The sequence below is a fragment of the Bidens hawaiensis genome, unplaced genomic scaffold, assembly GCF_021521415.1.
Source record: "Bidens hawaiensis isolate Kalapana, Puna unplaced genomic scaffold, B.hawaiensis_p1.1 tig00035222_1, whole genome shotgun sequence".
Classification (NCBI taxonomy): Eukaryota; Viridiplantae; Streptophyta; class Magnoliopsida; order Asterales; family Asteraceae; genus Bidens; species Bidens hawaiensis.
In genome coordinates, this window is record NW_027496138.1 from 147642 (window position 1) to 219730 (window position 72089).

General features: G+C 37.3%; 2 protein-coding genes and 1 pseudogene across 2 annotated transcripts in view; all 3 read left to right on the forward strand.

The window, feature by feature from the left end:
• LOC143587204 (protein SPIRRIG-like) overlaps positions 1-6217 on the forward strand; it is a 16572-nt gene extending 10355 nt beyond the window's left edge. Inside the window, exons 14-18 of the mRNA XM_077068559.1 lie at positions 158-3007; positions 3092-3388; positions 3933-4239; positions 4507-4653; positions 4857-6217. Coding sequence (XP_076924674.1) covers positions 158-3007; positions 3092-3388; positions 3933-4239; positions 4507-4653; positions 4857-6041 — 4786 coding nt within the window. The 3' untranslated portion in view covers positions 6042-6217. The remainder of the gene's footprint in view (positions 1-157; positions 3008-3091; positions 3389-3932; positions 4240-4506; positions 4654-4856) is intronic.
• A 1575-nt stretch (positions 6218-7792) lies between these two features.
• Positions 7793-11141, forward strand: LOC143587202 (2-methyl-6-phytyl-1,4-hydroquinone methyltransferase, chloroplastic-like). Its single transcript, XM_077068557.1, has 4 exons — positions 7793-7905; positions 8367-8940; positions 9321-9627; positions 10848-11141. Exons 2-4 carry the CDS (start codon positions 8372-8374, stop codon positions 11001-11003), a joined length of 1032 nt encoding a protein of 343 aa, XP_076924672.1. The 5' UTR covers positions 7793-7905; positions 8367-8371; the 3' UTR covers positions 11004-11141.
• A 2553-nt stretch (positions 11142-13694) lies between these two features.
• LOC143587201 (ammonium transporter 2 member 5-like) lies at positions 13695-15514 on the forward strand (annotated as a pseudogene).
• Positions 15515-72089: the final 56575 nt, after the last annotated feature.

The following is a 72089-nucleotide window of genomic DNA, read 5'->3' on the forward strand; positions in this document are numbered from 1 at the left end:
CATTGTTTTTATAATCATAGTCAACTCATTTGTTGTCCATACAAAATCAGAAAAATAAACACAAAAAAGCTCATGTTATTAATGGAAAAGGTTGTGGCAGAGACCTTTTAATTATGCACTCACGCTGGTCATTTATCTTTTAATCTTCTCTTTGTAGGTCAGCTCATGCTGTGAAGATGGCTAAGAGGCTGTCTGTGAAGCCAGAAGACACAAGTCCAAATGATTGTGAGGATACTGCTAGTTCTCACAATAGCTTGCCACTTGAGCAAGAAGAGTGTGCTAAAACCTTCACAAGTCTGGGAAGCTTTCCACCAGCTACAAGTTCTGATGATATTCCTGTTGCCACAAGCAATTCAGATGGATATAAAGAATATAACATGCCCACATCCACACTCGAATTACACAAGTCCAGCAGTAAAGATTTAACCACTCCTAAGCCCATTCACCAAACAAGAACACTGAGTTCATCATCTTTAAGTAGACTCGATTCCTCGTATTTTCCAGAGAGATCCACTGGGGTCCACCGAGCAGCTTCATCACAAAATCTTGCAGGGAGTCTCTCTGAATCAAAACCCAAGTTAGGTTTATCTTCATCAATGACATCTATTTCCATGTCTGATTTCGATGCCACATCAGACTCAAAACGCCCTCCCATAATTCCAAACACCACAGACCCAATTTTCACAATTAACCCACAAATGCTTCTTGAAGCAGATGATTCTGGTTATGGAGGTGGTCCATGTTCAGCCGGAGCAACCGCCATTTTAGATTTCATGGCAGAAGTTCTATCAGATTTTGTAACCGACCAGATAAAAGCTGTACCCGTTATCGAGAGCATTCTTGAAAGTGTTCCTATGTATGTTGATGCTGAATCTGTCTTGGTTTTTCAAGGTTTGTGCCTTGGTAGACTGATGAACTTTCTAGAAAGACGTATCTTGCGTGATGATGAAGAAGACCAAAAGAAACTTGATAAAGCCCGTTGGTCAACAAATTTAGATGCTTTATGTTATCTCATAATTGACCGTCTATATATGGGTGCGTTTCCCGAGCCCATTGCTGTACTGAAAACTCTCGAATTCTTGTTATCTATGTTACAGTTGGCTAATAAACTTGGTAGAATCGAACAAGCACCACCACCTAGCAAAGGGTTACTGTCTATTGGAAGATCGAAACAGCTTGATGCTTACATACTTTCAATGTTTAAAAACTTGAACCGCGCAATCATGTACTGTTTTCTTCCATCTTTCTTGATTTGTATTGGAGAAGATGAACTTGTTTCACGTTTAAAGTTGCAACAAATTGAGCCCAAGAAAAGATCCGTTCTTAACGACTTAGAACAAGACAATGTGATAGATATCTGCACCGTGCTACAGCTGCTCGTTGCTCATAAACGCGTGATATTCTGTCCAAGTAACCTTGAAAATGACCTAAATTGCTGCTTGTGTATAAATTTAATCTCTCTTTTGCATGATGAAAGGCAAAATGCACAGAATTTGGCAGTTGATATTCTAAAACATCTGTTACTGTATCGGAAAACCGCACTAGAAGACCTGCTTGTTTCTAAACCAAATCAAGGGCCAGTTTTGGATGCTTTTCATGGTGGTTTTGATAGACTTGTTACTGAAAGTATGCAATCTTTTCTCAAATGGCTACAAATATCTGAAGTTCATGTTAATAAAATACTGGAACAGGGTGCTTTGGTTATGTGGGTTCAGTATATTGCTAGTTCGGCTAGGTTCTTGGGAGTTCGAATTAAAGCTATGGATAGTCGCCGTAAGAAAGAAGTTAGCAAAAAAAGGGATTCAAGAAAGTTTGACCAGAGACACTGGGAGCAGATTAAAGAAAGAAGAATTGCATTGGAATCTGTTCGAGATAATATGTGTACTGAACTGAGACTTGTTTGTCAAGATAAGTATGGTTGGGTACTTCATGCTGAAAGTGCATGGCAAACACATATACAGCAACTTGTACATGAACGGGGCATATTCCCGTTGCCTAAGTTGGGCACAGATAATGATCCCGTTTGGCAGCTTTGCCCTATCGAAGGCCCGTTTAGAATGCGAAAAAAGATTGAATGGCGTAAACTGAAAGTTGACATGATTGAATCCATTCTAAATGTGGAGTTTGAAGGTCGGGAGAAAAACGAAACTGACCTTGTTAATTCTGATTGTGGGTCTGCTTCTTTGTCAAGTATTTTACCTTTTAATGAGTTGTATGATGACACAGATGGAGTAAAAGATGGGGGGCCCAGTCAGGTTGGGTGGAATGATGATAAGGATAGTAGTATTTTAGATGCAAGTATTTATTCTGCTGCTGAATTTAGTGTTAATGTCAGCTCAGCGGTTGCACCAAAAGCAGAAAGTGTATTTGAAAATTCTGAAGTTGGTTCATTGAGAAGATATGCTTCAGTAAGATCTGATAATGTTAGAGTAGCAGATGAAAAAATTGATAAGGAGTTGAGTGACAACGGGGAGTATTTAATTAGACCTTATATGGAACGTAACGAGAAGATAAAGTTTAAATATAATTGTGAGAGAGTTGTTAGTCTTGATAAACATGATGGGATCTTTTTAATTGGAGAACTCTGTCTATACGTTATCGAGAATTTTTATGTTGATGATTCTGGGTGCATATGTGAGAAAAAAAGTGAAGACGATCTCTCGGTTATTGATCGAGTTTTAGGTGTAACAAAAGATGCATCAATATGCAACGACTCCTCATCTTGGGAAGTGGATGTAAATAAACATAACGAGGGAAGGGCGTGGGCCCACAATAGTGGTGCATGGAGTAATGAGAGTGCAGTTAATAGTAGAAATGTGCCTCATTTGTGGCGAATGTGGAAGCTTAAAAGTGTCCATGAACTTTTGAAACGTGACTATCAGCTTCGTCCTGTTGCTATTGAAATATTCAGTATGGACGGATGTAATGATCTTTTGGTCTTTCATAAACAGGAACGGGAAGAAGTTTTCAGAAATATGCTGGCATTGAATCTTCCAAGAAACAGCACGTATGTTTCTGGTCAACATTTGTTTTGACTTTTATATTGTTGCTTCTTATTCACATTCTTGTCTTTCTGCATGTAAATATGCAGATTTTTGGACCCTACAATCTCTGGATCCCTGAAGCAAGAAAGCACTTTCAAGCTTACAGCTAAACCCTTTTCCAAAAGGTGGCAAAATGGTGAAATTAGCAACTTCCAATACTTGATGCACCTCAACACACTTGCAGGTCGTGGTTACAGTGATCTTACTCAGTATCCAGTTTTCCCTTGGATATTATCAGATTATGAGAGTGAAACTTTGGATTTAACAAAGCCCGAAACCTTCCGGAAGCTTGACAAGTCCATGGGCTGTCAAACAAAAGAAGGAGCAGTGGAGTTCAGGAAAAGGTTTGTTTCATTTATACCTTTTTCTCAGGTTTTCTGGCTGAGGTGGCAAGGTGAGCGTGTCGGGCGGGTTGGGCTAGGGTGAAATTGGGATTGTATTGGAAAGGTCATTTTAGTAGGAAGGCTTTTTGTACACATCTTTTATTACCACTAAATATTGATTTTGACCATATTATCCTTATACCAGGTTTTTTTTTTTTTAATCTTCACTTTGTGCAATGGAAATCAGTCAAAAAATAATAATATAGTTGTGTAGGTAGTAAAAAAGGTGATTCAATGCGTTAGTTATGAATACAAATACAACAGTATACCATTACCGATTTAAATCTTTGAATAAAATGGTTTAGGAAGCTTTATGCAATAAGTTAGACTTTGGGTGACTTTTGACCCATCTGATCCATTTGGCCATTCTTCTTTTAGCTACAATTTTTATTTGATTTGTTTGAGAGAAACACCTAAATCGATCTGTTCCCAAGCAAGCAGGTCAAAGTCATCACTTTTACTTTGTTCATGTCAAATGTTCTAACCTATTGTGGTTTATATTCAGGTTTGACAGCTGGGATGATCCTGAGATTCCCAAATTTCATTATGGTTCTCACTACTCAAGTGCTGGAATTGTTCTCTTTTACCTTATACGTTTGCCACCATTTAGTGCAGAAAATAAAAAGCTGCAGGGAGGGCAGTTTGACCATGCTGATCGTCTTTTCAATAACCTACGGGATACATGGTCAAGTGCTTCTGGAAGAAGCAATACCTCAGACGTAAAAGAACTCATCCCAGAATTCTTTTATATGCCAGAATTCTTGGAAAACCGTTTTGATCTTGACCTCGGGGAGAAACAATCAGGAGAGAAGGTCCGTTAGTTCAATCTTGGATTTTATACTGTTGTTTGGTATGCACAACTCTTTTTTTAGGCAGAAAAAATGTTCTATTTAGTTGTCTAATGGGTCAAAAGTTTCAGATTAATATCTTATAATACAACTTTGTAATTGTATTTAATACGCTAATTAGTTATAAAAAAGAAAAAAGGAACTAATAATGTTTGTATATGCTGTCTCTGGTATATTTTAATCTTGCTAAATGTAACAACATAAGACTGACATCATTGATTGTTTTCCTAGGTTGAAAATGTTGGATTGCCTCCTTGGGCCAAAGGTAATGCTAGAGAGTTCATCAGGAAGCATAGAGAAGCTCTGGAATCTGATTATGTTTCCGAAAATTTGCATCATTGGATAGATCTTATTTTTGGTTACAAACAACGAGGCAAGGTGTGTGTTGATCTTCTAGAAATTTGTCTTAATTATGGTTACATAAACAAGATTAACACAATAATAATTTCAAATCTATGATGCGAAACAGTTTAGGAGGCTGTATCCATTTATTTAATGTCATCTAATTGCAATATTGAAATTGCATACCACTACTATATTGTTAACGTTCGTAATACACTGAAAGTTTCCAATTTTGACAGGCGGCTGAGGAAGCTGTGAATGTTTTCTATTACTATACATATGAAGGAAGTGTTGACATTGATGCGGTTGATGACCCTGGAATGAAAGCAGCAATTCTTGCTCAAATTAACCACTTTGGTCAAACCCCGAGACAACTTTTTTTGCGACCTCACGCCAAACGAAGAACCGATAGAAAACGTCCCTTAAATCCACTCAGATTATCTTCACGTCTTATCCCACATGAAGTCCGAAAGATCACATCATCAGTAGCACAAATAGTTACCGTTAATGACAGGATTTTAATATTAGGTCAAAATAACATAATTAAACCCATGACCCACACCAAATATGTTGCATGGGGTTTCCCAGATCGTAGCTTGAGATTCATGAGTTATGATCAAGACCGTCTCTTGTCAACCCATGAAAACCTTCACGGTGGTCACCAGATCCAGTGTGCAAGTGCTAGCCATGATGGTCAACTTTTGGTCACCGGTGCAGATGACGGTTTGGTTTGTGTTTGGCGTATAGGTAGCTACGGTGGGCCCCGCGCACCGCGTAGATTACACCTGAAGAAAACTTTGTGTGCCCACACCGATAAAATCACGCGCCTTTACGTTTGCCAGCCGTACATGATTATTGTAAGCGGTTCAGACGATTGCACCGTCATTATATGGGATCTTAGCTCTATGGTTTTTCTCAGACAGCTTCCCGAGTTTCCGTTTCCGATTTCGGCTATTTTGGTCAATGACATGACCGGGGATATTGTGACGGCTGCTGGTGTTTTGCTGGCGGTTTGGAGTGTGAACGGTGACTGTCTCTCGGTGGTCAACACTTCCCAACTTCCGTCTGATCTAATATTATCTGTGACCACTTGTATGTTTTCTGATTGGATGCAAACGAATTGGTTTGTGTCTGGTCACCAAAGTGGGGCCATAAAAGTGTGGCAAATGGTTCATAATTCTAGCGAAATGGCTCAAACTCAGAAGCATCCTTTTGCACAATTGCATTGTGGGTTAGGGCTTGGTGGTAAATTACCAGATTACACATTGGTGCTACATAAGGTGCTCAAGGGTCATAAGCATCCAGTCACTGCACTTCACATATCAAGTGATTTGAAGTCATTGTTGAGTGGTGATTCTGGTGGGCATTTGTTTTCATGGGCATTGCCTGATGAATCTTTTCGGCTTTCTCTTAAGCGGGGGTGATTGTAGGTAAAATCGAAATGTGAAAGTCAAAGTCAAAGTCCTGTGATCATTCTCAAAAGAGAGGACAAGAGAGTGCTTGTGACAGGTCAATGGGCTGACCAAGGGGAAGAAAGGGCCAAGATGGGTTCGGGTGAGCTTGGTCTTGGCTGCGAGTGATGTGTTTGGGTGAGGTTTGACTCGGGTTGGGACATATTCCAGACTTTTGAATTTGTTGGGATGGTAGAGTGAACAACTTGTACATAGAAGGTGCAGGGCTAGTTTTGGTTTTGTAAAGTTTCGGGCTGAGGGTGTTTGTGCTGATGACTGGCTGGTGCCGTTAAGACTACAACTCCCCTGTTTGGCTCGGGTGTACAGTTGATTTGTAAATTAATATGTGATTTGTTATGGTTATACCTATACAATCTACAACTCCCCTGTTTGGTTGTTAATACAGACCTAGTAGAGTAATATGCAAAAAAATAAAATAGATTTTAATTAAATCAAACATTTTTTAGCCGATAATAATCAATACCGACAATTTAATATATAATTTTGTTGTCATATAAGGTGCACTAGTCTCCAATTAAAATAAATATTTACATAAGTAACCATAATATACTCCTTGTTATAAAGTAGTAAGTTATTAAAATAAAACCATATGTATGATTATGCCATTATGAATCTACAATTCGTGTCTAACAATATACAATACCCACTATAAATCTAAATTTGGTCAATTGGCTATGCATGACCAAGACAAATAGCGTTTTTATTATTAAGTAATTCTACATAAAAAATATATATAAACACACGCATATTATGATTAATTATCCAAAATATACTTCCTTTTACACTTGATTAGTGGAGCGTCAAATCGTTGCCTCATCACCACTACGCCACTTCTTAAAAACGAATATTGCCTTTTGTGGCTTTGCTGTGAATTATACTGCTTTATCAACCAAGCATCATCACTTATTTTCTTAATTATTTAACTTATTTATATAATTTAAATATTACTATAACTATATGGGATAAGTGTAATATAACATATATTTTTAGTAAGGTGTTTTTCATATACGTGACATTAACGTGACGCTCACCTTTTTTTAATAGAATCACTACGAATGCCCTTTCTTACTAGTTATTAACTAATTACGATAAATTATACTTAATAATCAATCCCATATTTTCAACTTTATATTAATTAACTTTGTTTCATATATCATATTTAACAACATTTTGATGTTTAAAAACATACACTACGCATGATAATGTAACTAATAAAACTTCTAACTTTTTTTTTTTTTGGTACAAAGACAATATCACTATGGTCTATAATAATTCACGGGTAACGTGATCAACGAAACTCTTAACATTTTTTTTTTGGTAAAGACAATCTTACTCTAATAAAAAAGTAACTTAATCTCAATCAACCAAAATTGTTTTGAAATAACAAAAACGGAAGTTAAAGATAGACAAAATTATTTTCCATTTAATAGAATTGTTATTAGCAACAAATTAAAAGTCAATAGTGTCATTGGTCATGTTGCCTATACATATTATTATCCAACAATATGCTATACTCTGAAATTTTAAAATCGAATTTTGTATTTTAAATTATTAAATAAAAACATAACATATAAACTAAAAAGGAAAAAAAATAATATATTATTTTATTTTCTTTGATTTGCAAAAAATTCATCACCACTAGATTTCCGTAATCCTGTTAACAGCCTTAGCCTGTGAGTGTCCTCTTATCACAAGTTCTACGGCTGTATACTTACTTGTACTTGTCTTCTTCTCCAACACCAACTTCACACCACAAATTCTTTCTTCTGCTTCCACTCATTAATTCATCTTCAATGTTGTATTGACTTAATAGCTGGTAAGCCCTGCTTCTTCAATTGCATGTAATAATAATAATAATAATAATAATAATAATAATAATAATAATAATAATAATAATAATAATAATAATAATAATAATAATAATCTTGAACTGAACCCTTTCAAGATTACTTTTCTTGATTAATTTCCACATGGGTTCTTGTCAAAACTTGAAATTTATGGATCTAAACTCAAAATCACTACTTTTCTCATCTTGGGTTTTGTTAAAAATGTGAAATTTTGTGATTATGAACTCAAAGTTACAACCTTTTTGCTGTTTTACATCTAGGGTTTGGTTGAAATCTTGATATTTATGAATCTTAACCCAAATTCATCACTTTTCTCATCTTGGGTTTTGTTAAAAATGTGAAATTTATGAATATGAACTCAAATTTACAATCTTTTATTGTTTTACATCTTTTGGAATTTTGAAATTGAATTTGGGATTTAAATAATCAGAAATAATGACATCTTCAATGCTGTATGGAGCTGAAAATCTTGCAATAATAAGAGGCAGAGTTGCTGCAAATGGGTTAGGGTTTAATGGGTCAGAATTGAGTGGAAGAAAATTTCCACTCAAAGTTAATTTGGCCTGCGGGAGTTCGGTTTCGAGAGGTAAAACCTTAATTGTACCAAAATGCAGTGTCTCTTTACCTAGGCCAGCTTCACAACCTAGGTTCATACAACACAAAAAAGAGGCATTTTGGTTCTATAGGTTTTTATCAATTGTGTATGATCATGTGATAAACCCGGGCCATTGGACCGAAGATATGAGAGACGAAGCGTTAGAGCCGGCGGATCTTTATAGCCGGCATATGACAGTGGTGGATGTTGGTGGGGGTACCGGGTTCACGACTTTGGGTATTGTGAAACATGTTGATGCTAAGAATGTTACAATTTTGGATCAGTCGCCACATCAGCTTGCGAAAGCCAAGAAAAAGGAACCGTTGAAAGAATGCAAGTTCATTGAGGGTGATGCTGAGGATCTTCCTTTTAGGACTGACTATGCCGATAGATATATATCTGCCGGAAGGTATATAAATATACATATTATTTTCTCAAGATTGATATTTTGTGTTTATTTGTTTTCGTTCATTATACATTTTAGGGGTGTTTTGATGTGTGTGTATGCGCTATTTGCATCATTATCTTTCTTAATTCTTCATTATGTGTTATAGCCAATATTATTATTAGAATAATTATTCCAAACAAATACAGTCCAAGATTATGGGACCCATCACAAGTCACATAAAGGGGACCCACGATCAAATAAAAACCATATTTAAATGTTAAGTGGCTTGAAGAAATAAAAAAGTTATTCTTGGATCATTTTACTATGATTGTGTGCTTGTCGAAAAAGTTTACTTTCTTAAGAATCTTTGACGCACGGGCTATGCGCATATAATATTGCAGCATTGAGTACTGGCCCGACCCGCAACGAGGCATCAGAGAAGCATACAGGGTTCTAAAGATAGGAGGGAAGGCATGTATAATCGGGCCTGTATATCCAACATATTGGTTGTCTCGTTTCTTTGCGGACGTGTGGATGCTTTTTCCCAAAGAGGAAGAGTACATTGAGTGGTTTACAAAGGCTGGATTTAAAGATGTGGAGATAAAGAGAATTGGCCCGAAATGGTATCGTGGGGTCCGTCGCCATGGTTTGATCATGGGGTGCTCTGTTACTGGAGTCAAACCCGCGTCAGGGGATTCACCGTTGCAGGTAACGGGCTCTTACTAGTTGAGGCGGCAACATGGGTAGGTGGGGCAGACCGGGTAATGGGCCAAAACGGCCACTTGGGTTGACCCGCTAACATGTTCTGTCCATTTTTTAAATAGTTAATGTGTTAAATATGATCACCAAAACTATGCTGTTACAACTATAATCCCATTTATAAAAAGAAGATGACAAACTATAATAATCGGTTTTTAAGTCTTGATAAAAGTTTTCTGTATTTTATTATTATTCTAGGAATCAGATAATCTGTTTCGTATAACAAAAAATTTACCCACTTACCCTTTGCAAACCTAATTTGAGGTACTTTTATTCTAGGTGTATTGGGTTTTAATGGCCCCAACTATTGTATTTTGGTCACTGCTGGTCCCAACTAATGAATTGGCTACTAATGGTCCCAACTTTTAAAGTATTTGTTCGTAACGGTCCGCGACTAACAGAATCCTAACGTCGTTAGTTTCAGGTCGCTGGAAAAAAGGTTTTGGCCGGAAAACTCAAATTTTTTCCCCGAAAACTTAACATTTTCGTCCCAAGCATCTTGGTAGCTTCATATCGGACCTTTGGGAACCTTTTTCTAGTAAAAGACCCAATTATTGAGGTCGCCGGAAACCCTAGAACCATCGTCGGAATCGGTTGATGGTGCTCAAGTGGTGGTAGTTGGTTAGTGGTGAGTCAATTGGCGGTGGTTGCGGTGTTCAGGTCATGTTTTCCGGCAACAAATTTAAATTTTTCGGCCAAAAACATTTTCCCGACGACCTGAAACTAACAGCGTTAGGATTCTGTTAGTCGCGGACCATTAGGTACAAATACTTTAAAAGTTGGAACTATCAGTAGCCAATTCATTAGTTGAGACCAACAGTGACCAAAAGACAATAGTTGGGATCATTAAAAACCAATATACCTTTATTCTATCAAACAAAACGTTATTTCTTCATAAAAATGTCATTTTATCAATTAATTCATTAAAATAAATATAATTTATCAAGCACTTCAAACAACATATTAAAACACAATTTCCAGTCTCATGCCATATTATCGCGGACTTCCTTATTTTACGATTTATATTACATAATTTCTTTCAAAACGCAATCGAACACCTGTCTAGCCCGTAATTGGGTTCACGGGCTACCCCTTTTGTGGACTTCTTGAGCTCTTTGCATATGCAAAATTTATCATCTCCTCTTACTAACATTCTGTTTCATCATCAGCTGGGCCCCAAAGAAGAAGACATTTCCAAACCAGTGAACCCGTTCGTGTTCCTTACGCGATTCCTCTTGGGTGCGTTGGCTGGAGTCTACTACGTGCTGGTCCCTGTTTACATGTGGCTCAAGGACCAATTTGTTCCGAAAGGTCAGCCCATCTGAGGGATGGTCAAGTCACTATTTGGTTTGTATCGGGTGATGTTCAGTTTCAATGTTGTGTGAATGCATGTTAGGATTTTAGCTCTTTATTTTCTTTTGAACATTTTAACATAAACTTTATGTTCATGAGCAATTTTTATATGGCAAATAGCTCTCGTACACGTGCTTTGATGAGGCCTGAACCCACACCCTTTGATTGATCGGACTTGCTTGGTTTTGTTAAGCAAATTTGTTGCATGTTCGTTCCATGTCTTTTGTTGTGGGAGTTTGTATGGCGAGTCGCACACATGCGTGATTACAATGATGGGAGGTAAATAAGCCTGGCAAAAGCGTCTGGTCGAGTAACCTGCCAAAACTGATGCTGAGCAAAATGGATTAGAAGCCATTTTAGTTAAGTATTGATTTAGTTTTTGTTCAAAATGGAGTTTGCGTGAAAAGAGTGTTTTAGAAAAACAAGTATTAAATGGTTCACCTGCTATATTTTTCTTGTGGCTGGTGACGGCGGTGGTGGGGGTGTTACGACGACAAAGTTGTAGGTGGTGTCACGGTGGTAGACTGGTAGTGACGATGGCGATGGTGAGGGCATTGGCAATAGTGTGTAGGTGGTGTCGCGATGGTGATAGTGGTGATTGAGGCGATGGATACAATGGGGGTGGTGGTGTTGGCGTCGGTAGTCACGTGGAGGCGGCGGTGACGGCGTTGGTGGTAGTGGTGCTGGCGATTAAAAATAATGGACGTGGGTGGTGTTGGCCAATTTTATAGAAGCATGATCAAAACTAAAATTCACCTATTGTGATCAAAATTATATGGGTGTAATAGATAAAAACTCTTACTTTTTAAAGATTATAACATGGAAAAAAATATATTATATTATATTATATTATATAATATAGACAGATTTCTCATCGTCTCTCTTCTCGTCGCATTTGCTAACTTTGTTTCTCTTTCATATCTGTGCACAAGTGTTCTTGTTGGAGATGCTCTTACACAATTACACTACTTTGAATATGACATGTGTGGCATATTACCTTCAACTTGGCTTACAAGCTTCTACGATGACGCTCACTTGGGACCAGGGTACTGCACTACACTTTAAGCTTAAAATGAATAAAAAAAGTACATAATTATTACTAACATATTTAGCCAAATCTTGGGACCATGGTACTACATTATACTTTAAGCTTAAGATGAATAAAAAAGTATGATATTAATAAATTATACATATACTAAATGTGATATGGCGGTTCTCTCACAAAGAGATACGGTTCATAATAACAGCCAATTATCTTCTAACATGTTACAAGGAGATACGAATTTCAACGCCAACAGATACAGTCACAGCTCCATCGCTTGATAAAACCCTAAAACGATCCAATGACAACTCCTCACATGCTTCAAGGTAGGCAGTTGCACCACCGTCACCTATAGGGCTATAGACGCCTTATTTCTTGACCACTATCGCAATTGTTAGCGGCATTGATGTCCTCGACCCCTATTTCGACTACATCAGTATCAACAATATATTAAAGCTGCTAACATAGAAATTATTATTGAATTTACTTACTACTATAAGAATAGGTTCTGTAGTATTAAAATGCACAATTTAAAAGTATGAGTTATACTTAAATAAAATATTTATTTTGAAATTAATAACAATTTAATCATGGGTAGTCATTAGTTACAATATTATATTTTTTTTATAAATTAAATAAATTTGTTTAAAAACTAATAATTTTAATTATTTCAAATAGGTATTATATATTGTACATAAAAAGCAACCTTTTATTTTATGAATAATAAAAATACACATTTTGATAATCTTTATATCAAGTAAATGGCAATATATCTAAGATTCCATTTATTTCTTAGCCTATAACATGGCAATGGATCCACCACATATTTTGGGCTTTGGTCTCTCCGTTCTCATCAAATGCAAACAAGTGAACAACTCATAACCCAATAAACATATCTCCTATCGCCTTTTCTTGCTATTCCAAAGTCAACCTTTAACCTTACATGTTTTTTTTTTCTTTTTTTTTGGAATCCAACTTTTAATGAACCTTTTGTTGAGAAGTTTGTTTACAACTTGTTTATTTAATAAACGAACAAACCTGAACAAAACTTTTTGTTTATTTAGTTAAACGCTCGAACACGAACACATGTCCCTTTCGTTAATTATGTTCCCGAATGCTTGTTCATTCAAATCCATTCGTTTGTTAACGTTCATGAATGTTCATTGGTTTACTCTTGTTTGACTTCATTCGTTTATATATTTATTCAAGTTATTTAGGCTCTTTATAGTTTATTCTAGTTATATAAAATTAAAATATCACCATTACCATTTAATCTAGTTTTATCAATATAGGCCCAAGAGATAGATGTTTATGTTTACTTTTAACTGGTATTCACTTAGTAATATTCGATTAAGTTCATGAATTGTTCGTTAATCTATACAATTAACGAATGACCACAAACACATTCATTTTCTTCATGAACAAACACAAATAACGAAACCCTGTTCATTTAACTATTCATGTTAACAAACAAACACCAATATGACTCGCTCATATTCGTTCGGTCCGTTTACAGCCATATCAGCTTGTAAAAAACAAAACATAGAGGTACTTTGCTAAACTAACTTTTCCCATACTACATAAGCCACTTTTCAAAATGCTAATGATGTCATTATAATTATTCACTAACATTCAAAGAACATGCCCTTCAACATTCCTGTAAACCTCTTCCCCACTGATGCAAGCCCGGAATGGATGAACAAAGGCGATAACGCATGGCAGCTGACCGCGGGCACATTGGTGGGCCTCCAAAGTGTCCCGGGGCTAGTCATATTATACGGCAGCATAGTAAAAAAGAAATGGGCCGTGAACTCGTGTTTCATGGCCCTTTTCGCCTTTGCTGCAGTCCTAGTCTGTTGGGTTGGTTGGGGCTATCAAATGTCGTTCGGGTCCGAACAACTCGTACCATTTTTAGGAAGACCGGGCTTGGCGTCACTACGTGCTAGTTATCTAGTTGAAAAAGCATTTGCTGGAAAGTTTCCTAATGCAACTATGATATTTTTTCAGTTTGTGTTTGCCGCGATCACTTTGATCTTGATCGCGGGTGCGTTGCTTGGGAGGATGAATTTTTACGCGTGGATGGTGTTTGTACCGATTTGGTTAACGTGTTCGTATAAGGTTGGGGCGTATAGTATATGGTGTCCTGATGGTTGGTTAGCAAAAATGGGTATAATTGATTATTCTGGAGGTTATGTTATTCATCTATCATCTGGAGTTGCTGGTCTAACCGCGGCTTATTGGGTGATTTGATTAATTTTATCTTTGAATTTTAGTTTACCGGTTTTGGTTATGGTTAGAGGTGATAATTTTGACCCGTTTTTGGTGATGTAGGTGGGACCGAGGGACGATAAAGATCGGGAAAGGTTTCCACCGAATAACATATTGTTGATGCTTTTAGGGGCGGGTTTATTGTGGATGGGATGGACCGGGTTCAATGGGGGCAATCCTTATATGGCGAGCCGGGATGCTTCACTTGCGGTTCTTAACACGCACGTGTGTGCGGCGATGAGCTTGTTAACATGGCTCATGCTTGATATCATGTTCTTTGTAAAACCGTCAGTTATTGGTGCTACACAAGGCATGATCACTGGTCTAGTATGCATCACCCCAGCCGCAGGTAACATTTTTTTTTGCACTCCTTAGAGATGTAAATTTTCGTATAAGTTAATACGGACGGAGGTGGTTCTTATGCTGGTTTTTTAGAAAAAACGTCAGGTTTTCTGCTGACATAAGGAGCGAATTCAATGCACTATTTGTGGAAACCAATGCATTGAATTCGTCTACTTACTAAGGTTTCAAAACCCAGTTAACTTTTAAAATAAATAAATTTTACATTTATAGATAAATATAAATTATTTTAATTATTTGAAACAAAAGTTTATTTAATTGAACAGGAGTTGTGCAAGGATGGGCAGCAATGATAATGGGAATACTATCCGGTAGCATACCATGGTTCACAATGATGGTGGTACACAAACAAGTGTCACTACTTAAAACATTGATGACACGATGGCGGTCTTCCACACTCACGCCGTGGCAGGGTCGCTAGGTGGTGTTCTAACCGGTTTATTTGCTGAGCCAAGGCTAAATCGTATTTTCTTTGACATGACCGACGGGTGGCAACATTACATAGGACTTGCTTATGGTTTAAAAACAGGTCGTGTTCAGGCTGGGTTGCGCCAAATGGGCATCCAGTTGCTAGGAATATTATTTGTTGTGGTGTGGAACATTGTGATTACAAGTGTGATTTGTGTTGCAATTAGAGTTGTGATCCCTCTTAGATTGACTGAAGAGGTGTTGCAATTTGGGGATGAAGAAGTGCATGGGGAGAGTGCATATGCATTGTGGGGCGATGGGGAGAAACTTATCGAAACTTCGAAGCTTCAATCGGGTCACGGGTTTGATGAGTTTTCGGTAAAGGAAGGAAGTAATTTTCGGTAACTCTTTTCCATTCTATGTTTTTGTAATAAAGCATACATTTATATGTATCCTAAACATTCTTGTAAATCATTTTCTTTTACATATATGTCACACCCACCAAATAATCCAACATAGTTCTGGTTTGTTACTTCATATCATATCAGTGGTGAAACTTGGGCTTAGTCACAGTAGCGATCGAAGTCATAGACCCCAATACCCTAAAGGCGCGTTCGTTTCACAGAATTCGTGGGAATTCAAAGGAATTGGAATTAAAATCCCATGACATGGCATGTTCGTTTCGTTGGAATTGGAATCCTAATTCCATAATTGTTGCGTTCGGTTGTCAATGAATTGGAATTTACATCCTTCAAATTCCTTCAAATAAAGGGATTCTAAATCCTTCCTAAGTGTGGAGAATTTCAAGTGAATTCGTTGGTTTTTTTTAACGAGAACAACGAATAAAATATTTTGGTTTTTTTACTTTTTTTTGTTTTCGATTTATTTTGAGTTATAAATTTTTTATTATTATTTTTGAATATTTTTTGAGGGGTTTTTGATCTCAATAGAAAACCCTTAAAAATAATAATAATAATAATAATAATAATAATAATAATAATAATAACCCAAAATATAAATAAAAAACAAAAAATCTAAAAAAACTAAAATGTCTTGCCGTTATCCTTGTTAAAAAAAAAAGAAAAATCGATTCCAATTCATTTATCAAACGAACACACCAAGAATAGAATTGGATTTCAAATCCTTCAAATTCCAATTCCCATTGGAATGTTCAAATTCCAAATTCAATTCCTTCCAATTCCAAATTCTATGCAAATTCCAATTCCAATTTCATTTCATTCTGTGAAGCGAAAGCGCCCTAAGGGTGGCTGTGTTCAATACCTATAAAATTTTCTAACAAAATTGTGAATACGTACCCTGCTAAACGAAAAAATAACAATGATCGGGGTCACCCCAGCCCGGTCCCTCTTATACTTCGCACCAGCCTTTGTCGATGTAGCTTGTATTATGCTTACATGTCACGTTACCTGCATGATGCATGCATATGTATATGCATGTAAAGTCTCCAACTTTTTTAAGGTGACTTGTTCGTAAATTACTTAAATAACTTGTAACACGGTTGCTTTGCTTAAAAGCAGGATCATCTTGTAGTGGCGGAGGATCTTCACCGGCCAAATGTATACTCACAACTCATATCTTTAAAATCTACAACTCAGTTTGAGCATATTTGTTAAGAAAAAGCTCAGTGTGTATCCTTCAGGAATGACCCATTTGTTAAGAAAAAGATCAAGATTGTCACAATAATCTTCTAGGTTAACCGTTTGTGTTAATTTTTTTAGGGCTCCTATAGCATCTTTAATCAATGTTGCAACAAATCTTGCGGATATATACCTCGAGATTTATTGTGCGATTTGTATCATTGCAGAGCTTGGCCTTCCGCATGCATTATTGCGTATCTCAACTTGATCTTTTTGGCATTTCATCAATTGAAAAGAAATGCTCACATCGATAAATTCACCCCTCCACGTATGATCCATTGAATTTTGTAAATTCGACCTTCGAAAATCGATTGATGCTTGACTGCATCTTGTTTCCATTGTTTCATGTTGATTCGACATATCCATTACGTACTGTTGTGGTTATTGTTACAACCATTGTTGTTGCTACTGCCCATTTGATCCAACTTTTCGAGAACTGCATCCATGATCCATCTGCAATTTCATTGTTTCCATCTTTGACGATTGTTACTTTGATGCAACTTTAATTTCGATTAAGTTGGATACATATATTCTGACCGGTTATCAATTCCAATCGAGTGAGTGAAGCACCGTATTCCTTGATAACCCACTCCCCTTCTTGATTGCACGCGGTGTGTATGTAAGCATTCTCATTAGCTTCTAACTAAATGAAAGTCACAAATAGGACTAAACTACTACAAATCTACCTAAAATTACCAACAAAATCATTCTGTCGGTAATTGGGTCGTCGGTGATACTCACTAGCTTAGGTAGTGGTTGCTAGAATAACGTTGTTTTTAAGGACTTGTACATAATATGAACTAGTTAAGCTAAACGCCGGTTATAAAATGAGGCTAACAAGATAAAATTGATGAATATATTGTGTTTTCTATACCTAATCTCTTGTTTCATTTTGATTTTCGAATATCAGCAACTTTATGTTTTTTACGAGTATTTCTAAATCGACTCATAACTTTTTAATTTTAGATATATTGCAAACATTCTTGTAAATCATTTTCTTTAAGAGTTTTTACATATAATCACAATATTAAACAAAAACTATAGGTGATTAGGTGTTACAAGTTTCTTCTACTTTTCTATTTACAATTTGTTTTGAATTGATATTTCAATCCATACCTAGAAGGCTAGAATACACCTACTTTGTTCATGTTACAAAAAATTAAAATCATGTCAACATCTACACATTAATTTACATATATTTATCGTTTCTATGCCTTTTCTCTTATATTCATTTTCCAATATTATAATTTTTTTTATTTTAACTAGCACCATTCAATAATTCAACAACTCATTCTATATAAGTTTTCATTGTGTGATTTGTGTTTTTGCTAAGCTTATTATTCAATATCATAAAAGTATAAAACAAATTCTTATCTGTCTACTAGTCAGATTGGTTTCAAAAACCAACTTATAAAAAATATAAATATACTAAAAATATATATATATAGACACATAACTAATTTAAAACAAAATAGAATAATCCAACATGTTTTATTTTAAATCTTCCATAGAAATGTAGTTAACAATTTATGACACATTATATATACTATTTTGTTTATAATAAGTTCTGATTTATTACTTCATATCACACCTTCGCTGATGCACCTTGTATCATGCTTACGCTTCACATTACCTGCACGATACATACATATGTATGTAGATAAATACATATATGTAATGAAGAAACACTAACCGGACCCCGGACAGATTACGGGTAACCTGGGGGTTAGATAGATGTTTCCCACGAGGGGTTGGACCCGGCAAAGATGGTTCTTCTGATAACCTGCAAAACAGACACCGTGAGCTTGTCACTGAGAAGGGGGGGGGGGGGGGTTCCTCCTTGTGACCACCATCCGGCGTGAGAATCAGACTAGATTGCTCTTTAAATATAAATGTATATTAAGAGATTGCTAGAGCAGATATCAGATATAATATGATGATAATATGATAAGATGTGTTGAGATGAGATGATCATACCATTTGGGGTATTTATAGCCGAAGGTAGGTTTCCAAGGAGGTGTGGCCGGCTGAATAGTATTCCTGTTCTACCAACTGTGGCCTACGCACGTGCCCTGCTGGTAGTTGGTGGGTAGGCAGCGGCTGATAGTGACCAGGCCTGCTGTGTACTATTCCTTTTCCACCAACTGCCGGCTATGCACGTGGTATGACAGGAGTTGGTGAGTAGGCAGCGGCTAATAGTGACATACAGTACAAGAGCATGCTGCTCGCCATACTGTTGTCAATAAGCTGTCGTATCTTTAGTCAGATCTTTTGCCCATACCTCGTCAGGTACAGTACAGAAGATCTTCCTGTGTCGTACGGACTGGCTTATTTGGGCGGGAGTATTCCCCCTCCCGCCTTTGTGCGGGATTGTTCCCGGCTTTGCTCATTCCTTCAGGTGACACTGAATGATTGAGAGCTAAGTGCCTTGTGCGTGTAGCCTTGCTGCGCGGGTGGCCTTCCCTGATGGTTTGTATCCGCAGCTGCGGGAACAGGCAGAGTACTTCACCATTGGGAGGCATTTCCTGCGGGAACAGCTTGCGTACTGCGCGTAAGGACGTCACGTCTCTGAGCATGGTGGGTCCTGCGTATCCAGTTGGTTTCTGCGCAGACGTCTCTTTTGAAGGTGAGTCTTGCGGGTCCAACTGGGCTCTGCTGGGACCTACCTCTTCAAGTCCCCCCAGTCCAATGTTCTTCTCATGAATGTTTAATAAAGTGAGGTGAACTTTTGGACTTAAGCAAAGGGTTTTGAAAAGGGTTTTTTTTTTAAGGTTTTCCATGGGGATTCTTCCCGCGGAAGTCCTTGTCACTTGCAGAAATTCCCGACTTTCCTGCTTGATCTTTGGGTATGATGCGGGTAGGTCTGTAACCTCCTCGCAAGTCAGGAGCGTTGAGTCCCACTTGTGTGGATTCTCCATGAGGTTTTGGTAGTTTTGAACATAGTGATCAATTATGTTAAAACCACCAATTCCATCCTGGAGCTTCAAACAATGTAGTTCTCGACGTTCCCGCTATGCGGGGATGTTATTTCCGTTTCCGCAAGCATTGCCCAGAAGATCCTTCTTGGTTTCAATTCCCTGCGGAGCGCTAGGTATGTGAAGGGTTTTGCCTTGACACTGTACCCGCGCTCGTCTTACGGTTACTTTACTTCCAAGGTATTCCTGGCGTCAATTCCCTGCGGGTGCTAGGTATGTGAAGGGTTTTGCCTTAACACTGTACCCGCACCCGTCTTATGGTTACTTGGTTGCCAAGGTACTCCTGGCGTCAATTCCCTGCGGGTGCTAGGTATGTGAAGGGTTTTGCCTTAACACTGTACCCGCACCCGTCTTATAGTTACTTGGTTGCCGAGGTATTCTTGGCTTCAATTCCCTGCAGGTGCTAAGTATGTGAAGGGTTTTGCCTTAACACTGTACCCGCATCCGTCTTATGGTTACTTGGTTGCCAAGGTATTCTTGGCTTCCTGTGGGTGCTAGGTATGTGAAGGGTTTTGCCTTAACACTGTACCCGCATCCGTCTTATGGTTACTTGGTTGCCAAGGTAAGGGGTATTTTCCCGCTTACTTTTGAATCTTTTTGAATTTTGAAATTCGAAGAGTTGGTGAAAGGATAAGAACAGTCCAAACCTCTGAAACGTCGTGCGACGGTTTCTTCTGACTGTGTCAGGACGTGCAGGAAGTTATGGTGACGTGACAGTACATGGTCATTCCAGACGCCTTTTCAGTCGCGTGGGCGCGATTTTTCGGGCGCGTGGCCGCGAAATTAATGGTACGCGTCCTTTCAACAGCTGTTGCCAGCTTGCTTTTTGCCACGTGTCATAGTTTCATTGCACCTTCGATTTCTCTCTCTTCCGCATTAAATTCATCACATTAATTGCGATTAGTATATAAAGGGGGAGAGGGTTCTTTGTAATCCACACTTTCACTTTTCTCTTCATCTTCAAAACGATTTCCGGCGAATACTCACCTTTTCAGGCAAGCATTCTCTTGAAATCGTTTTCTTCTTTCATCTGCAAGATGTCTTCTTGTGATCTCGAATCTACAGCCCAGGAGGCTGGGGTGTTCGCCGATGACAAGAGTACTGCTGGCGAGTGCCAGTGTGCTCTGCCTGTCGATCTGTATCAGTACATCGTCAGGAAGTTCATGCTAGAGTCTCTCGAGCCTGAGTTTCCTGAACCCCATCAGACGGTGTATGATGCCCCCAGAGGCAAGATCGGGGTATATGCTGCATTCTTTGTTTATGGGAATCTTAGGTTCCCATTGACAAAGATTGTGTACCGTGTCCTGGAAAGGCACGGTGTACACCTGACCGAGGTGCACCCGATGGCGATTGCGAAGATTCGCCACTTCGAGTGGGTGTGCCGGATTCTGGGCCTTGAGCCCTTCGTTGACCGCCTGATGACCTTCTACTCTTGGAGGTGCATCCAGGGGTGGTATACGCTGATAACCCGGATCAAGGGTTTGAAGATTTGCGCAACCGAGCGCAGTCTTCGCTCGTGGAAGCGGGAGTTCTTCTACATCTCCGCTCGCGCCATTCCCCTTGCCATGAAATTCAAGAATGGGCAAGCACTTCCCAGCCTTCACGCCTCCAACTACTAGGAGGCGGAATGGTTCTCGAAGATATCCCGAGTCCAATCTCTGGTTTACCGGTTTGCGGAGTCCGGGATGGTGATGCTCGGGATGAGCCGGGTGTGGAAGGATGCGGATGCGCAAAAGATCCCAATCGTCCTTGAATACGGTTCGAACTCTGTTCCTTACGTTATGCTCTGTTTCTTTTTGTTGATTTAGAATCTCTTCTAACTTCTTTCCTGTTTATTTCAGAGGGGAACGACTTGCAGTCGCTCCTGTATCCGCGGGAGGCTGACAGTCCCGCTCGGATGGGTACTCGCGCTCTAGACGAGAACGAGTTGCCCATCCTTGAACAGACGGCGGATCGGTTCGTGGAGGTCTACCCGCTAGGCCACGAGATCCTGAGCGCCAGGCGGCCAGGTAAGGCGCTATTCAACCCTCGACCCCTCAATGTTGAAACCTCTGCTGGAATTCCTCTAATCTTATGTTCTGATGAGGAATCCGCAGATGGTCCTTCGTTGGTGCGGAAGAAGAAGGCTGCTGGCGGGAAGGGAAAGGAGAAGGTGGCCTCCACTGCCGATCCGGTGCCTCGGTCTGATTCAGAGGCCGAGAGCGAAGAGGTGGCGGGGAACCCCGGTGGTGATAAGACCACTGCTCCGGAGGCTGCGACTGTCACCTCCGGAGAGCCCAGGAAGACGACGGTGAGCGGCGTAAAGAGGCCGGCTCCATCGGGTTCGTCCCCGCCTCTCCGTACCTTTAGGCTCAAGAAAACCCGTAAGTACAAACTTCCCTTATTTTTTTCATAGCTTTCCATCATTAATACTTATCTTCTTTGTGCAGGCGTGGATGTTGACGCATTCCAGGGTGGAGCGCAGAGGAGTACCCCTCCGCCCATGACGGTAGGCTTGGTCAGCCTACCTGAGGCGACGACCCTGGCGGCTGCGCCTGCGCCTGCTTCCGCTGGTTCAGTTGCTCACTCCGTTGAGCCGACTGTTCCAGCTGTGATGTCATCACCGCCGGCTGTCAGTGCCATTTTTACCGCATCTTTCACTGAGCCGGCAGTTACTTTTGCTGCGGATTCCGCAGCGGCGACCGCGGCGGCTTTTACCATGCCTCCGTCATCGGCAACGACGGCCGATCCTTCAGGTATGCATGGGGCTTATCGCCAACCTCTGCCTCCTTCCCATCTGCCTGACCTCTTGGATGGATTTCCCTTGGGTTCAGGTGATGGGTTCGGCGGCTATCGGCCTGTAATTGACCCTACAGGTGCGTAGGGTTCTTTTGGCCCTTTTTATATTTTTATCATCTTTTCCTAACTGCTTTATGTTTTTTGCAGTGTCGGATTCCAATGAAGTGTATGTTCCACGATGGAACATCCGCCGAGGAACAACCCTTCGCACACCTGTGGAGTGCGTGGAGTGGGCTCGTCACGTAGCTCCCAGTGGTGCGTTGGGAGAAGCCATGGCTAGCTACCAGGAGGGTAGGCTAACCAATGAGCTTCGGGTTCTCCTGGCCCGGATGCAGCCGCACGTCGAGCTGCTTTGTCGTGAAAACGACAAGTTAAAAGCAGCTCGCCTTCAAGAAGTAGCTCGGGCGCGGGCTGTCCGGGAGGAGAACGTAAAGCTTACCGCAGTGGCTGCGGAAAAGGAGAAGGCCTTCAAGGCCCTCGAGGTTGAAGTTCAGGCCCGGCTCGAGGCCCGTTCCAAGGCTGCCCAAGCTGTTAATGAACAGCTTCGGCTGGCTAAGGAAACTGCACGGAACGCAACCGAGAGGGCCACCAAGGCTGAAGCTGTTGCTGAGCCTCTACGCGTGGAGAATGAGGAGCTTAAGGCCAAATTAGAGGCTCTCCAGCAGGCTCATGATGCATTGGCGATGGAAGACGCCAAAAAGCTCCAGGAGATCTTGGACCAGAGGGGGGTGCTTGACCATACTGAGCGGAAGCTAAAGGGCGTCGAAGAGGCTGCGGCTAAAGAAGTGTTGCTTGCCAACCTCAACAAGAGTGAAGCCGAACGCGCCCGTAACGAAGCTCAAGCTGCCCTCCAGGAGGCTCTGGTTGCCAAGGAATGGCTTCTTCGAGAAGCGTTGTCTCAGGTATGCTTTTCATGTCTTTACGCTTTTATTTGTAAATAGAAAAGGTTCTGATACTTGTATATTTTCTTTTTTGTAGGTTGTGCATCGAGTCTTCACGGAGACGTCTTATGACGATGCTATGAGCGCAGCCCTCAACGCTTCTCATGAGGATGGGGAAAAGGCCGGTTTCCTGCTTGGTCTAGGGTTCGTTGAGAAAGGCATCCCGCCTTCCAACTTCCCTTTATTTGATGTAGATACTGAAGCTGTATACGACCAAGCAGTGAATCAGTATGCCGCCTTCCCGCATCCGGTGGTGGAGAAGGTAAACGAAGTTGCTGCTGCTGATGATGGGCTAGCTATCCTTAAAGCTTTCCTTGAACTGCCACGCTCTACTGATGGTGCTGGTCCAAGTGGAAGTGGCCCTGAAGCTTGATCCTGAAGATCCCTTCCCACTGCTAGGATAGATTTAGCTTGTATAGATTTATATTCTTGTAGGCGGGTAGTTACCCGGCCATTCTTGTAATGAATATTATGAAATATAAATCTTTGTGCGGGTAAGACCGCTATTTTCACTGGATTCCTTGCTTTATAAACGTTATATGACTTGCATACTTTAGTTTAAATTAGCAATTTTCCAAGTGTTTAGAATAAGTTAACCTTTGAACGTGGTAGATAATAGGTTGAAGTTTTGTTTCCTCTTTCATGATTGTGCGGGTAGAACCGTCACTTGCACTTAGTAGGATGGCTAAACTTTACCTACATCTGACCTGCGTGGAGGTTTTCCTCATCTTTTTTGAAATTTCTAAGTGTTTAGGATAAGTTAACCTTTGAACGTGGTAGATAATAGGTTGAAGTTTTGCTTCCTCTTTCGTGATTGTGCGGGTAGGACCGTCACTTGCACTTAGTAGGATGGCTAAACTTTACCTATATCTGACATGCGTGTAGGTTTTCCTCATCCTTTTGTTAGAAATTCTCTGTTTTGAATAAGTTAACCGTTCGACGCGCGGTTGTCAATAGGTTCGGTTTCCTCTCATGATTTGTGCGGTTAGGACCGACACTTTCATTTAGTTGATCAAAGTTTACCTATGACTGACCTGCGTGAAGGTTTTCCGTTTTTTGGGTTTATGCGGGTTTTGCCGCCTTCCCCACGCAACGACTTTCCACGTAATTATGCGGTGAAAACTGGCATATTAGTGTTGAATAAATTAACCGTTCGACGCGCGGTTGTTAATAGGTTAGTGTTCAGTTTCCTCTATCATGATTCATGCGGATAGACCGGAACTTTCATTTAGTGGGATGACTGAACTTTACCCTTCAACTGACCTGCGTGAATGTTTGCCGTTTTTTGGGTTTATGCGGGTTTTGCCGCCTTCCCCACGCAACGACTTTCCACGTAATTATGCGGTGAAAACCGGTATATCCGTGTTGAATAAATTAACCGTTCGATGCGCGGTTGTTAATAGGTTAGTGTTCAGTTTCCTCTATCATGATTCATGCGGATAGACCGGCACTTTCATTTAGTGGGATGACTGAACTTTACCCTTCAACTGACCTGCGTGAAGGTTTGCCGTTTTTTGGGTTTATGCGGGTTTTGCCGCCTTCCCCACGCAACGACTTTCCACGTAATTATGCGGTGAAAACCGGTATATCCGTGTTCAATAAATTAACCGTTCGACGCGCGGTTGTTAATAGGTTAGTGTTCAGTTTCCTCTATCATGATTCATGCGGATAGACCGGCACTTTCATTTAGTGGGATGACTGAACTTTACCCTTCAACTGACCTGCGTGAAGGTTTGCCGTTTTTTGGGTTTATGCGGGTTTTGCCACCTTCCCCACGCAACGACTTTCCACGTAATTATGCGGTGAAAACCGGCATATCCGTGTTGAATAAATTAACCGTTCGACGCGCGGTTGTTAATAGGTTAGTGTTCAGTTTCCTCTTATCATGATTCATGCGGATAGACCGGCACTTTCATTTAGTGGGATGACTGAACTTTACCCTTCAACTGACCTGCGTGAAGGTTTGCCGTTTTTTGGGTTTATGCGGGTTTTGCCGCCTTCCCCACGCAACGACTTTCCACGTATTATGCGGTGAAAACCGGCATATCCGTGTTGAAAGTTCATAAAGTATAAATGTAAAATCATCAGCGTCGATGTTCTAAGGAGAATCATTTCCATTAGAAGTTGCTCCGGGCCTTTTCTTTACAAATTTGGAATTGATCTACATGCAAACTGTGTAATTGTGCTCCCTTCCATGTTGTTGGGATGGGAGTGCCATCGAGCCGATATGCACCTGGTTCGGGATCTCGTTGTTTGCGCAGTATGTAGTCTCCAACATTGAAGCTGCAATTTTATTCGTGTTTTCCCCAAATGGGGTTCTACACGCATCGCCTGCTCAGCGTTCATCGCGCCACGAGGTGCGCGAGCGTCCCATCTCTGACAAATGCTTCGACCATGTCCTTCACGTCTATGCATTCTTCAGTGTTATGGCCTTTTGTCCTGTGATAGTCACAGTAATTTGCTCCGATCAGCATTGTGACGATGTCGGATTATTGGAGCCTTTGGCCATGGGAGCTCCTCAGTGGCGAATATCTCGGTGACGCTTTTGGTGAGTGGCGTTCATCTCGAGTTCTGGTTTGACTGTACGTTATCCCTTCCGCCTAACCAATGTTGCAAGCCGGATGAGGTGTCAAAGTTTACCCTTGACTGCCAAACGCCTAGCTTCCGCTTTTTGTTTAGTCGGGCGGTAAGGACGTTGTCTTCTCTTGTTTTCTGGGTGTAGAGGTTTGTGCTCTGTGGGAGATCTCTACCCAGTTGCCTCTCGGTTTCCGCAAAGCGTTTAGCTGCTGTCATGATGGCATCCCATGTGGATGGCATGCCATCTTTACCCGTTAAGGTGCGGATGAGCTCTGGGTCGTTCGCGCCCTGGATGAATGCAGCGCGAACAAGATCTTCGCTGATATTACCCAGACTTAGCTTCTTTGAGTTGAAGAGAGTGATGAAGTTTGGCAAAGATTCATCTTCCTCTCGAATGCATTTGAGGATTGTCCATTGCTCTTCGGTATATTTTCGTTGTTGGCTGAAGTGTTGGCTAAACTTCTGTTGGAAGTCTGCCCAGTCGTAGATGTGGTTGACCGGTAGACGATCGAACCACGCTCTAGCTGCCCCAACAAGCGTCATTTGGAACATGTAACACCACGTAGGTTCCGTCCAACTACTGACGGTTGCCCCCGCTATGAACCTGTTCAAATGATCGTCTGGATCGGATATACCATCGTAAGTGCCTATGTTGGACATTTGTTTGGCACTTTTTGGGGCAATTGCTTCCGCAATGTCCCTTGCAAATTTGGACGTTCCCGCATTTGCAACAGTTGGTCTAAATGTTTTGGAGAAGTCACGTGGGCTTCCACCTGGGTTTTTTGGTTTGAAGGCTTCCCCAAAACGCCTTCTCGGTTGGGAGTCCGTTTCCTTACGCTTCCCTTTTGCCCTATGGCGAGGGTTCGCGTCGGTATCGGATTCCTCCGAATCATCGTCCAAGTATTCTTCGAATTCGTCAGCCTGTTGGACGGAACGCAAGCGTTCGTCCAACTCAGCTTGGAATTCCTTCTGACGTGCCTCCGCCCATGCCTTAACTTCATCGAGTGTTTGGCGGGGGAGCCTTGTTCGTTTCTCTAACTGGGTATCGGTGAATCCCAGTGAGCGATTATTTACTGCACTTGCCCCAGCTTGGGTAACTGGGGTAGTGTTCGTAAAATTTACTTCACTTGCCCCGGCTTGGGTAACCGGGGTAGTGTTTGTAAAGACTGTGTAGCCGGTATTCCCCCCAGCAGCTGGGGTTGTGGTTACCGGAGTTTCTTTAACCATCTTTCCAGAAGTTTGAAAAAACTGAAAAGAAATGAAGTTCTAGCTTTTATGCACGGATGGCGCCAATGAAGAAACACTAACCGGACCCCGGACAGATTACGGGTAACCTGGGGGTTAGATAGATGTTTCCCACGAGGGGTTGGACCCGGCAAAGATGGTTCTTCTGATAACCTGCAAAACAGACACCGTGAGCTTGTCACTGAGAAGGGGGGGGGGTTCCTCCTTGTGACCACCCTCTGGCGTGAGAATCAGACTAGATTGCTCTTTACATATAAATGTATATTAAGAGATTGCTAGAGCAGATATCAGGTATAATATGATGATAATATGATAAGATGTGTTGAGATGAGATGATCATACCATTTGGGGTATTTATAGCCGAAGGTAGGTTTCCAAGGAGGTGTGGCCGGCTGAATAGTATTCATGTTCTACCAACTGTGGCCTACGCACGTGCCCTGCTGGTAGTTGGTGGGTAGGCAGCGGCTGATAGTGACCAGGCCTGCTGTGTACTATTCCCTTTCCACCAACTGCCGGCTATGCACGTGGTATGACAGGAGTTGGTGAGTAGGCAGCGGCTAATAGTGACATACAGTACAAGAGCATGCTGCTCGCCATACTGTTGTCAATAAGCTGTCGTATCTTTAGTCAGATCTTTTGCCCATACCTCGTCAGGTACAGTACAGAAGATCTTCCCGTGTCGTACGGACTGGCTTATTTGGGCGGGAGTATTCCCCCTCCCGCCTTTGTGCGGGATTGTTCCCGGCTTTGCTCATTCCTTCAGGTGACACTGAATGATTGAGAGCTAAGTGCCTTGTGCGTGTAGCCTTGCTGCGCGGGTGGCCTTCCCTGATGGCTTGTATCCGCAGCTGCGGGAACAGGCAGAGTACTTCACCATTGGGAGGCATTTCCTGCGGGAACAGCTTGCGTACTGCGCGTAAGGACGTCACGTCTCTGAGCATGGTGGGTCCTGCGTATCCAGTTGGTTTCTGCGCAGACGTCTCTTTTGAAGGTGAGTCTTGCGGGTCCAACTGGGCTCTGCTGGGACCTACCTCTTCAGTAAACAAGCATGTAAGTGAAGTCTCCAAAGTTTATATATATATATATATATATATATATATATATAGGGGACGGTTCAGTAGAGAAATGAAATTAAAGTGAGAAATTGGAGAAATCAATCCTGACCATTAGATATATTAATCAAAAGCCTACATTATTTATAGAATTTTTGTAATTAATTTTGGATGTTTATGGGTTTTTTTTAAAAGAAAAGGGTACTAAAGTTTTTTTGTTGATACAATTAAAATAGGAAACTATATTAGTTGTTTTTGAATTTCCTAGTTATATGAAAACTGTCACTTGACTTTCCATATACTAAATCTTGAGAAAACATTTGTATTGAGTTTGTTTTTTTTTTTGTTTTTTTTTGGTGTTATTACTTGTCGTATACTTGGGATCTCAGTTAACACTATCCTACACTAATAACACATATTAGCATGAACACTGCGAACATGGATCCAAATGTTGGTGTTGTGTTTGTGTGTAGTAGTAAGCTTGATGCATGTACCAATGAAACATACTTTAGACTACACCATTCTAAATGTTAGTGACGTGGGGCTATACGTATTATTGTGTAGGGAAAACTATGTTTCGTTGTGTAGGGAACCTATTGTTTTGTGTAGTGATGTAGGATCATTGTTTTGTGTCGTAATGTAGGATTGTTCGGTGTTATTGTGTAGGGAAATCTATTGTTGTGTGTAGTTTATAGGACGATTCATGTTAGTGTGCAGGGAAAACTATTATATAGGTTCTAGTTATGTAGGAATATTTATTGATAAAAATAATTTTGTGTAAATATGAATGTAGACTTGTATGTATGACTAGGTTTTATGTGTGCATGAGTTTTTATGTAGGAATATATATGTTAAAAGACCAATAATATCTACATGGCTAAAAGAATTTAGGATTGGTTTTTATAATTAAAGTTGTTATTTTGAATGTTGCACTCATGTGTAGGTGTAGTATAAACTTGTGTATGATACTCTTATATATACCCGTCTCGTTTGATATTGCTCATTTTTATCCTATAAAATACCAAGTTAAAAAAAGAGTAAGAACTTATCAGAAAATTGATATACGACTCAACAAAAAAAAATTTAGAATGTTTCTTAAATTTAACTAACACATAAATAAATTAATTAGAGAACAAAATTGAAACTTACAAAAATTCAATACTTACCAAATATAAGAAATTCAAACTTTACCATTATACATTTGGATTTAATTAAAAGAAAAAAATAAAAGAAAATTTTTGATTGGTTCAAAGGATTTCTCCAACTTTTCACACTAATATGATTTCTCCATTGAACTCAACCCTATATATATATATAGAGAGAGAGAGAAAGTATATAATGAAAACCTATTTGAGTTGTGAAAACCCTATGTAACATCGTTTTTTTTGCACACGTAATATATGTTGTAACATTTAATACAAAATATCGAAACATAAAAAAAAATTGTTTTGCTATTTTTTAACATTTTTTTACTAATTTTTTTATATGTTTTCAGGAGAGAAAATTCAAACTTTAATTAAAACATATGTTTGAGAATGGATTTCTAGAGTTTTCACAACTCAAGTGGGTTTTTATTTTAACCTAACCCTATATATATATATATATATAGGGGAGGGTTAACGTACAAATGAAATTAACGTGCTAAATGTGAGAATCAAGTAGAGTAATTATATATACAAGTAGAGTAATTATGTAATTACACCATAGAGTAATTACGTAATTACTCTATGGTGTAATTACATAATTACTCTACTTGTATATATAATTACTCTACTTGATTCTCACATTTAGCACGTTAATTTCATTTGTATTTGATCCAAACCCTATATATATATATATATATATATATATATTAAATAAGGTGACACCTTTGTAAATTACTTACATAGCTTGTAACATGGTTGCTTAAAAGCAGGATAATCTCGTAGTGGCGGAGGATCTTCACCAAATATATACTCACAACTCATATCCTCAAAATCTACCACTCAGTTTGAGCATATTTGATTACATTTATTTGTTATGACTTATCAGTGAAGTTTTCATATTATGAAATGATTTCAAGATGTCTTAATTGGTACTATAACAATTATCTTTGTGTAGACTTACTTGGAACCATGTTCATTGGCATGCCAAAAGTGTTCTTCATGAACTCTTGTGTTGGTGCCTTGCAGAGATTCATGCACATCCCCGCGCAATTACTCATCTCTAGAAACCTAAGTAAAACACGAATATTGGTAAAATGTTATATGACGTATATATACTAGGGCCTGTAACATTATTCTAAGTGGTGATGTGATACAAAGAAGGCAAAACAAGTTGCACGAGAGTACTATGTGTGAACTTTCAGTGTTGTTTGAAGTCATGTCTATTAGTCAACAGCTTTTTACAAACTCTGATTATTTAAGAATTTATAAGATGGCATTGAAAGAATTTAAAAACTAAAGTTGGTACCTGCATTTCTTTATACAGACAACATTCTTCTCTTTAGCTCCTTCAAACTCTGATTCTTTTACCTTTAGTTAAAACTGGAAAACTTAATTTAAATAATTCCAACTATAGACTATTGGTAAATAAGTCCCACCACCGCCGACAACCACCACGTGAACGTGGTGAGTTAGATGGGACTGTTAGCAGTCAACTCATTAATTGAGACTTTTATTTGCCAATAGTCCATAATTAAGATTATTTAAATATAATTTTTCTTAAAAAGTAAAAAAATAGTAAACGTCGGATCTAAGATAAGAGTAGCATGACAAAGGTGAGCTACATAGGTGGCGTGTTCGGTTCAACTGAAACTATTCTTTCTATGTTTTATATATATAGTTAGATAAAACATATAGTTAGAGTATCTTCTTTAACGATTGAACTCACTAGTTTTAAAAAAATAAATTTTAAATCCAATGCCCGTGAGATTTTACTATATATATATATAGCTTTAGAGCCCGTGTCATGCACGGGATGATCCAAATTATAACATTACAATTAAAGCAAATAATTACATAATGTATGAAAAAATATATTACATCTATGCTTTACTATGTGTACATAAATTAATTTTATTTATATAACAAAATAATTTTTTTAAATGAACTTAATAAAAAAATGCACGTGCAGGATCGCACCCGATAACGCTCTTTCTATTGAAAATTTCATTCTCAGTGTCATATATATAATTGAAAAATTTTTGGTAATTAACCAATTTTGGGAATAAGACTTATCATACAATAGTAGTTCTAGCTACTCAGACTAAATACGGAATAGGTGTTACCTTTATTGATATATTTATCAATTTACCACCCATCGAAGGAAAGGAGAACATTAAATTGTAACGACGGATGTTATTCAAGAACTATGTTTTACTGAGCTACGCCATGAAAATATTTTGGATAAGTTTCAGGGAGCTTCTCGACTTTGTCATAATGACAACATAAAAAGTAACATGTTAACTCATTCAATTTTGTGAATATTTTGCTTCATTTGAACATAGTTTTGCATGACATGCTTTTCATACAACGTTCTGATCGCCTTTGAAGGAAAAGTTAATGCTTACACAAATATTTCAAATTTGATAAAGTTAGAAGCATTGATAGGTATATATTACACGGAATTTGTCAATGTGCAAATTAATACAATAAATTATTTGAAACAAATAAGAAAGACTAAATAGAATTTTTAAACAATACAAATTTTGTTATATTGAATAAATATTGGGGTGATTAGCTATTAATGTCACAAATACCGAAAATTCTTTTTTTATGTAAATCCGTTTTTTACATATGAAAAGATTTTTTAAATTAGATAATATATTTGTATGCATGTTTTTGTTGTTATGTTACAAAATATAGATATTTAAAAAAGTTAATATATTAAGAAAAATTATTTATTTTTTAAATGTACTCGTAATCTAAGAAATTGTATACTATTATTATTAGTATATTTTTTTATATTATTATGCATGACATTATTATATATTATAAATTAAAATTGGAATTGGTTAAATATTTCAATTCCAATTTTAGGTTTATATTTTCACATGTAAATTGCATTAAACGGCTATTTGTTTTATAAGGAATTGTTCAATTTTAAAATATATAATCTTTATTTATAATATGAAAAGTTTTTAGAATGTCTATAAATAGTTATTAGGAATTTGAGCGGGAAAATTTAGTCAAGAAAGAATATGGAGCTGTCACGTCATCATCATTATTTTCTTTTGTTAGTATAAGTATATATATATATAGGGTAAGGATTCTAAGAAAATCATTGGCAGATTAAGAACTTTGAGAATTATTTTGAACCACTAAAAAGACCTCTAAAAAAATATTTAAAAAATTATAAAACAAAAAAAAATACAAGAATTTTAAAAAAGTAAAAAAACCAAAATTCTTATATTTCATTCCGGTTTCATTAAAAAAACTGAATTTTTTTTCTTTTTAATTCGTATTATACCTATACACATATGTATACTTTCATTTAATCTCTAGTTACGTAATGTACACAAATGTACATTATCATTTATCTTAAACTATATATATGTGCATAGGAAAAAACATGTGTGTGCATATTATATATATATATATATATATATATATATATATATATATAAAATAAAAAAACCGATTTATTTTTTTCTTTTTAATTCGTATTATAACTATACGCATATGTATACTTTTATTTAATCTCTAGTTACGTAATGTACACATATGTACATTATCATTTACCTTAAATTATGCATATGTGTATAGGAAAAAAAATGTGTGTACATATATGTATAATTTAGCTAAACCGAGATTTTTTTTAGAAACCGGGATGATAAATAAGAACGTTGATTTTTTTACTTTTTTTATTTTTGTGTTTTTTTTGTTTTATGACTTTTTTTATTTTAAGGTTTTTTTGTGGTCCAAAATGGTTCTCAATTCCCAAAACGTTCTCACATGATCTTGATCCTATATATATATAAAAGCTTTAACTAAATAAAAAGGGGGTAGCGACGTAGCTTGTTACCCGTTTGCCTTCTGTTTCGATGTAATCTAATTAATCAAGGAAAAGGGATCTGGTTCTCTAGTAAAAAAATAAAAATATAATTGTTAAAGTTTAAGCCTTTAAAACCTTTGTCGTATTCAATGATGTTGAAACCGGATCGGAGGGCCGGTTGACCTGGTCCGATCGGGATTTGGTCCACCGACTGATCCGGTTCTATGTAGCTCGTTCGGTTCCTAGAAAACCGGCCGGTTTGAACCGGTTCACCGGTCTGATTGGGGAACCGGACCGGTTGAACCGGTTTACAATGATTTTTTTTTCTTTTTTGAAAATTCTTTTTTCAGCCTTAACGTCATTTCAGGAAAAAAGTTGTTTGACCGGTCCACGTCCGATTCACTGTCTGGCCCATTTATGAAAACATTGGTCGTATTTTCATTTAAAGAAGTCCAATAGTTTGTTTTTAAAAAGGCTCATTTTGTTATTCGCATGTAAATGTAATAGATCTCTATTAAAACACATATGGAATAGCTAGAAGATATATTTTATATACTAGGTCAGAGCTCGTGTTACACACGTGTGAAAAATATAATAAAAATAAAAAATTATTATATGCAATACGTAAATTCAATTGTTTCATATAATAATTTTATTTATGATTTTTTTATTAAGTTTTTGATATATTATGCACTATAATTTTAAGTTGAAAACTAAATCTTGATGCTTGATTTATTTCAAATAAAACATTTGTACCGATATTGTTATGTTAATATTGTGTGTATAAAAATGACATTTATAACAAAATGTTGTCACAGATTTAAAAACTAAATTTGTAAAGACTAAGGTTTTGTTGTAAAAGAAAATAAATAAAAATAAATTATATTTTAAAATAAAGAGAAACAATGAACAAACTTAAATGGTTGTGTAAAAGAGATACGAAAAGACAATGTCATATTGTGAATTATGAAAATGTTAACAATTAAATATAATTTTGGTTCTATACTTGAAGAAAAATCACATTTATATATATGCTAAGTTAAGAAATCAAACACAAATACCATTTTAGTGGAGTTGGTAAGTATATTTGGTTTGACACATGAGGTATTGGGTTCGAAACCCGTATTATCACACAATAATATATTTTTCAAAATTTTATAAAGTCTTACGGGTCATGGGTTATAATAGGAAAACGGGTCATGTGTCATAATATAATAGGAAATAGTGACATGACATCTACTTATAGTTAAATATATTAAATGATATTTTTATTATTTGTTTTTCTGTAATAATAGATTTTTATTATGACATTGTTTTTCTTATGTACCTGACCCGCCATAAAAACTTTGACGTCCAGTCACTAATAAATCCAAGCAACAAAAATACTAACACCATATGAAGAAAAAGAAATTGTTTGTTTAAGGGATGTGATATTCATATACTTTTTGGTTATCCACACACCATACATACAATCGTATAGAACTCATGTTAAAGGGTGTGTGGATAGGTCAAAGGTGTGTAAATAACCATAGCCTTGTTTAAACACTAGATTTCATAGGGTTATTATAAACATTTTATAATAGAAGCTTATTTTTTTAAATTTCAAAGATGTTGAGGCTGCTTTCCAATCAAATACACATGCTTTTTTCTCTTACTCTAGTTCAAAACCTACAGCGTAATAATTATTGCTCTAGCTTGTACATATTATTTTAGTTATTTATACGTTTTTCATGTTAAAAATTATTTGTATTTAATCATAATACCAAGTGTGTATATTTATGTGTGTTCGTGTGTATGGGGTTAGTTTCATTAATTACAGAACTTCAAAACATTTAAGAACTTTGAGAAGTATTAGCAACCAACTATTTTTTTTTGAAATTTTTTTATATATTATTATTGTTAGAGAATAGTTTTATCATATTTAAAAAAAAAAGTTTACACATGTGTAACATTTATATAGTAACAAATTTACATATGTGTAAATGAAACATCGATATGTGTAAAAACTAATTTTCATAATTTTAATCGTAAATATAGACACAAAAAGTGATAAAACTATACTCAAATAATATTAACATACTAAAAATTTTATAAAAAACGTTAGCTATCAAGAGTTCCTTAAAGTTTTTTAAATAATCTAAGAGTTCTATAATGATACTCATCTTATATATATATAGGGATCGTGTGAAAACCATTTGAAAATTGAGAACCTTGACACCGTACCCATGAACAAGAGTAAAGAACTAAAGATTGTTTCATTGAAACTTTTATCTGATAGTCGCAAACTATTGAGCCTCAAAGCTCGGGGTGAGAGAGGCAAAAGGCTGGGCCGGCCTAACTCTTTTAGAGGCTTAACATGAAACGAGAATTCAAATTCTTTTTGAATTTTATTATTATAAAGTAAAACAACTAACGACGAATATGTTTGTCTTTTTAAATAACTTAAGTATCATTTTCATCATTTTGTATGTTTTTTTCCGTCTAACTTTGTATTAAATTAGAGGGCCTATTTAAATGAGGGTCTAAAGCTCCAATTTAAGTTTACTTTCCCTGTCATTGGATCTAAAAAAGACGAGTAAAGAAAAACTATAAAGTACGCAACCATCTACTACACAAAAGCCAATATTAAATATGTACTCTTCACCGTGGTGTGCAAAAGTCCCCGTAGTACATCCGTCAAAACACACTTTCACCCTAATAACTAGGGCTGTAAATGAACTGAACGAACACGAACAAGACCTTGTTCTTGTTCGTTCGTTAATGAAATAATTTTTTCATGAACGGTTCACGAACACTTACCGAACGAGATTTTATATTCGTGTTCGTTTATTAAAGAAATGAATGTGTTCACGAACACAAATAAAATCGGCAAAGCCTAGAAATTGAGCCCGATATATTCATCAACGTGAATTATAAAAGCATGTAAACAATTCAAACGAACATGAACAAGGGTGTGTTAGTGTTCGTTCATTTAACTTTAAACAGAAACGAATGCTTAATCGAACGAATGTTTAAGTTTTTGTTCGTTTATTTAAAATTGAACACTTGTGTTCGTTTAACATAATTCAACAGAGATAAATGAACATAAATGAACACAAACAAACATAAGTGAACACAAATTAAAAAATACAAAACTTTTAAGTAGATAACTTATCAAAAAAATATTTAATTATTTTCTATTAACACATAAACAAACATAAATAAACAAACATAAATGAACGAATGGAATATGTGTTCATATTCGTTCGTTTAATTAAACGAACACAAATTTTTTGTTCGTGTTTGTTCGTTTATTAAATAAACGAATTTCTCGCTGAATGGTTCAAGAAAAGTTTATCGAACGTTCGGTTCGTTTACAGGCCTAATAATAAGAAAGTATATAGCTAGGTTTAGATTTTATTTATTGAATTAAGAACCTATATCTTGCTATTGAATTATTAGTTGAGGTTTTAAATATTTTTAATCGGACTATATATATAAAAATCATACATAGGTTTGTGTTTTTTGTTATATTTTTAGATTAAATGATTACTTAATTTTAACTAATCTCACTTTATCTAGGTGTCTTTGTTTATGTTTAGTTATCATTTTTTATTATATTTTTAGAAAGAATATATAAGAGGAACACACCATTTTTATCAGGGAAAATTTTCAAAATAAGTATTTATAAAAACAAATTTTAAGCTGGTATGATTTTTAAAGAATTTCAAAAATAGGTATTATAAACTAGTCTTGACGAGTAGATTATTTTAATACACGAGTAGTTTGCAGAGCCACTTAAAACATGCCACATGGCCATAAACTAACCGTGACGAGTACGCTCACAAATAATTTAGTCGTCACGACCAAAGAAGTTGCATGCCTCGTAATCAACACCCATGAGTACTACACAAATGGTTTAGTCGTGACGAGTAGATTACAACTTTCCGAGACACAAGTAGTTTACTAAACTAACCATAACGAGTTGTTTTGTTTATCAAATTCATCGAACCGGTTAGTTTTACAAGAAACTACTCGTATCGGATATGTTTACGGAACAAACTACTCGTATTGGATATGTTTACGGAAGAACCACTTGTAATGACTATTTGAGCTTTCAAACTAACCGATCCAGTTAGTTCTTGTAAAACTAACCGGTTCGATGAATTTGGTATACAAAACAACTCGTTATGGTTAGTTTAGTAAACTACTCGTGTCTCGGAAAGTTGTAATCTACTCGTCACGACTAGATGGTTAGTGAATGTACTCATCACGGTTAGTTTATGGACACATGGCATGCTTTAATGGGCTCTGCAAACTACCCGTGTACTAAAATAATATACTTGTCACGACTAGTTTATAATACCTATTTTTGGAATTCTTTGAAAATCATACCTAAAACTTGAAATTTATTTTCATAAATACCTATTTTAAAAATTTCCTCTTTTTATCATACAAAAACACAATCTTAAAAGATTAATATTGGATTTAAATAATTCTAACTGTTATTGGTTGACAATAATCTCAATTAACGAAATGTTTTGTGACATTCCTATTTTTTTAACCTAATTTCTCCCAGCAATCTCATAGTACACAATTGTCTAACGACGTTAGTCATTTGATTATTTGAAATGCCTGCATGTCACAAAAGTGCTTATGTGGCCAACAGGTGGCAAAAACGATTTCTCCCCCTTTTCTCATGACCACTGTACCACCACGTGCCACCGCCACCATGACAGCCAGACGTGAAAGTTGATTTAAAAGGAAATAGTTATAAAATCTTCGTTTTGAATGTTGACAAAATCTTGGCAATGTAAGTTTGTCAAGCTTCTCATTAAAATTTTGTTTATATTTTTCAAAAAAAGATATTAATTATGCAAAACACTATTCACAATTATAACGTGCTTTGAATACATTGATTCTTATTTGGTTACATATAGTTTCTTCTTAACACGTTATTTGTTTTGATATTGAGTTAAGAGTTTTGACTTATATTAAAGTAACATAGACACGTAGATATGGCTTGGTTTGATGATTCGGTGTTAAGTTTAGCTGTGAGATTCCTTTCGGATCTTATGTCTTGGTAATGTTAAGTTTGTCAAGCTTCTCATTGAAATTTTGTTTTTATTTTCAAAAAACAAAAAAGTTATCATAAAAAACATTATTAGCAGTTATAACGTGTTTTGCATAAATTAATTCTTATTTGGTAACAGGTAGTTTCTTGTTAGCACGTTATATGTATGAATATTGATTAAGAGCTTGACTTAAATTAAAGTAACATAGACACGCAGATATGATGATTTCGCGTTAAACTTTGGTTTGACGATTCCCTTCGGATCATATGGCTTGGCTTGATGATTCGGAGGAGTTAAAGTTTTGCCAAGAAAAAGATGGTGGGAGCTATTATGTTTGTAACGTGGTGGGCTATTTGGAACTTCGGATTTACATGATTTTCTCGAAGAGTCATCTGAAGACAGAATTGTCATTTGATGAAGTTGTTTATCTTTCGTCGTCTTATTGGTACTTGAATATGAAATATAATTGTAAATTATCTTGGATAGAGTGATTAAAGAACCCTTTTTTAATCATGTAATTTTCCGTCTTCAAGATGTGCTTTTAATAGAATTCCAACGTTCAAAAGTAACAAACATAGGCACATATACATACCTTGCACGGGCCGACAAGCCAAGTGAAGAAAATAGTTGTGAACACAGCACAAAACTCTCTTGAAAATTTACGAGGTGGAAACAGTTTTCTGAACTGCATAACATAATAAAAAACTCAACATTTTATAATTACGTTGATGCATTTGATTGGATTGATATTGAAAATTTTAATCTTTTGATGTATTAACTTAGAGAAAAAAAAAGTCATAAAACGCATCAAAACAACAAAAAAGAATTAACTTGCCATGGGGATGTAAGATGGAGGAGTAGCATTCAGAAGAACCTTGCCAATAAGTAAACGTTGTTCGATCGGGTCGAAGCTCAGAAAAATCGCTCTAGATGCCGCCATCAATACCCGCTCTTTGAGTTTCTCATACCTATGGTCTTCTCCCACAACATGATGTACAAATTACATGAGCTAGTTTATGATTTCAAGAAAATATAAGATAAGTAGGGATGCATTGGGCTAGCTGGATTCGGGTTAGTTATTGGTAATATCAATCACATACCCCGTTATAAAACATGTCCCTTACTCGGCCTAATATTCATTGAGTATTTGTCTAGTAATTACCCATTGCGTATCTGGCATACGTGCGAGTATCATGTATATTAGTCTAAGTAGAACGGGACCGGGTACGGGACCAGGATACGGGGACGTTATGGGTACGAGAAACAGCAAAAATCAAAAATTCAAGATACGGGTACGGCAATGGTATGGCAAAAAAAAAATACAAATATATTAAACAAAGGCAAAAATAGATACATATATTGTTTAAGAATTGAAACGTTAGTTAAAATCTAGAGTTACAAATGAAATATACAAACCTAGAGAGACTAGATTGAAGAAAAAAGACCTTTTATGTAAAAATTAAAAGTTTTAGGACTTAGATGCAAAAAAGTAAAAGATAAAGGGGTTAAATGTTAAAAAAACTAATCTTGTTTAAACCAAAAAACCTCAGCCATCATTTCAGCCTCTATCTTCTTCTTCCTACAGCTTCGGCGCCAGAATCTCCGCTGGAATTTGCTACAAGTTCACTATTTGGTTGCCAAGTATTCTATAGCAGCATATGACGCTAATGGAAACGCCCTCGAAACAATTTTGGATCCATCCCCATTAACCGGATTCGTTTAGGAAACGTTTCTAACGCGTTTACGTCCTCGAGGCGGGTACTACATCATCGGAGCGGTTCTTGTGCTTCATAGATATTAGTTAGTTTGTTAAAAATGCTCGTTGGTATTCCAAGTACATTAATTATATTTTAAGTTATGTACATGGATGAGAAAATAGGACCGGGTATCGGTAACGAAACAAGCATTTCGGTTCCGTAACGGTGCCATACTTTTATGAAAGTCGGGATCGAGAAAATTCTTGATCAGTATCGGTATTTATCAAATTGTTCCCTATGCAACCGCCAACTGGTACCGTACCAACCGGCACCGCAACGAGCATTTATGGTATCGATACCAAGTTTTTACGAGATTCAAGACCGGTACCAGTCGGTATCGGCTCCGTATTAAGCTCATCCCTCGTTATGCATATATCAACTATTACAAATTAGAATATTATATATTGCATCCATATACAAATGAGAGTAAGCATAAATAAATAATATCATTATGATATATATAGGGTTAGGTTAGAATAAAAACCCACTTAAGTTGTGAAAACTCTAGAAACCTATTCTCAAACACATTTTTTTAATTAAATATTAAATCTTGTGATCCACAATTAAAGTTAATAAAAAATATAAAAGTTAATTTACACTTTCTCTCTCCTGAAAACATATATAAAAATTAGTAAAAAAAATGTAAAAAAAATAGCAAAACATTTTTTTTAATGTTTTTGATGTTTTGTGTTAAATGTAACAACATATATTACATGTAACAAAAAAAAAACCATGTTACATAGAGTTTTTACAACTCAAGTGGGTTTTCATTCTATACTTTGCCTATATATATATATATAGGATCAGGATCATGTGAGAACTTTTTGGAAATTGAGAACTATGAGAACCATTTTGGACAAGAAAAAAACCCAAAAATAAAAAAAATCATAAAACAAAAAAAAACACAAAAATAAAAAAACTAAAAAAACCAAAGTTCTTATTTATCATCCCGGTTTCTAAAAAAAACGTAAAAAAAAAAAATTCTCGGTTTAGCTAAATTATACATATATGTATAATATGTACATATATATACACACATGTTTTTTCCTATACACATATGTATAATTTAAGGTAAATGATATGTGTACATTACGTAACTAGAGATTAAATGAAAGTATAAATATGTGTATATGTATAATACGAATTAAAAAGAAAAAAAATCGGTTTTTTTTATTATACATATATGTATAATATGTACACACATGTTTTTTCCTATGCACATATGTATAATTTAAGGTAAATGATAATGTACATATGTGTAAATTACGTAACTAGAGATTAAATGAAAGTATACATATGTGTATAGGTATGATACGAATTAAAAAGAAAAAAAAAATTCGGTTTTTTTTAATGAAACCGGAATGAAATATAAAAATTTTTGTTTTTTTACTTTTTAAAAATTTTTGTTTTTTTTTGTTTTATAGTTTTTTAAATATTTTTTAGAGATTTTTTTTAGTGGTCCAAAATGGTTCTCAAAGTTCTCAATTTGCTAAAGGTTCTCTTAGGATCTTTACCCTATATATATATATATATAAAATTAAAAATCCTAAAATCTTACGTGTCGCGATGTGGTCGCTCCCCCCTTTTATGGAAGCCACCAGATTGCTTGATTTTTAAATTGAGGCCTCTCATTGATTTAACCCAAATTCATGGGTATGGGTCTTACCAAAACCAGATTGCTCTTAAACGGGTTATAACATCTCATTAAATTAAAAATTAATCTTACCAACTATCTGATAGAAAAATCCTATAAAATAGGGATATACTAAAATTTAATATCTAATTTAAAAAGAAAAAAATATTATTTATAATTAATAAACAATTTTATAGTAAAACATAATCGGGCCATGGGTCACGAAATCCAGATAGCTTTTAAACGGGTTATAACATATCATTTTTTTATAAAACTCATTCATCATCAAACCCTAAGTATATTATTAACTTTATTACAATAAAGAAAATTAAAATCCAAAAAGTAAATATTAAAAAATGAAATATGTAAAACAACCATTCTCTCAAACCATCAGATTGCTTTATTTGTAAAGAAAGGCTTCTCACGCATTTGACTCGAATTCACGGGTAAAGGTCTCACCAAACCCATATAGCTCTTAAACGGGTTATAATATCTCATTATATTAAAAATTAATCTCATCAAACATTTAATATGAAAATCCTATAAAATAGGGATATACTAAAAATTAATATCCTATTTTATTTAAAAAAAGATATTATTTATAATTAAGAAACAATTTTATAATAAAGAAAATAAATGTGTAATGGGTATCACCAAACCCAAATAGCTTTTAAACCGGATTATAACATATCATTTATTTGTGAAACCATTTCATCATCAAACCTCAAGTATATTAATTATTAACTTTCTTACAATAAATAGAATTAAAATCCAAATAGACATATATATATATTGAAAACGAATAATGTAAAACAACCCTCGTAATACGGGGGATAAAATTTAGTGTATATATATATAGAAAATGGTTCAAATAAGAATAAAAAGAGTTTCTTAGGAACGGTAAGAACCAATAGATTTTTTACATTTGGCATTAAAACTTACGGTAAAAGATTAATTATAGGAAACTATGTCGGTTATAATGGTGAAAGAGTAATTTTAGGAAACTATTTTGGTTTTTGGTAATTTTAAATCTCAACCATTGATTAACATGATTCAATGATTATGATTTATTCTTACTCTTCCTAGGAAACTACTTATTTTTAGGATAACCCTCCCCTATATATATATATACGGGGAGATTTCAAATGAGAACCCCTTTGGGTTTTAAGAACTCGAAAGAACTCAGTGTAACAATTTTTTTTTCGATTTTTTACACATGTGTAATATATGTAGGTTACATACATGTAAAAAAAATTACAGAATTTTTTACGCACTGAGTCGACTTTTTATATATGTGTAACGGACGAAAAAATTAGTGTAACCACTTACAACTTTATTCTCTCTCTTACTTTGACTTTTTTTTGCCAGATTTAATCTCAATCACATATTCCAATCCATTTAATTAAATGTGTGGCCTAGAATGAAGTTCTTAAGTTCTAAAAACTCAACATGGTTCTCAAAAGATCCCTCCCCTATATATATACTTTACAACCTATATATAAAAAATATCATCAAATAGATATCCCAAAATTATATTTAATTTTTCATATCAATATATCATATACCTATTAAAATGAAACATTAATAGACAAATTAATAGACAATGGCTAAGAGAAAATATAATTAAAAAAGTTTATGTATATAGTTCCGGTAAACAGACATGTGTGATTTCGGGTAATCAGGTCGGGTTTTACTTAATCTTGTACCCGTGGAAATTTTTAAAACTAATATCATATCAAATTCCATAGCCGTCAGGTTTCTGATATACCTTTTCCAGATGTTTTGGGTTTTGGGTATGCTCGAAGGGCTCGAGCTTTTTTTTTCTTTTTCATTCCATCAAATAAGTCATGTTCGATGAAGAGGTAGGTCCCAGCAGAGCCCAGTTGGACCCGCAAGACTCACCTTAAACAGGGACGTCTGCGCAGAGACCAACTGGATCCGCAGGACCAACCATGCTCAGAGACGTGACGTCCTTACGCGCAGTACGCAAGCTGGTCCCGCAGGAAATGCCTCCCAATGGTGAAGGACTCCGCCTGTCCCCGCAGCCTCGGATACAAGCCATTAGGGAAGGCCACCCGCGCAGCATGGCTACACGCACAAGGCACTTAGCTCTCGATCAGTGTCACCTGAAGGAATGAGCAAAGCCGGGAGCAATCCCGCACAGAGGCGGGAGGGGGAATACTCCCGCCCAAATAAGCCAGTCTATACTGAAGGATCTTTTACTGTACCTGACGAGGTATGGGCGAAAGATCTGATCAGAGATACGACAGCTCACTGATACAGTATGGCGAGCAGCATGCTCCTGTACTGTATCACTATTAGCCGCTGCCTACTCACCAACTACTGTCATACCACGTGCGTAGCCGGCAGTTAGTGGAAAGGGAATAGTATACAGCAGGCCTGGTCACTATCCGCCGCTGCCTACTCACCAACTACCAGCAAGGCACGTGCGTAGGCTACTGTTGATGAACAGGAACACTGTTGCAGCTGGCCATACCTCCTTGGAAACCTACCTTCGGCTATAAATACCCCAAATGGTATGATCATCTAAACAACATTACATTATCACATTATCATCATAATATACCTGATATCTGCTCTAGCAATCTCTTAATATACTTTTATATTTAAAGAGCAATCTAGTCTGATTCTCACGCCGGAGGGTGGTCACAAGGAGGAACCCCCCCCTTCTCAGTGACGAGCTCACGGTGTCTGTTTTGCAGGTTATCAGAAGAACCATCTTCCAAGGGTCTAACCCCTCGTGGGAAACATCTATCTAACCCCCAGGTTACCAGTAATCTGCCCGGGGTCCGGTTAGTGTTTCTTCATTCGAATATGTATCTCGGATTGTCTTAATATATTACTTTTATTAAATATTTACACCAACTAAAAAACAAACCCGAGGTATCTTGAAGTACTTCGGAAAGGTAATTAATGGCAATACGATCAAACCAGTTGTCTTTATAAACCGTCCTTGTTGTGGTGATACCATTACTATTAAGCATGGGTCCATCCTTCCTCTTCGAAACATTAATCGACTCGTTGAGCTGTTTCGACACTGATATGATATGAAACCGACTATGTTTTCGCAAAAGATTCTTTCGAGGGAGGAAGTTCGCAATGCTGATCCTCACCGGGGCCGCTGATATATTGATGGTTTCCATAGTTAATGAAAGAGATTTTCAGGTTGGGGCTTGAGGGAGAGACGTATGTATGTGTGTGTATTTATAATGGTAACAAAAATGACTAAATGAGAGAAGATTGTTCACATGGCCACATGGGGATATCTTTTAAAAATTGGTGCTCTTTTGTTCGTTGACAAATAAGGTCATTTTTTTCTTTTTAATTAAGTTGGTAACTATCTAAGTTGACGAAACTGTGTTTTGGAGTTCACAAATATAATGACATCATACGGTGACGCATGGCCGGCTCAATGAATGTGAAGGCCTGAATCGAAACAGTATTTTGTGGCCTTTTCATCACAATTATTAAGAAAAAACAAAATTTGCTTATTACAAGTTTTGAACACATAAACTATACCTTATTAACAAGCAAGCCTACCACCACACTAATACATTACTTTGAGTTTACTTTACCCATTATAATATCTATATTTAAAGTTTTTTTTGGAGTTGTAGGTCTTAATTAAATGTAAACCTAAAGCCCTAACTTATTTTCGCTATCTCATGAGCCACCCCTGTGGTGATAGATCACTCTATCCTGTATCAATGTATCAACGCGAAGACAAAAATCTAAAACACTTGTGTCTTTTCTTAGTACAAGAGATTGAAGTTTATTTAACAAAACTAAATTATTTCCAAAAAGAAAAAAAAAACAAAAACAAACAAACAAACAAGCAGCCAACCCAAATTGTTTACTTTTCTAAGTTTATATTTTTTAAATATTTTACTTCTTATGTTATGTAATAATCATTAAACTGATTTGTTTATATAACATTTAAAAATAAATAAAAACTTGAGAAGGCTCATGTCATCATTCTAGCACACTATAATCTAACTATCTATATAATTGTCTACTGAAATATTCTACGTGTCACGATCTGATCACTCCTACCCCCTCTTGAGTTACCAGATTACTTCATTCCTAAATGATGGCTTCTCATGCATTCCTCTAAATTTCGCAGGTACGGGTTTCACATGGACTAAGGCGCGACCCATGTTCCACCTTTTCGGATTATAAACTTGCTCAATATCTAACTGGTTTCCCCTTTTTCTGATACATATCGATCTGAACCCTAAAACACTTCATCCTTCATCGTTCCTCAACCTCGATTCATCATCAGCGTTCATATAATCACATATCAAGGTGTTAGGCATCGAATTTTCGGTATCCTAGGTAGGCTGTATTCAGGATAACTTCAGGATACAGTATCCTCCAGGACGACAGGTATTCTTAATATATTATTGTACTAACAATTCAACCTCTTTTCTTTAATGTTTAACAGGTCATATAACGTTCACACGTCTTCCTGAAGACTCGGACTACTCTCAAACAACCGCCTAAGGAACGTGCTTTATAGGGAATAATGGCTATAATGGAATTAGTCTAGTTTTCCTTTTTTTTAGGAGATTTTGTTAGCTGATTTCTTGTATAAATAGAGTGAATCTATGGATAAAAAACACACACAACAATCGCACTAGACTTAGCAATACTCTGTAACACGATCCAGAGAGAAAGCTCCAACACTTGTAATCACTCTATTTTTTAATAAACTGGTGGTGATAGTTTTCACCGCCCGGGGTTTTTTTTTTCTTATTATCCTTAGGATAGCAAGCTTTTTCCTCGCAACAAATCCTTGTGTCATTGCATTTACGTTCATTTCAATCAAGCACCTTACCTCACTTACTAATTTGGTTACGAAATTACACTTGTTGATTTTTACCCAAAACAATTTGGCACCCACCATGGGGCAATCAGTGCTTCAATTTTTCAAAACCTTTTACGTCGTTCTCGATCACTTTCATCCCTTCATCATGTCTTCGCAACCAATCAAAAACCACATCTTTGTTCCAGTGGTCAACCCTGGCCCTCCGCCAATTCCAAAGAAAAGCACTTAGCCTAGAGGGCATCTTCCAACATACTCGGCAACCTCTACACGGGTAGATCCGATTATTTCTAACAAAGATATTCTTTCTTTGATGAAACAGGTAAAAACTCATATGGAACAGCAAGAAGTTATTCAAAGAGATTCAAGTGATCAGAAAGAAGCCATGGCAGGAGGCTACTCAGATCATGCCTAGATCCCTTAATTTCGACTCTCTAGGATCATCTATCCTCCAGAATCACGGATCCTCGCGGGCACAGCCAACAAGGGCATCGTCTCGGCAACAGTCAGGATACTGGGGTAATTATCCTCCAGTATCCTTGGAACTATCTATACCTATGAGGCCATATTCCATCAACATGCCGCCTCGTTCAACCATGCCACCCGGCTTATTCTCGTCAGGACCTCCCATGGTGTCCTCGGAAGTGCATGTAGGGGATGATATCCCTATGCAAATGCCACCGTATCCTGAAGCCACTTTCACTGGAGTTGCAAGCCGTCAAAGCTCAGGATACCAGATGCCTAGCCATGATCTTGGTAACATTTTACTTAACGCAAATTTATACACTAACCATTGATCCGTGCAGGATAGGGGGATATTCCCCGAGATAGCGAGATAATTGCAAAAAATGAAGGATATGATCTCCAATATTCCTGGGATAATACGTCCTATAGCGGAAGTCCCCTCAGGAAGCCACAGGTTATCCAAATTCACCTGGCCTATATGCGACGAGATCCCCAATTAATCCAAACTCCTAGCATGAAGTTATATGATGGCACTACGGATCCTGAAGAACACGTAGCCCAATATAGGGAAAGGATGGAAATCAACCCCATCTCAATAGACATCAAAGAAGCTTGCCTATGCAAAGGATTCGGTTCAACACTAACGGGACCGACTCTCAAATAGTTATTGAATATCCTTTAAATACTATTACCTCGTTTGCTCATTTGATTAACTTGTTTAATAATTAGCTTTCTTATAGTAGATCCTTTGGGAAACTAACAGGTGATTTGTATAGAATAGTTCAGAATAATAATGAATCCTTAAGGGATTACATAACTAGATTTAGCAGGGAAGCTTTGGACATCCCTAACCTCGATATGGCAGCTGCTGTTGAAGCTCTCAAGATGGGATTAAAGAAGGATTCTCAATTCTATGACGATCTTGTCATGACACCATGCAGGAATCTCGATGAAGTCAGGAATTGGGCCTTGAGATACATACGTCTGGAGGATGACAAGAGAACTCATGAGAGTTTGATCATACCAAAATATGAGTCTACCAACAGAAAATTGGATTCCCCACAAAAATTCTCCAGAGCTAAACCTTATTCTAAACAAGATAGTCCCAGAATAAATGCTGTGGAAGAAGACGAGGATGATGAAGAGTATCCTAAACTTTTTGAATATTGTTTTAACATTGATATAAGTGATGTGATATGTGCCATGCAAGATTTTGGTGACAAGGCTAGATGGCCCAAGAAAAATGAAAAGTCCGGATCCGGCCAAGACAAGTCCAAATGATGTGCATACCACGAAGACTTTGGCCATCGCACTGATGATTGTATAGCACTTCAGAAGAAAATAGGATACCTACCCAGCAAAGGATACCTGAAAGAGTTGTTTGGAAAGAACAAGAACAAGAGTCAGGATCCTGCCAAGACACCTGAAAGGGTGGCTTCACCACCACCCAGAGCAAAGGCCATTGCCTTTATCTTTGGAGGATCAGACATCTGTGGAACTTCATATTCAGCGGCCAAGAAGCGTGCTAGAGAAACAAAGATGGATAACGGAGAGAGACCTCTCCTTACCTCCACGTTAACTACCCAAAGGACTATATCCTTCGAAGAAGAGGATCGATGTGATCTTCAGGATCCCGGCCATGATGGTTTGGTAATTACTTTAAGTATAGCTAACTGTTTTGTGCGCAGGATACTTATTAATGGCGGGAGATCCGTGAACATCATCCAACTTGATGCTTTGAAGAAAATGGATATCTCAGAATCTGAGATTATTCTGAGATCCTCAGTCCTTGTAGGATTCAGTGGAGAGACCAAGAATACATTGGGAGATATCAAAATTCTAATATACATAAAGGGAGTAAACTCTCTACAAAAATTTTGTGTTATTGGCTCATTATCTTGGTGTAATGTGATCTTAGGCAGGCTTTGGATCCATGACATGAAGGCGGTACCCTCAACATACTATCAATTTGTAAAACTTCCAAGTCCTTGGGGAGTTATCAAGATAGAGAGTGACCAACAAGATGCCAAAGATTGTTATGCATTATCGATGAAGTCGGCCGCAAAACCTACTCTAGCATAGCAATTACAGAAACAACCAGGGGATGTCCTGCAAGCTAGGGAACAAGATGTGAAGGAAGTATCCTTGGATCCTCAGGATACCGAGATCAGAGTATTGTTGGGATCATGTATGCCTGAGGATATCGAGCAGGAATTATGTCTTTCTTAAAGAAAACAGCTTCCACATTCACCTGGAAACATGAGGATATTACAGGTATCTCTAAATCTATAATTACTCATAAACTTGGTATAGATAACTCTTTCAGGCCAGTGCATCAAAAGCAAAGAAAATTTGCTCTTGAAAGAAATATCATCATACAAGAAGAAGTGGAGAAACTACTTAAAACCAAGATGATAAGAGAGGTCCATTATCATAGATGGTTGGCCAATTTGGTAGTAGTCCAGAAAAAGAATGAAAAATGGAAAGTATGTGTGGACTTCACAGACCTAAATAAGGCGTGTCCCAAGGAGCCCTTTCCACTCCAACATATCGATTCAATGGTAGATGCAACTGCTGGTCATGAGATACTAACCTTCATGAACGTATCCTTGGGATTCCAACAAATACAAATGGAACCATCAGATCAAGAAGACACAGCCTTCATGACTCCCACAGGTATATATTGTTATATTGCAATGCCTTTTGGACTAAAAAATGCAGGTGCAATATACCAAAGGCTGGTCAACATGATGTTTAAAGACCAACTGGGGGACACGATGGAAGTCTACATAGATGACATGGTGGTAAAATCAAGAAGAGCCGAGGATCTCCTCAAAGACTTGGCAACATCATTTGATATCCTGGATAAGTACAACATGAAGTTAAATCCTGCCAAGTGCCACTTTGGAGTTAAAGCAGGAAAATTCCTAGGATACATGGTCACTAAAAGGGGAATAGAAGCAAGCCCCGAGCAGATCAAAGCTATCCTAGATATCAAATCACCAAGAAGCGTCAAAGATGTCCAAAGGTTAACTGGAAGTATAGAAGCTCTCAACAGGTTTATCTCAAGATCTTCAGAGAAATGCAAGGATTTTTACGATATCATGAGGAAGAATCAGAAATTCGAATGGGGAGATAAGCAAGAAAGGGCGCTGGTATCTTTGAAGGAATATTTATTCTCAACACCACTCCTGATGAAACTAGTTGATGGTGAACCACTACCCTTGTACTTAGCAGTTTCAGGGAGTGCAATAAACGCTATCCTAGTTAAGGATCACGAAGGTCAACAACACTCGGTATACTATGTAAGTAAAAGCCTATTAGATGCTGAATCCAGGTACTCTTATCTTGAAAAATTAATTTTGGCACTTATAATGGCTTCCACCAAGTTAAGGAATTATTTTGAAGCTCAGATTATTCATGTAAAAATTAACTATCCTATTAAGGCTGATTTGAGAAAACCAGAAATGTCAGGTAGGTTGGCAAAGTGGGCTGTTAAACTTAGTGCATATGAGATCTTGTATGGACCAAAGACAACCATCAAATCTCAGGCGCTTGCCGATTTTGTGGCTGATTTTAGCCAGGATATCCTTGAAGAAGTAGAAAAAGAAGTTCAACAATTGGACATCAAGGAGCATTGGACTTTGCATACAGATGGAGCCTCTAACGTAAGAGAAACAGGTTTAGGTATCCTGCTAAAATTGCCACAGGGGGACATTATACCTCTATCTATATCTTGCGAATTTCAGGCTACTAATAATAAGGCCGAATATGAAGCCTTAATAGCAGGATTACAATTTGCTAAGGATATGAAGGTCAGGTGTCGTTAGGTTTATGTTGATTCCTTATTATTAACGAACCATTTTAATGGCTCTTATGCAGTAAATGCAGAAAATTTAGTAAAATATTTAGAAATAGTTAAACAATTAGCTATGTGTTTCGAGATGTTTAATATAGTATAGGTACCTTGAGAAGAAAACGCTGAAGCAGATGCCTTAGCAAATTTAGCATCAGCCCTCAAGATACTAGATGACATCAAGATACCTATCGTACATATCTTGACCCCAGCAACAAAGGAAAACCATGAAGTCATGGATACTTCAAATTCCGAAGATAATCCAATATCTGGACCCGTCCCATAATACGGTATCTCGAGGATAACGAGATCCCAGAAGGAGAAAATCCTAGAACTTTTCGATTGAAGGTAACTCAGTATATTATCCTAAATTGTCTTTTGTTGAACTTGAATGGAAATTTTTTATCAGTTGAAGTCAAAGTAACTCCGTGTATAGCATGACGTTTGTCAATTTCACTGCCTGATACAGCCTCTACCCTCTATAACCCGATTACCAAGAGATTTTACTATTAACCTTTTCCATTACACAAACCGTTCTTTTGATTAATATTTCTTAGCAATATAACCGGGACACCAACTTTTAGTATCAACTGGTGATTAGGACAACCAGGATAGTTTAAACCATTGAGAACCCAGGTGAGTATAAGCTAGGATCGAAGTCTTCATTCACGGATTCTTACTTGTCAATGCTATTAGAACTAAGGTATTCCTTATGCTCTCCAGGAAACCTTGCTAGTAATATATCATTGATCTCTTGAACAACTTCGATTTTTGGTGCTAGTATGGCACTTTTTTGAAAAAAAATCCTTCTTCTTATAATTTTGAAGTATTGACGGATAAACAAATTCAATTAAATCAGAAGTCGGATCAACATAATCTTTAATAAGAATATCATGAGGAATATCTATTTGCACTTCACCATGATTTGGACCACCAAGTTTTCCTTCCCTGATTTTTAAAAGCCGTTTAGCAAACAATCTAGTTTCCTCAATGTTCGGATCTTTACTTCCAACAGCTAATCTAACATTCGTTACTTTTCAAACCCAAAAACCCGACCCATTTTAAATTTTTTGGTTTTGTTATATATGTAGGGTTTGGATCAAATACAAATGAAATTAACGTGCTATACATGAGAATCAAGTAGAGTAATTATATATACAAGTAGAGTAATTATGTAATTACATCATAGAGTAATTATGTAATTACTCTAGGGTGTAATTACATAATTACTCTACTTGTATATATAATTACTCTACTTGATTCTCACGTTTAGCACGCTAATTTCATTTGTACGTTAACCCTCCCATATATATATATATATATATATATATATATATAAAATGTTCTTAATTAGTCTCAAGTTTGGTTGCATGTATTTTATGCGTCATTTTTATTCGTATTTGGATTTGCATTCGCATTCGTTAAATTGATCCGTTTCGTCGTTTTATTTTATTCGTGTTCAACATTCACCATTAATATAATGTTCACGATGATTTACGATTATCGTTCGCTCTTAGTCTATTCATTTGGTTCAATAAAAGACATTTATGGGATTTAACGCTTTATTTAAAGTTTTATTAAATTTAATCGAGTTGCGAACTATGTGGGTATAATACAAAAATTATCCAAATATCCTAACTTTCATTTCATTATTATGGTGGTGGCGGTGTTGCCAACTTGCCATGTGGTTCGAAATTCATACACCCTACCCATTTGAATGCCCTATCCACTGACTTAACTTTTTAGTAATATTTAAATTACACGAAGACTGTTATGTTGTCAAATATTTAGTTCAGAAAAGTCATTATTATTCTGTTTTAATTTTCTGTTATGTATTTCTTTTAATAGCTCACCTTCAGTAACAGAGACTTTTTATCAGTTTTAACTAGATAACAATTATTAGCTATTTTGTGCTTGTGGTTCTGTGATTTCTAAAGTTGGTAGATGCAAAAACACTATTTTCAATGATACTCATCGATTAAACGTTGAAAATTCTAACACAAAGGAGTGAAGAGGTAGGTCCCAGCAGAGCCCAGTTGGACCTGCAACTCACCTTGAACAGGGACGTCTGCGCGGTTGGACCCGCAAGACTCACCTTGAACAGGGACGTATGCGCGGTTGGACCCGTAAGACTCACCTTAAACAGAGACGTCTGCGCAGTTAAACTCGCAAGACTCCTGAGGGACGTCTGCGCAAAGACCAACTGGATCCGCAGGATCAACCATGCTCAGAGACGCGACGTCCTTACGCGCAGTACGCAAGTTGTTCCCGCAGGAAAAGCCTCCCAATGGTGACGTACTCCGCCTGTTCCCGTAGCTACGGATACTAGCCATCAGGGAAGGCTACCCGCACAGCAAGGCTACACGCACAAGGCACTAACTCTCAAATAATTCAGTAGTCACATGAAGGAATGAGCAAGCCGGGAATACTCCCGCACAAAGCCGGGAATACTCCCGCCCAAATGAGCCAGTCCGTATGCTACTGGAGGATCTTTTGTACTGTACCTGCCAAGGTATGGACAAAAGATCTGACCAAAACAGCGACAGCTCACTGACAACAGTACGACGAGCAGCACGCTCTAGTACTTAAAGTCACTATCAGCCGCTGCCTACTCACCAACCCTCATCGTGGCACGTGCGTAGCCTGCAGTTGGTGGAAAAGGAACAGTGCACAGCCGGCCATGTCACTATCAGCCGCTGCCTACCCACCAACCACCAGCACGGCACGTGCGTAGCCCATAGTTGGTAGAAAAGGAATATAATACAGCCGGCTGTACCTTCTTGGACACCTACCTTCGGCTATAAATACTCCAACACCTTGGAACGGTATTATCATCTTATCATCTTATATCTTCATATATTATCTGATATCTTCTCTCTAGCTATTTCTCTTAATATACACTTATATTCAAGAGCAATCTAGTCTGATTCTCACGCCGGAGGGTGGTCACAAGGAGGTACCCCCCCCCTTCTCAGTGACGAGCTCACGGTGTCTGTTTTGCAGGTCATCAGAAGAATAACCATCTTGCCGGACCTAACCCTCGTGGGAAACATCTACTTAACCCCCAGATTATCCGTAATCTGCCCGGGGTCACTTAGTGTTTCTTCATTGGCGCCATCCGTGCATAAAAGCTAGAACTAATTCTTTCAGTTTTTTCAAAACTTCTGGAAAGATGGTTAAAGTTACTCCGGTCCCAAGGCCAGTGAGTGACCAAGAAACCCCGGTAACCACAACCCCAGCTACTGGGGGGAACACCGGCGAGTATACAATTTTTACGAACACTACCCCGGTTACCCAAGCCGGGGCAAGTGCAGTAAACAATCCGGGACAAGCCGGTTACACAAATTTTACGAACACTACCCCGGTTACCCAAGCCGGGGCAAGTGCAGTAAACAATCTATCACTGGGATTCACCGATGCCCAGTTGGAGAGACAACAGACGAGGCTCCCCCACCAAACACTCGATCAAGTTAAAGATGAACGCCACTCACCAAAAGCGTCACCGAGATATTCGCCACCGAGAAGCTCCCATGGCCAGAGGCTCCAATTATCCGACAGCGTCCAAACGCTGATTAAAGCAAATTCTGTGACTTCCACAGGACAAGAGGCCACACCACCGAGGAATGCTTAGACTTGAAGGACGTCGTCGAAGCATTTGTCAAAGATGGGACGCTCACGCACCTCGTGGCGTAATGAACGCTGAGCAGGCTAATGCGTGTAGAACCCCAGGGGGAAAACACGGATGAAACTGCAGCTTCAATGTTGGAGCCTACATACTGCGTAAACAACGAGATTCCGAACCAGGTGCATGTCGGCTCGAAAGGCTCGATGACACCCCCATCCCAAGAACAGGGAAGGAAGCTCAATTACACAGGTTGCATGTAGATCAATTCCAAACTTGTAAAGAGAAGGCCCGGAGCCACTTCTAATGGAAATGATTCTCCTTATCACATTGACGCTGATGGTCTTACATTTATACTTATGAACTTTCCGGACGGATATGCCGGTATTCACCGCATAAATATGGAAAGAAGTCGTTGCGTGTAGACGGCGGCAAAACCCGCATAAACACAAAAAACGGCAAAAATTTCAAAGGAAAAGATGAGGAAAACCTTCACGCAGGTCAGTTATAGGTAAAGGTTGGTCATCCCACTAAATGAAAGTGACGGTCCTACCCGCACAATCATGATAGAGGAAACTGAACACTAACCTATTGACAACCGCGCGTCGAACGGTTAACTTATTCAAAACACTTAGAAAATTGCTAAGTTAAACTAAAATATGCACGAGCAAGTCATATAACGTTTATAACGCAAATCAAAAAGATTCAAAAGTAAGTGGGACTATACCCCCTTACCTTGGCAACCAAGTAACTATAAGACAGGTGCGGGTACAGTGTCAAGGCAAAACCCTTCACATACTTAGCACCTGCAGGGAATTGAAGCCAAGAATACCTCGGCAACCAAGTAACTATAAGACGGGTGCGGGTACAGTGTTAAGGCAAAACCCTTCACATACTTAGCACCCGCAGGGAATTGAAGCCAGGAATACCTTGGAAGTAAAGTAACTATAAGACGAGTGCGGGTACAGTGTTAAGGCGAAACCCTTCACATACTTAGCACTCCGCAGGGAATTGAAACCAAGAAGGATCTTCTGGGCCATGCTTGCGGAAAGGGATATAACATCCCCGCATAGCGGGAACGTTGAGAACTAGATTGTTGGAAGCTCCAAGATGGAATTGGTTGTTTAACATAATTGATCACTATGTTTAAAACTACCAAAACCCCGTGGAGAATCTACACAAGTGAAACTCAACGCTCCCGACTTGCGAGGAGGTTACACACCTACCCGCATCATACCCAAAGATCAAGCAGAACAGTGGGAAATTCTGCACGTGACATTAGGACTTCCGCGGGAAGAATCCCCATGGAAAACCTTAAAACTAAACCCTTTTCAAAACCCCTTGCTTAAGTCCAAAAGTTCACCTCACTTATTAACAATTCATGAGGAGAACATTGGACTGGGGGACTTGAAGAGGTAGGTCCCAGCAGAGCCCAGTTGGACCCGCAACTCACCTTGAACAGGGACGTCTGCACGGTTGGACCCGCAAGACTCACCTTGAACAGGGACGTCTGCGCGGTTGGACCCGCAAGACTCACCTTAAACAGAGACGTCTGCGCAGTTAAACTCGCAAGACTCCTGAGGGACGTCTGCGCAAAGACCAACTGGATCTGCAGGATCAACCATGCTCAGAGACGCGACGTCCTTACACGCAGTACGCAAGCTGTTCCCGCAGGAAAAGCCTTCCAATTGTGACGTACTCCGCCTGTTCCCGCAGCTACGGATACTAGCCATCAGGGAAGGCTACCCGCACAACAAGGCTACACGCACAAGGCACTAACTCTCAAATAATTCAGTAGTCACCTGAAGGAATGAGCAAGCCGGGAATACTCCCGCACAAAGCCGGGAATACTCCCGCCCAAATGAGCCAGTCCGTATGCTACTGGAGGATCTTTTGTACTGTACCTGCCAAGGTATGGACAAAAGATCTGACCAAAACAGCGACAGCTCACTGACAACAGTACGACGAGCAGCACGCTCTAGTACTTAAAGTCACTATCAGCCGCTGCCTACTCACCAACCCTCATCGTGGCACGTGCGTAGCCTGCAGTTGGTGGAAAAGGAACAGTGAACAGCCGGCCATGTCACTATCAGCCGCTGCCTACCCACCAACCACCAGCACGGCACGTGCGTAGCCCACAGTTGGTAGAAAAGGAATATAATATAGCCGGCTGTACCTTCTTGGACACCTACCTTCGGCTATAAATACTCCAACACCTTGGAACGACATTATCATCTTATCATCTTATATCTTCATATATTATCTGATATCTTCTCTCTAGCTATTTCTCTTAATATACACTTATATTCAAGAGCAATCTAGTCTGATTCTTACGCCGGAGGGTGGTCACAAGGAGGTACCCCCCCTTCTCAGTGACGAGCTCACGGTGTCTGTTTTGCAGGTCATCAGAAGAATAACCATCTTGCCGGACCTAACCCTCGTGGGAAACATCTACTTAACCCTCAGATTATCCGTAATCTGCCCGGGGTCGCTTAGTGTTTCTTCAAGGAGCTTATAAACCAACAACTAACTTTTTTGAACGACCAATAACAAATAAAATTATCAAAATAATTTTCTATTGGTCGTTTAAAGAAAAAATGTTTGAATAAATGACATGGGTAATTACGAATTTATGATCCTTTTAAGATAGTCAAATTGCTCGTCATCTAATTAGTGACGTGCATGAACAAATTAACAATGACAAAGACTATAAATTTCCAATCCACCATTTCTAACTACTATTAAAATCAAAGGCCAGAGCCGTCACATAGGTAAGCTAAATGAGGTAATTGTTTTAAGCCTCCAGTTTTATAGGGCCTCTATCTTAACTAAGAGTTATGTATTATGAGATTTGAAAATAGAGTTATTTTAGAATTGGTAACTCATTGATGGGTCACAAGCTAAGGAGGATTGTTTCATATCCATTATCACTACATATCATCTATATTCTATAGTTCTTGTATACTCTCTAGCTAGCGCTATACGCATAATGAAAAGAAAAGAAAAAGACCTCAACATTTTAGTTAGTTTTAGGCAGTGGCGGAGCCAGAAAAATTTTTCTGGGGGTTCGGGATTTTTCGGTGTTTGATTTTTTTCCGGCACCAAAGTTTTTGGGCCCAAATGGGTCGGGTCGGGTTAGTCATTCGGTGAGATAAATAAATTGCAATATCACTATAATAAAAAAATGTACATCATCAACATTCATTAAAATGCAAAATCATATTTCATAAAAAAAAAGATATTACAAATTATAATTGTTCCCAACACATTTCATGTTTTGAAAACTATTCAAAATATTATCAATCGCGACTTTAAAAAATAACTCTTTTTCAATATAACAAATGCAAGCATCATATATAGTTGTCGGTCATCTGATTATGCAAAATCAAAAAAAGATTCATTGTGAGGTCTGCGTCGATTAAAGGCTTGAAGCAATCAAAGAAAGAGTCGGTCGGTCGGTCGTTGTCGTTTGGTTGAAGTCTAACAAGTAAGCCGATGGTTGAAGCCTTGAAGCAATCTGGCAAAGGCGATGAGGCGTTGGTCGAGTGGTCAATAGAAACATAATTTATCGGTCGCTGAGACGATGGATGTTTTATTCTTTTTTTTAGTTTTCACTTGGATATTATGTTTAATAATGTTAATTGGGCTGAGTTTACTGGCAATTCTATGAACATTTTGGACCTTTTTATAATCTATATGGGTTATTATTGGTCCACTTATAATGTTTGTTAGGAATTTTTGAAGTTTTTTATATATTATAAAAAATTAATGGGTTCAAATATTTTTTTTAAACGGCACTGGGTTCGATCGCTGAAAAAGAATGGGTTTGCTTGTTGATTCGATACTATAGGTGATGTGCTTGAAGTAGTTAAATATTTATTAACTAAATTAACTAAAAATAAACACTAAGTAATACTCTAGACTCTCAAAAACTCGACTAAACTACAAACCGGCAAGTGAACCGGTCGACTCTAGTAAAGCTAACTAAGTCCGGATATCGAAACCACGAGACTCTCTAAATTACGTTTATTAGCAAATTAGACTTGACTACAAAACATGACTTATTAATTATATTTGTTTGGGGGGGGGGGGGTTATTTAAAATACTAATTTAATACTATAATTAAAAACTAATTTAAGAAAACAAGTAATTTGAACGAAAGCAAAGTTTGTTATGAAAATAAGATGATGATGAGAAAACTACCTAGGCTAGAATCCCCTAAATTTCATTAATGAATTGACTCGGGAAAATATTTAGTTATGGACTGCGATCGTAAAATAGACACTCATAAGAAAACCCGAACAGGACTCCTGACCCTTCTCAAGAGAAACCTATGGATTTCTAACAAGTTTTAACGCACACCAGTATTAAAAATCAAGTTCGCTTACGGTCACCCAATTGTTTATAATTTTGTTCCTTTATACGAAATCCTACCTTACAGCGCGGAAATCAAAGGCAATTTACTATAGTTAATTGATTTGATAAACAATAATAAATAATCAACTCTAGACTGACTTCTTATGAAGAACTAAATCTAGCAAGATTAAATAGTAAAGACTTATCAATAACCTAGCACTTTACAGCTTTTAGATTAGCAACACACTTAGGTTTATTTGAGAATATTATTCCTATGATCTTATCATGACATCAATCATAAAATAATCAAAACACACAAAGTAATTGACCTAATAGCAATCTTATCATATGACAAACATTAATCAAGGAAAACTATGTAATAAAATTCATCAAACAGTCCTAAGCATTCATACGTATCAATCAATTATAGATAAATCTTTTACTAAACCATAAAAACCATAACGATAAACAATCCCAAAGTCAAATCAAAACATCAAAATAAGTTCATCATAACCTAGGCAATTCATGCAATTTAGCCTAGCATCTTAGGTTTAAACAAATCAAACAAACAAGAATTCATGGCGATAAGATAATGAAAACGAAAGAAATAACAGATAGAACCCGTGTTCTTCACCTTTAACTAATACGCGCAACACCAGCTGATTCTTCGATTCCAAAGCTGCCGGAAACTGCTCTCGGACTCCTCGGAACTCTCCAAAATCGTCTGGACTTCAAGGTATGATTAATGGTGAGTTTAGGGGTGTTTTTATAGGCAACAGGGGTCCAAAAATAGGTTAAGACGGTTACGAAACGAACATTCTGGAAAATCTGGCACCGCCATCACTCGCCGCGCCCCGCGGCGGGCTTTCCCTCCCCCGTCGCGCGGCGCATAGGCCCTAGGGGGTCTGGTTCAACATGCTGGTCCGGTTCACATCCTTGTTCGGTCCGGTTCGTTTCCTGATTCGTCGGTTCTCCGGTTCGGCTTGTTTTTGCTCGTTTTCGCCCTCTTTTACCGGAATTAAAACCCGAAAACCTAAAACTATGTTAGTAGTATACAAATCTTATGAGAAAACGAACGAAACTAATAAAATAATAAATAAAATGTACACGGGATTAATGTATAATAAACGTTATATCAAATATCCCCACACTTAACCTTTTTTCGTCCCTGAAAAAGTCTCATTGCAACGGGATCAGAATCGGAAAAATACAGTATTACAAACATATAGGTTATCTTAAAATTTTTAGAACCACGCAAAAACTGCGATCACCGGTATTGTTGTCCACTTAAACCCATGCCTTTGTCTTTACCGAGACAAGTAAGATTCGATTATTATTATTATTATTATTATTATTATTATTATTATTATTATTATATATATATCTAGTGGAACCCATAGTCAAGACCCGCTTTATTTTAGATTTTACCGGATCAAACCACCCCAACTTGACTTAAACCTCGTAATAGCAGATTAAAACATTGTTGCACATTTTTCATGAACAGCTAAGACGATCAAGGATATTGTTTATCCATCTAAATTTAAACACCAAAGTGTACCAAGCAGCCATTAGATACGATTAAGGTTCAATTATTCAACTAACTAGCAAGTGTTCCCCACTACATGACATACCCCCGTTATCAAGCAATACCTCGGACCCATTACCACACGTGATTTTACAAGTTTCCATCTGTCGGTTTACATACGTCGTGTCTTTAGTTGATCCTGTTCTTAATGGTATGGGACGCAAGTAAGAGGACCACGTATGACTAACAGCGAGATGATACATGGATCATCAAGATTTTATGTCACTGTAATTGATGTAAGTGAGTGTAATGGCAGTAAACTGCGGGTTTATGCTTAAAAGCTTTTATTTATTAAATATCCGAAGATACCCAGATGAACAGCCGTAAAAAAACCCGTGGTTTCCGAACCCGAGGCATCCCATCAATACAGGATTTAAGGCTATAAAACCATACGCCTATGAAGTGTTAAACACTAAAACTAGAAGTGCAAGTTTAAGTTTATATCACCAGCTACACGGTATACTTTAACGTTTAAACCTACCCAAGCATCGTATGATAGCGTATTCAGATTTCTTATAAAATTCATAATTTTCTACAATCAAACTAAAAATGAGGCTTGAGTATGGCAGACCTTTCATCTCATATTTTATACAGACTTAACATGTTTCCCACTAAAAATCATATTTTATCGTTTTAAAACCAACTATCAAACTGCCATTTCATTCTCAAGGCTGAGCCTACCGACACATCCCAAGTTAAGTGCGTGTTCTTTAATATATATCATATTATTAGTAGTTTGAAAAACCGATTCCCGATAAATATTCTCATCTCCCATTTATAGGCAAAAAGAAACAAAATCAAGGGACATTTTTCAAAACTTTTTTCAATTTTTTTATATAAATAAGTAGAAAACAAAACAGATTAAAAACATGTGTTCCTATTCACACACTTAAAATTTGCATTGTCCTCAATGTAGGAACGGAAACACGACTCAAAAATTTTAAAAACAAAATAAAACCTAAAAACACACAAAAATAAATAAAAAAACAAAACAAAGCTAAAAATTAAAACTAAAAAATATAAAAGCAACGTAAAAAGGAAAAGACTTAGCTGGTAGTATGCGAGTAAAATATGACGCTAAAGTCTTCTTCTATAAATGCCCTCCATTTCCGAACGTGCACAGCAACTAGTATCTTCTTCTCTCGTACACGAACGAAAACAACAACAATACAAACAATATCTAACCATTCATCTTATCAACCTCGATAGATATTAAGCATTCAAAGTATGGAACCTGACCAACCAATCAAAACATAAAAACAACAAATAAATAATAAGAAAAGTATAGGCTCCTGCTGCTCCATCCCCACACTTGAATGTTGCATTAAACTTCAAGGGGATCTTCTCTCTATCTTCCTTCACAACTTACCAAAACTTAAAAATAAAAAAAAACTACAAAAAACTACGTTAGTGACTCAAGGAAAAATAAAAATAAAATAGAAATAAAAATAGGAAAGAATGTACAAACTCTACACTTGAGTTTTTACTAAAGAATAATGTGACAATTCAGTGCGATGGATCGAGAGGAGTGTCCTCCCTCTCGATAGATTCCTCCAGTCCTCCAAGATAGTTCTTTAAGCGATGACCATTCACCTTCCAAGATGTTCCATTATCCGGGTTCTCCAATTCCACCACTCCATACGGAAAAACTTCTTTCACCAAGTACGGTCCCAACCACTTTGATCTCAATTTTCCTGCAAACAACTTCAAACGAGAGTTAAATAAAAGTACATTATCGTCTTTCTTGAACTCCTTTCCGCCTTTCAAACGCCAATCGTGTAACGCTTTCATTTTTTCTTTGATGTTCAACGATCGGGAATATGCCGCATCCCTAAGCTCTTCCAACTCATGAATCTGAAAGTACCTTTTCCTAGCGGCCTCAGTAAGATCAACATTCACCGTCTTCAACGCCCAATAAGCACAATGCTCCACATCAACAGGCAAATGACAAGACTTACCATAAACAAGCATAAACGGTGTAGTACCCAATGGAGTCTTGTATGCGGTTCGGAATGCCCACAAAGCATCATCTAACTTCTCCGACCAATCCTTCCGACTAGTCCCAATCGTCTTCTCCAAAATCCTCTTCACCCCTCGATTTGCATTCTCGACTTGACCATTCGTTTGAGGGTGGGTGATAAGCAGTAGAGGTACGATGAGTAACCCCATAATGAGCCAATGCTTTCTCCATGACAGTATTACAAAAATGTGTTCCCCGATCACTAATAATAGCCCTCGGAATACCGAAACGAGTAAATAACTTCTTAAGAAACTTCACAACAACTCGTGCATCATTCGTGGCCAATGCTTGGGCTTCCACCCACTTCGACACATAATCAATCGCCACCAAAATATACTTATTACCATTCAACGTGGGAAACGGTCCCATGAAGTCGATGCCCCAAACATCAAAGATTTCAAGAATTTGTATTGGGTTTTGAGGCATCTCATTCTTGGATGAAATATTACTTGTTCTTTGGCACGCATCACAAAGCTTCACAAACTCTTCAGCATCTTTAACAATTGTCGTCCAATAGAACCCACTATCAAGCACCTTCTGCGCGGTAGCATGCACACCATGATGTCCTCCAGTCAACCCTTTATGAACATGCTTTAAGATATCCCAACCTTCTTCTTTCGTCACACATCTCCTCGGAATCTGATCACCGCCAATCTTGAACAAAAACGGATCATCCCATACATACCTATTCACATCCCGAAAGAACTTCCTCTTTTGTTGCGTAGTCATACCCTCCAAAATAAAACCATTAGTCAAATAATTAGCAAAATCAGAGAACCATGGCATACCTTGCTTTTCAGCTACAACAAAGTCAATCGACTCGTGAAGGAATGTATCACCAATATCCTCCTCACGCAACTCTTCTTTCCGCGGGTCCTCTAGACGGGATAGATGATCGGCCGCTACTTTTTCCGCTCCCTTCTTATCTTTGATCTCGATGTCAAACTCGGAAAGTAGAAGAATCCACCGTATAAGACGAGGCTTCGCGTCTTTCTTTTGAAAGAGAAAGCGCAAGGCTGCATGATCGGTAAAAACGGTGGTCTTCGAAAGCACGAGGTACGAGCGGAACTTGTCAAATGCGAAAACAATGGCTAACAGCTCCTTCTCGGTGGTGGTGTAGTTTTCTTGAGCATCGTTTAACGTTTTGCTGGCATAATAGATGGGGTGAAAATGTTTATCTAGCCTTTACCCCAAAACCGCTCCAACCGCATAATCACTAGCATCACACATGAGCTCGCACGGCAAACTCCAATCGGGAGAACAAAGAATAGGAGCACTTACGAGCTTCTCTTTCAAATACGTGAACGCCTTCACACACTCATCATCAAACACAAATGGCACATCTTTCTCGAGGAGTCTGGATATCGAACCCACGAGACTCTCTAAAGTACGTTTATTAGCTAATTAGACTCGACTACAAAACACGACTTATTAATTATATTTGTTTGGGGGGATTTTATTTAAAATACTAATTTAATACTATAATTAAAAACTAATTTAAGAAAACAAGTAATTTTAACGAAAGCATAGTTTGTTATGAAAATAAGATGATGATGAGAAAACTACCTAGGCTAGAATCCCCTAAATTTCAGTAATGAATTGACTCGGGAAAATATTTAGTTATGAAGTAGGATCGTAAAATAGACACTTATAAGAAAACCCGAACAGGACCCCTGACCCTTTTCAAGAGAAACCTATGGATTTCTAACAAGTTTTAACGCACACCAGTATTAAAAATCAAGTTCGCTTACGGTTACCCAATTGTTTATAATTTAGTTCCTTTATACGAAATCCTACCTTACAGCGCGGAAATCAAAGGCAATTTACTATAGTTAATTGATTTGATAAACAATAATAAATAATCAACCCTAGACGGACTTCTTACGAAGAACTAAATCTAGCAAGATTAAATAGTGAAGGTTCCTGCACGGATCGTACACGGGATGTCGCTAACAATGCAGGTGCGGAATCCCTGCGTAGGTAGATACGAGTGTAGAGTATGTAGAGATCGAACACACAAGCAATAAACCAAACACGTTATATTGATAACAAACACGTGACCCGAGGTCACTATTACAGACAATGACACGTAACACACGAAGTGAACAGCTGAAACGAAAACCCTAAACGACCAACTCTAACTGTTTCGGCTGAAACAGTATATAAACATGACAACTTCGCCATAGGCGAAGTTGTCAATAACTTCGCTGATTCAACAAGTTCGCCAGAGCGAACTTGTTGACAACTTCGCGTGTTACAAATATAAACATAATCAAAACATAATTGCATTACAGACTCGATTACAAATGCTAGACTATGAACTACTGACACACATGTACCAACAAATAGTAAAGACTTATCAATAACCTAGCACTTTACAGCTTTTAGATTAGCAGCACACTTAGGTTTATCTGACAATATTATTCCTATGATCTTATCATGACATCAATCATAAAATAATAAAAAACACAAAGTAATTGACCTAATAGCAATCCTATCATATGACAAACATTAATCAAGGAAAACTATGGAATAAAACTCATTAAACAGTCCTAAGCATTCATACGCATCAATCAATTATAGATAAATCTTTTACTAAACCATAAAAACCATAATGATAAACAATCCCAAAGTCAAATCAAAACATCAAAATAAGTTCATCATAACCTAGGCAGTTCATGCAATTTAGCCTAGCATCTTAGGTTTAAACAAATCAAACAAACAAGAATTCATGGCGATAAGATAATGAAAACGAAAGAAATAACAGATAGAACCTGTGTTCTTCGCCTTCAACTAATACGCGCAACACCAGCTGATTTTTCAATTCCAAAGCTGCCGGAAACTGCTCTCGGACTCCTGGGAACTCTCCAAAATCATCTGGACTTCAAGGTATGATTAATGGTGAGTTTAGGGGTCTTTTTATAGGCAACAGGGGCCCAAAAATTGGTTAAGACGGTTACGAAATGAACATTTTGGAAAATCTGGCACCGACATCACCCACCGTGCCGCGCGGCGGGCTTCCCCTCCCCCTTCGCGTGGCGCACCGGCCCTAGGGGGGGTCTGGTTCAACATGCTGGTCCGGTTCACATCCTGGTTCGGTCCGGTTCGTTTCCTGATGCGTAGGTTCTCCGGTTCGGCTTGTTTTTGCTCGTTTTCGCCCTCTTTTACCGGAATTAAAACCCGAAAACCTAAAACATAAAACTAAGTTAGTAGTATACAAATCTTACGAGAAAACGAACGAAACTAATAAAATAATAAATAAAATATACACGGGATTAATGTATAATAAACGTTATATCAATAGGTTATATATAAAACCGAAAAAATACCGGGTTCGGCCGAACCCGGTTTCCACAACGTGGCTCCGCCACTGGTTTTAGGCCTCCACGGATGATGAGCCGGCCTTTCCAAAGGCGAACAAAGTTAGTTAGCTGTTAATTTGTTTATATCTAACAATAGGTTTATTTGATCCCGAGTTTACTTGTATTCATGTAAGATGTACGTGGTTAGGTAGCTTTAACATGCATTTGTGTTACTTGGTTTGGAATTGGAAAGTTATCGGTCATCACATCTTATTTTTGTCACATGCTATGTACTATGTGAAGTTTAAGTTGGCTGTTTTCATTTTTTGTTTATAATATTTATATATTTTTTTGAATTTTAATTTTATTGAAATGAAGTTAATAATATATCAATGGTTTGATGATGAAAGAGTTTACAAATAAATAAGATGTTATAACACGTTTAAAAGCTATCTGGGTTTTGTGAGACCCATGACCCGTTTATTTTTTTTACTATAAAATAGTTTCTTAATTATAAATAATGTCTTTTTTAAAAAAAAATTGGATATTAATTTTTAGTATATCCCTATTTTATAAGATTTTTGTATCAAATATTTGGTGAGATTAATTGTTAATACAATGAGATGTTTAGTATATCTCGTTTAAGGGTTATCTAGGTTTGGTGAGACCCATACACGTGAATTCGGGTTAGATACATGAAAAGTCTCAATTTACAAATAAAGCAATCTGGTGGTTTGAGATAATGTAGAAAGCAAACAGAGAGCTTTTAATGGTTTCGTTTATATATTTAAGATAGGTTTATTTTTACTTGTATTCATGTAAGATGTGCGTGGTTAGGTAGCTTTAACATGCATTTGTGTCACTTGGTTTGGAATTGGAAAGTTATCGGTCATCACATCTTATTTTTGTCACATGTTATGTACTATGTGAAGTTTAAGTTTATGACTATAAGCCCTAGTTTTAGCATCGTTGAAAAATTTATGACCATGAATTCACTTAAGTGTCATGATATGTTGAGTCTTTAATCTTTATTTTCCAATGTTAGTTAATAAATTATGATTTTTCGCTATCCTTGCAATTTTTAAGATCGATCTTTAGCATGTTTTCGGTTAAATCAAATCCTAGTACAAAAAGATTGGTGTTTCCAGCATAAATTCCTCGGAATAATATAAAGTCCTAACCCAAATATATCCATTTAATGCACATGCATCCCATCCCATTCTTGGTGTAAATTTAATCTTAACTAGTTGCAATCAACTAACGTGTTGTGGTTGGAATCAGTCAATATCGGTTCACCTTGCTACAGCATCATTTTGGTTCGTTTCGGCGACAACTCCTTTTTGCACATGGAAACGTAACCATAAAAATGTTAAGTTGTAATTAAAAAATCATAATATAAACCGTGCAAATTGTTTCTAATTAATTTTTAGGTTTTCTTTTAAATAAAATAGAAATAATAAAACAAATCATTTAACAAGTCAAAAAGAACTGGAAAAAAAAAGAGAAAAAAAGGGCCGTATTTATATAAAAAGTTGGTTTCTTGATACAAACTTCAATTATGCATCTTTAAGAGCTTTCCTAGTTCATTCTTCATCTTCATTTCTATAATTACACTAAAAATATCATCTTTTCTCTCTTATTTTTAATTAAATAATATTATTTTTATACTTTTATCATTACATTTTCTCTCTCCTTCACTCACAACAATTTTAAAAAATATTAAAAAATTATAGAGTGAACAGTGTGTTTCTCCAAATTTAATCATGAACAGTAACATTTTTTCTTTCCTCCTTTCACAACCACTTTTAACCATTTTTAAAAAATAGAGAACTCTCTCACATAATTTGAAGAATCCACCGAGAATTCCGTAGAAGATACTCTAATTTGTAAGGGCAACCGTACAGATTCTTCGTCCAATAAGTTTTTAGCCAAAGCGACCCCACACCACTGAGAGGGCATTTTCATCATATCTGTCTCTGCATGTTTTTACCATGACGACAATTGGGAGAATTGGTTGGTTAAAGAAACAATCATTTTAATATATACTATAATTTGTAAGGACATATTTGCACGTTTTTGCCATGACGGCATGCGGGGTTGTGACAAATAATCGTATGTAATAATTTGGGGATTTTACATATACATATTTATTCAACCCTCTAAAACCAATTACATATATCCCCACCTAAACCACATATATTACATATTTATCCATTTTATTAAACTTAACTAATTAAAAGACCGTTTTACCCTTAATGAACTAATTTTATTTAAACTAATTAATATATATATATATATATATATATATATATATATATTCATTTTCTAAACCACATCAACTACATATGACACGTCTTCAAATAAGCAGCATGTGAAGAAACACCCAATACACAAACAAACCAAACAATTTGTTGGCTAATGATAAATAATTTTCGTAATGAACAAACCTATAAAACACCAAAGCTGTAAACGTATAACTCTTATACGTTTAACTACAAACATATACGTCGTATATGTTATACGGCGTGTAACTTACACGCTGCATAACATATGTGCTCGTATATGTTTTCCTGCATATAAGGTTTATTGTTTGTTGTTTTGATGTAATTTTGATTATGAGATAATAAAAGTTTTCTTCCCTGCTTCACTTCTTTTTATTTATATCGTTTTCTACTATTACATGGCATCAGAGCAAAGTTATTAATCATGCTCTTCGTTTCTACTGGTTTTTTCTCGATTCACCGGTTTTCTCTCTTCATCTATTGTTTTTTTTTTGATCTTCTAGTCATCTTCTTGATCTTTCCTCTGTGTTTGTTCGGGTATTGATCTTGTTATCTTCTTGATATACCTCTTTTCATATTTTTCTATCTTCTATATTCTTTTCAGAAGATTTAACCATACAAATTTTACCAAATTTTCTCAGCATATCATTTTTTTGGTTCTGATATGTTTCTCAAAGTTTCAGAATTCCTCATTCATTTTACTCAAAATCTTGTCAAAATATTTGTCGGTGCATAAGTCTTGATCTTTTTGACTTATACGCCATATAAGTCTTCTTTTGTTTTTAAGTGTATATATCTGATACGCCATATAAGTCTCTCCTACTTACACGACGCATAAGTCTCAAACATATATACTTATACATCGTATATGTTATACGGCGTATAAGGATTGTTTGTCTTTCCGTACGTTTGTTTCATTTTTCCTGTGTTTTCCAATGGCAGCTTTAAACAATTTTGTGGCTCCAATACGATAATTGATTCCTCAAACCCTCTTTACCTTCACCCTTCTGATCATCTCGGTACTATCCTCGCTTCCAAATTCTTTGACTTTGACGGTAACGGTTTTGGAGCTTGGAAAAGAGTAATGACGATTGCTCTTTCAGTTAAAAAACAAGCTCGTTTTCATCAACAACATTGTAACCATGCCAGTTAATCAACCACATCTTGCTTTTTGGCGATGTTGCAATGATATGGTGATATCATGGATTTTTAACACTCTCAATCATGATATTCGTGATATTGTTTTGTATGCTGAAACTACTCAGATTCTTTGGAATGAGCTTAACTCTCGTTATGGTCAGGCAAATGGTACTAAGATTTATCAATTGAAAAAGAACCTTTGCCAAATCACTCAGGGTAGTAGTGATATTGCTGCTTATTTTGCTAAAATGAAGTCTAATTGGGACGTGTAGAATGCAATCAATACTATTCCTTCATGCACTTGTGGAGCTGCTTATTCTTTTGCTAAAAGAGATGAGGATCAAAGGATGATTTAGTTCCTTTTTTATCTTAATCCTAGTTATGACATGATCAGAAGTAATATTTTGATGATGCAGCCCCTTCCCTCTATCAATCGTGCATATGGGATTCTCATGCAAGATAAGAAACAAAAGGAAATTCACACCACCACTGATTTCACTGCATCCTCTGCATCAATAAATGCAAGCAGTGGGGGACCTGTCAGTGGAGGAACGGGGGAGAATAGGACTTTGGTGTGCACTCATTACAAGAGAAATGGGCATTCAGTGAACAAATGCTATAAACTGATTGGTTTCCCAAAAGATTTCAAGTTCACTAAAGGAAAGAAGTTTGCTAGCCTTGCTGAAGAACAAGGAAAGAGTGATCAAAATCAGTCTGGCCAGCAAGGTATCACTTAGCAACAATATCACGACTTAATGGTTTTATTGCAGCAGAACAAAGCTCAAACTGGCCCTTCCACCACTTATGCTGCCAACAGTTCTACAACCATCAATCAAGATTCTTTTCGAGGTATAATGTCTTGCAATTCTTTAAAATCTTATTCAAAATAGATCATTGACATTGGTGCTAATGATCATGTGTGCCATGATCAATCTCTCTTTTCAATCGTTTCTTTTCTCAAAAAGTTCAGCCCATGTCATGCGATTAACTGCATCTTGACCTTTTATCTGAACTATAGTGTTCCACCACATCAAAGCGTGATCCGTAAAAGTAGAGGCAACATACTTAACAATATTCTCAGGTGGACAATTGATAATATTGAGAACAGATTCAGTCTTCTCGATCTATTTAATCAGCCCGTTTGGCCCTTCGATGCCTTTGAATTCGATCGGTTTACAGACCATAAAGTTTTTGATCGAGTATTCTCTACGAGGAGGAATAGGATTGTTATTGTTATTGTTATTGTTTGGGTTCGGTGGAGGATTATTGTTGTTGACATTATTTGTATCAGGTGGAGGATTATTTGCATTGGGAGGGGCGTTTGTATTAGGTGGGGGAATATTATTTATGACAGTTTCAGTGTTGTTTGGGGGAATATTATTGATTGGTTGTTGGTTTGTTTGCATATTTGCGTTTACACCGGAAGTTACTTGTGTCACAATAAGTGGGATTACTGCCTACATTTGCCGAGCAATCATCTCAGCTATTTCTGCTTCAGTCATAGGGATTGCTTTCTTTGGGGCCATTCTATAATGATAATCAAATAAGCCAATTAATACTAATTCCAGCATACGGCGCATTGTAACAATAATTACAATAAATATTGTACAAATAAATAAAGCAACACACTAGTATTTCACAAACTATTCTATACATGGATAACAAAAGGTACATAGATTTAGCCTGATAAAGGCCAGTGCTTGCACATATATATTAAAATCTGTCACTAGTTGACCGCTAGACTTAACCCTGTAAGGGTCAGTGCTTTTAATAATATACAAAATCGTGCCCCATGTTAACATAACATGCTACTATATACATACATGGAGTATCAAAAGACCACATATACCGATCCAAAACATCCTACATCTATCCATACAAACGATGGATTAACCACAAGCATAAAAATAACAGCACCGCAATCACCCAGTAACAGTTCCACAGCTGAACTGCCATCCTATCAACACACCATCGATGGTAGGCATCTGATTGATGCAAGTTCAGTACTATCTGCTGCAATGTCAACAAGCACCGGGTCACGTCTCTCATCCCCTGGTTAATGTTAGCTATGGCTATCGAATGGTCTATCATACGGTCAGTCAGGACAGCCATCCAAGAGTTGTTTCCTACGTTTGGGAGGTCAGGGTGAGAGGTAGGTATACTCAGCAAACGGGATGATGAAGCATTTGCCCTGGGACGTGATGGTTCTCCCTGATAGTGGGTAGATCTAAATGGAATCGAGGTATGGTCAATCGGGGTTACCCTAATACGAGCGGTCTGTCGGACTCGTGCAGTGGCCGGGGGTCGTCGGGAACAGGTGAATAGGTGGAGTAGGTGATCTGGCTACCCTAGCAGGTGAACGATACTGACTGTTAACTTCGTTTTGATCTTTGCGTGGTGACCTGGGTGGATAACTATCGCATCTGTAGCCGGACAGGTCAGGCACATTTCTGGGTAGCTCTCTACAAATAACTTCTTCTTCAACCTCTTCCTCATCCTCCTCCGGATCTTCCTCCGGATCCTCTTCTGGGTCCTCCTCTGGATCCTCCTCCTCAATAGATATTACCGGTTCTTCTTCCGGTACGTAGTCGTTATTCCTTGCCATGCCTCTACACAAAGGTTAGTTATAAGAATAATATCTATTGCTAGTGTTAACTATTGTCGGAAGGTTAATTAATTAGGCCAAATTTAATATTAATTATATTTAAAATATAATATTTTTTTTTATTAAAATTTTAATTTTAGTTATAATTAGAATTAATATTGAATATAAATGAATATAATATTCATAATAAGATTTACTGTTATCGGTAACATCGTACGTACACGTATTCGTACATCTTGTTTCAGATAGGCACGTAT

Bases quoted from the DNA above. Each gene is read 5' to 3' on its own strand.
- LOC143587202 (XM_077068557.1), top strand. From the start codon at position 8,372: ATGACATCTTCAATGCTGTATGGAGCTGAAAATCTTGCAATAATAAGA. The intron at 8,941-9,320 runs GTATATAAATAT...ATAATATTGCAG, and splicing joins AGATATATATCTGCCGGAAG to CATTGAGTACTGGCCCGACC. The intron at 9,628-10,847 runs GTAACGGGCTCT...TTTCATCATCAG, and splicing joins CAGGGGATTCACCGTTGCAG to CTGGGCCCCAAAGAAGAAGA.